Source organism: Pristiophorus japonicus, chromosome 24 (assembly GCF_044704955.1).
Source record: "Pristiophorus japonicus isolate sPriJap1 chromosome 24, sPriJap1.hap1, whole genome shotgun sequence".
In the NCBI taxonomy this organism is placed as follows: Eukaryota; Metazoa; Chordata; class Chondrichthyes; family Pristiophoridae; genus Pristiophorus; species Pristiophorus japonicus.
In genome coordinates this window covers 277,034-347,498 of record NC_092000.1, presented here as the reverse complement: position 1 = coordinate 347,498, position 70,465 = coordinate 277,034, and the positions used below count along the sequence as shown (strand labels likewise).

Below are 70,465 nucleotides of genomic sequence, written 5' to 3'. Positions count from 1 at the left end.
CGATCCAGTCTTTCTTCATATGTCAGTCCTGCCATTCTGGAAATCAGTCTGGTGAACCTTCGCTGCACTCCCTCAATAACAGGAATGTCTTTCCTCAGATTAGGAAACCAAAACTGCACACAATATTCAAGGTGTGGCTTCACCAAGGCCCTGTACAAATGCAGTAAGACCTCCCTGCTCCTATACTCAAATCCTCTTGCTATGAAGGCCAACATGCCATTTGCTGCCTTCACCGCCTGCTGTACCTGCATGCCACCTTTCAATGACTGATGTACCATGACACCCAGGTCTCGTTGCACTCCCCTTTTCCTATTCTGCCGCCATTCAGATAATATTCTGCCTTCCTGTTTTTTCCACCAAAATGGATAACCTCACATTTATCTACATTATACTGCATCTGCCATGTATTTGCCTACTCACCTAACCTGTCCAAGTCACCCTGCAGCTTCTTAGCAGGCCAGGTGGTTAAGAAGGCATAGAATACAAGGCAAGAGGGGTTATGCTTGAACTGTATAAAACACTAGTTAGGCCACAGCTAGAGTACTGCATGCAATTAATGGTCACCAATTACAGGAAGGATGTGATTGCACTAGAGAGGGTACAGAGGAGATTTACGAAGATATTGCCTGGATTGGAGAATTTTAGCTATGAGGAAAGATTGAATAGACTGGGTTTGTTTTCTTTGGAGCAGAGGAGGCTGAGGGGAGACCTTATTGAGGTATATAAAATGATGAGAGGCCTAGATAGAGTGGATAGGAAGGACCTATTTCCCTTAGCAGAGGTGTCAACAACCAAGGGGCATAGGTTTAAAGTAATTGGTAAAAGGTTTAGAGGGGATTTGAAGGAGAATTTCTTCACCCAGAGCGTGGTGGGGGTCTGGAACTCACTGCCTGAAAGGGTGGTAGAGGCAGAAACCCTCACCACATTTAAAAAGTACTTGGATGTGCACTTGAAGTGCCGTAACCTGCAGGGCTACGGACCGAGAGCGGGAAAGTGGGATTAGGCTGGATAGCTCTTTGTCGGCCGGCGCGGACACGATGGGCCGAGGTGGCCTCCTTCCGTGCTGTAAATTTCTATGATTCTACGAAAAGGTTGTCTTATGAAGAGAGATTGAGTAGATTGGGCCGATACTCTGGTGTTTAGAAGAATGAGGTGTGATCTCATTGAAACATATGAGATTCCGAGGGAGATTAAGAGGGTAGATATTGAGAGATTGTTTCCCCTGGTTGAAGAGTTTCAGGATAAGGAGTCGGTCATTTAAGACTGAGATAAGGAATTTCTTCACTCGGGGTTGTGAATCTTTGGAATTCTCTGCCCCAGAGGGCTGTGGATGCTGAGTCGTTGTGTATATTCAAGGCTGAGATCGATAGATTTTTGGACTCGAGAGGAATAGAGGGATATGGGGATTGGGTGAGAAAGTGGTGTTCAGGTCGAAGATCAGCCATGATCTTATAGAATGCCGGAGCAGGCTGGAGGGGTCGTATGGCCTCCTCCTGCTCCTAATTCTTATGTTCTTATGTTCTTATGTGAACGTAAATCCCTAAGAGTTCTGGTGACCCGAGTGTTGGCATTTATATTGGCTGTGGATGCAGCCTCCAACTTGGGCTGGGGTGTGAGCCTGTCAGAATTAGATTGGCTGCCTGTTCTGCACCGTGCCTGAGTTTCCTTCCCGTGGCTCTGCTTTATTCCGTGATAAACAGGGCCTCTGAGTTTGCGGCGGCTCCAAGATGACACAACTGATATTGAAAGTTGAGAATAAAGTCAAGGTCCTTTGACAGATCTAGTATTGCAGGGCACTCCTGATGACTGACCATCCAGCCTGGCCCATTAATGTCACTGGGGGCCAGGATTCTTTCTACTCAACTCCAGATAATTTTGAACGCAAATGTTCTGACAACGGGTTGGTCCTAGTTTGAGCAATGGGAAGCTCACTACTGTTCTGTGCTGCTAATCTGTACATTTCAGCTGATTAAATTCCAGCAGTACCCATGTGGGGAAGCCTTGAGCTTTGTTTCTTGTTACCCTGTGCCTGAGCTCTATTTGATGGCTTGTACCTAAGGGGAGAGTGTGCGGTATATCAGCTTCACAGAAAGTGTACCAATGTGGGCAGTTTGGAAACTGTGTGGTCAGATAGCAGACTGGCATTAAAAATGGTCCTATAGCAGAGGTGTGATGTGGGGCGAGCCAGACACTCGTCTATTTATTATCCTCATCTACATAGAAATGACAGCGCGGAGGTGGGCCATTACCCTTCACCTGAGGAGTAGTCCTAATCCCTTGTGTCTGTTCTGTTACCATATCCCTTTATTCCCCATTCCTTCAACCACCAATCCAACTTCAGTAAATAGTGAGTTAATGGGAGGTACAGACTAGGGGCTAGGATGAAGCTCTTCCAGCCCATTTGATCTAATCTCTCTGAAGAGACAGAGATTGCAAGTGACATTTCTCAGTACCCTCTGTAAACTTGAGCTTACCCAAAACTCTGCTGCCCACATCCTAACTCGCACCAAAACCCATTCACCCATCACCCCTGTGCTCACAGACCTATATTGGCTCCCAGTCTGGCAGCGCCTGGATTTAAAAATTCTCAACCAGATTTTCAAATCCCACCATGGTTTCACCCCTCCCTATGTCTGTAATCTCCTCCAGCCCTACAACCCTCTGAAATCTCTGCGCTCCTCCAATTCTGACCTCTTGCGCATCCTGATTTTTATCGCTCTGCCATTGGTAGCCGTGTCTTCAGCAGCCAAGGCTCTTAACTCTGCAACTCCCTCCCTAAACCTCTTCGCCTCTCCTCCTTTAAGATGTTCCTTAGAAGCGACCTCTTTGACCCAGCTTTTGATCACCTACCCTAATATCTCCTTATGTGGCACGGTGTCAAATTTTTTTGATCGCTTTGGAACGTTTTACTATATTAAAGGAGCTATATAAATACAAGTTGTTGTTGTAGTTGTATACTAATGGAGTGCATCACATGCTTGCCTGTGATTCCCCTCTCTTCAAAAGGGGGACAGAACATCTACTCCTTCAGATGGCGACTCTGGCTCTAAACTAATAGCTGTTTTAAGAAAAACAATCTTCTCATTTAACATCTTTAATATCCATCTGAACAGGCCTGCAAGAACTTGGTTTAACATCTTATCCAAAGATTAGCACCTCTGACAAAGCAGTTCTCCCTGACTTCTGTACTGGATTCTCAGCCTAGATTAAGAATTCAAAGTTTGAATTGGGTCTTGAGTCCACAACCTTCTGCTGCACGCAAGAATGTTACAGGCCAAGCTGACATGAACTGTTCAACATTTCCATTCACGCTGGCTAAAACCAAACAGTCTTCATAACTTGCAGTGTGAGATATTATTAATTTATGGTGAAATGCAACAGTTCCATGGGAGTTGGAACCTAATCCAACACTAATGGCTGCAGTTCATAGAAACATAGAAAATAGGTGCAGTAGTAGGCCATTCGGCCCTTTGAGCCATTCAATGAGTTCATGGCTGAACATGCAACTTCAGTACTTCCTTCCTGCTTTCTCGCCATACCCCTTGATCCCCCGAGTAGTAAGGACTTCATCTAACTCCCTTTTGAATATATTTAGTGAATTGGCCTCAACTACTTTCTGTGGTAGAGAATTCCACAGGTTCACCACTCTCTGGGTGAAGAAGTTTCTCCTCATCTCGGTCCTAAAGGGACATGCAAGGCATGGCAGCTTTCTTCTTTACAAAGTATGATTACAAGATTAAGCGATATTTGAAGTATTTTCCCACTCGCCTGTATTTACAGAAGTTCCAATGGGGCGCAGGAAATCGAAGAGAAAGCCTCCCACCAAGAAGAAAGTGCTTGGAACTCTTGAAACACAGTTCACCTGTCCATTCTGTAACCACGAAAAGTCGTGTGATGTTAAGATGTAAGTGTGTGACGCTCCATCAGCATGTTTGTTAGCGTTTCAGGCTCGGCGGGGTGCCAGTCTGCAGGTGTGCCTGGTCAGTGCAATTGGAAGTCACATGTAACTGTTGGATTTGGTGCATTCAGCAGTATTGTTTCTTCTTTAAAGTATTGGGGTATTAACATTAGATAATTTCTTGGGTTCAGTGTTACTGGCCAGTCGAGTAAGCGAACCTGCCATTCCCTATGAGCTGGAGTGTATATTTTTGTGCTGAATAGCTGGGTAAATGATAGCGAGACTCCAATTACACGACTGGAGTGTATCACACTGATTCCCCATTGTTCTACATACTAAAAAATATAATTCAATATCCTTTGAAGTTATAGTGAAACAAAAGGCTACATTTCCCTTATTTAAGTATTAAATGTCCAGTCAAACTTTGAAAATGGTATATGATGTTTGCTGGGGCCATTTAACCCAATTCACAAATTGCACCTTCTAAAACCTGGTGCAGCTGGTCTGTCTGGTCTCGGAGCTCGTTCTTTTTTTGTAAGGAATACTTGGTGTGCTTGAGATTTTTCTGTTTCTTCCAAAGATTACAAGCTAAAACTTCGACACAGACAAAAATCAATGTTTTGTCAGTGTTTTTACAAATAGTAGCAATGTTGTGGGTGTCATAGCCCTGGAATGGGAGGGATGGAGGGACTGATTGGAATCATGTTTCTAGTTTCTGAAAGGATAGTGTGTAGTTTCATGTTAAGTTCGAGTTTTTAATGTTTTCCTCTTCCTCCCCCCCCCCCCCCCTTTCCAGGGACCGCGCACGGAATACGGGGATCATATCCTGCACCGTGTGTTTAGAAGAATTCCAAACGCCAATAACATGTATCCTTCATTTAAAAACAAAATAAGGTGATTGGAGAAATTCTGTCACTGTTTGATTGCATGCACATTCAATCTGACCTACTTTGGCCCCCGCTCTGGCAATGTCTCAATTTTAAAATTCTCATCCTTGTTTTCGAATCCCTCCATGGCCTCGCCTCTCCTTATCTCTGTAATCTCTTCCAGCCCTACAACCCTCCGAGATATCTGTACTCCTCTAATTCTGAGCATCCCCGATTTTAATCGCTCCACCATTGGCAGCCATGCCTTCAACTGCCACGTCAAAAGCTCTGGAATTCTCTCCCATAACCCCCTCTGCCTCTCTGCCTCTCTACCTCTCTTTCCTCCTTTAAGATGATCCTTAAGACCTGCCTCCCATCTGCCTTAATATCTCCTTGTGGCTCTGTGTCAGATTTTGTTTGATAATGCTCCTGGGACGTTTTACTACGTTAAAGGCGTTATATAAAATACAAGTTGGTTCTTTTGGGGGACTGATAGTGCTATTGACTCTCGCTGGGAAGGTTGGTGAGAGAGAACGTAGGGATATTTGGGGTTACTTCCTTTTCAAGGAGGTGGCGACAAGTGCACATACTACTTGCTATCTCTCTCTCTCCCCCTGGGGCAGTGCACTTACTGTGTGTTACCCGGATGATGTTTGACTTTATTGGTGTTCATTTAATTGCTTCTGGCTTTTCTTTAACTGTTGCTACTCAGACCTGTCGGAGCCAGTGGATGTTTACAGCGATTGGATTGATGCCTGTGAAGCAGCAAACCAGTAGTTCCGGTTCCAGTCGCTTACATTTATACATCAAGGTGTTTTTCAGGTTTCTTTTTTGCTGACTGTAAATAATTTGAGTTCATGGGGAGTCTTCTGTAATCCTTAGGACTGTTTTCGGGCTGTGTTATTAAAAGGTTAGAATCCTTCCATTTACCATGTGTACTTTTACTTTTTAATGTTGTAGCTTCTTCCTTTCAGCAGAAGGGAGTGCATTACCCAGTCACCAATCAGTCTGCATATCAGTATGTTTATTTGTATCTCTTTTTTTTAAATCGAGAAGCCCAATCACAGGGCTGAGACGCCTCGCGCAGGTCACCGCCAAGTGTGGCAGATAATACTAAGATTAAGTCCTGGAGATTGTATGAGGAAGGGAAGACTCTGGTAGCTAAGAAATTATCACTGTTTTCAGGTCCTGGGAAAGAATGTTGAAGTAGGAGATGGTGCTATGAGCCTTGATTTAGACACAGTGAGTATGTAGGCTGGAAGAGAAGAACATTGATAGTGATATTGATAAAAGGAACGGGTGAAACATAGAAAATAGGTGCAGGAGTAGGCCATTCGGCTTTTCGAGCCATTCAATATGGCTGATCATTCACCTCATTACTCCATTCCTACTTTCTCTCCATACCCCTTGATCCCTTTAGCCATAAGGGCCACATCTAACTCCCTTTTGAATATATCTAACGAACTGGCCTCAACAACTTTCTGTGGTAGAGAATTCCACAGGTTCACAATTCCTCATCTTGGTCCTAAATGGCTTACCCCTTATCCTTGGACTGTGACCCCTGGTTCTGGACTTTCCCAACACCGGGAACATTCTTCTTGCATCTAACCTGTCCAATCCTGTCAGAATTTTATATGTTTCTATGAGATCCCCTCTCATTCTTCTAAATTCCAGTGAATATAAGCCTAGTCGATCCAGTCTTTCGTCATATGTCAGTCCTGCCATCCCGGGAATCAGTCTGGTGAACCTTCGCTGCACTCCCTCAATAGCAAGAATGTCCTTCCTCAGATTAGGAAACCAAAACTGTACACAATATTCAAGGTGTGGCCTCACCAAGGCCCTGTACAACTGCAGTCAAACCTCCCTGCTCCTATACTCAATTCCTCTCGCTATGAAGGCCAACATACCATTTGCCTTCTTCACCTCCTGCTGTACCTGCATGCCAACTTTCAATGACTGATGTACCATGACACCCAGGTCTCGTTGCACCTCCCCTTTTCCTAATCTGTCACCATTCAGATAATATTCTGCCTTCCTGTTTTTGCCACCAAAGTGGATAACCTCACATTTATCTACATTATACTGCATCTGCCATGCATTTTCCCACTCACCTAACCTGTCCAAGTCACCCTGCAGCCTCTTAGCATCCTCCTCGCAGCTCACACCGCCACCCAGCTTAGTGTCGTCTGCAAACTTGGAGATATTACATTCAATTCCTTCATCTAAATCATTGATGTATATTGTAAATAGCTGGGGTCCCAGCACTGAACCTTGCAGTCATCATCATCATCATCATCGGCGGTCCCTCATAGCGAGGATGACTTGCTTCCACGCCAAAAAGGGATGAGTTCACAGGTGGTTCAATGAAGGACCTAATACTCCAGGTCCCGAACTACATGTTGAAGGGTGGAAGATGCCTGTGTGTGGATTTTTTTAACATGTGGTGGCTGTTGCACACCAGCCACCACACGAGCTTGACATAGCTAGGTCTTTATCCAGTGGCAAGGGTTACCCAAGATGACTGGAGACCAGCTCTGCTGCACGGACTTAATGCACACACATACCGCAGTGTGGGCTAGCCACACTGGAGTTATATTTTACTCCCGTTCTGCTTGCTGCTGATGCTTTGCACAAAAACTGGTCCAAGACACAGACTTGTGGAAAGGCAGTGAGAGGTTAATACTCAAGTAATTAAAAACAGCCATTCTAGGAATGAATATTGATGGACATGTGACAAACACTAGTAGTGAGCTATTTACAAAGTGTGACAACAGTATTGGAGACGCCACCCTAAATGGAAAACTATAATAATTAGTATTGAACAGAATTTACAGAAGCAGTACATCGATACCCACCTGGCCACTTGCAGGTTCAGTATTGGCATCCGCACAGCAGGAGGACTACACAGCCAGTCAGCGAGCAGGCATTCCTTTCCATTGGGGAATGTTTTCTGTGTCAGCATTGGTACCTTGCAGTAACCCACGAGTCATTGTCAGCCATTCTGAAAAGGACCCGTTTATCCCGACTCTCTGCTTCCTGTCTGCCAACCAGTTCTCTATCCACGTCAATACATTACCCACAATACCCTGTGCTTTAATTTTGCACACCAATCTCTTGCGTGGGACCTTGTCGAAAGCCTTCTGAAAGTCCAAATACACCCCATCCACTGGTTCTCCCTTGACCACTCTACTAGTTACATCCTCAAAAAATTCTAGAAGATTTGTCAAGCATGATTTCCCTTTCATAAATCCATGCTGACTTGGACCGATCCTGTCACTGCTTTCCAAATGCGCTGCTATTACATCTTTAATAATTGATTCCAACATTTTCCCCACTACTGATGTCAGGCTAACCGGTTTATAATTATCTGTTTTCTCTCCCTCCTTTTTTAAAAAGTGGGGTTAGATTAGCTACCCTCCAGTCCATAGGAACTGATCCAGAGTTTATAGACTGTTGGAAAATGACCACTAATGCATTCACTATTTCTAGGGCCACTTCCTTAAGTACTCTGGGATGCAGACTATCAGGCCCTGGGGATTTATCGGCCTTTAATCCCATCAATTTCCCTAACACAATTTCCTGACTAATAAGGATTTCCTTCAGTTCCTCCTTCTCACTAGACCCTCGGTCCCCTAGTATTTCCGGAAGGTTATTTGTGTCTTCCTTCGTGAAAACAGAACCAAAGTATAGTTCAATTGGTCAGCCATTTCTTTGTTCCCATTATAAATTCACCTGATTCTGATTGCAAGGGACCTACGTTGGTCTTCACTAATCTTTTTCTCTTCACATATCTATTGAAGCTTTTGCAGTCAGTTTTTATGTTCCTTGCAAGCTTACTCTCATACTCTTATTTTCCCCCTCCTAATTAAACCCTTTGTCCTCCTCTGCTGAATTCTAAATTTCTCCCAGTCCTCAGGTTTGCTGCTTTTTCTGGCCAATTTATATGCCTCTTCCTTGGATTTAACAGTGACGCACCAAGTGTACACCGGGAGATGATGCACTGTGTGTACACATTGAGAGATGGGCACTGATGCACTGTGTACACTGGGAGATGGGCACTGACGCACCCCGTGTACACATTGGGAGATGGACATTGACACCACATGTACACAACAGGAGATGGGCATTGACACACCATGTGTATACTGCGCGATGATGCACCATGTGTACACACCGGGAGATGGGCACTGACGCACCGTGTACACACATCGGGAGATGAGCACTGACGCACCGTGTGTACAGCGGGAGATGGGCACTGACGCGCCATGTGTACACCGGGAGATGGGCACCGATGCACCATGTACACCGGGAGATGGGCACTGACGCACCGTGTGTACACCGGGAGATGGGCACTGACGCACCGTGTGTACACCGGGAGATGGGCACTGACGTACCGTGTACACACACCGGGAGATGAGCACTGACGCACCGTGTGTACACCGGGAGATGAGCACTGACGCACCGTGTGTACACCGGGAGATGGGCACTGACGCGCCATGTGTACACCGGGAGATGGGCACTGACGCACCGTGTGTACACCAGGAGATGGGCACCGATGCACCATGTACACCGGGAGATGGGCACTGACGCACCGTGTGTACACCGGGAGATGGGCACTGATGTACCGTGTGTACACATTGGGAGATGGGCACTGACGTACCGTGTGTACACACCGGGAGATGGGCACTGATGCACTGTGTACACCGGGAGATAGGCATTGACACCACATGTGTACACACCAGGTGATGGGCACTGAAGCACTGTGTACACACTGGGAGATGGGCACTGAAGTACCGTGTGTACACACCAGGAGATGGGCACTGACGTACCGTGTGTACACACCGGGAGATGGGCACTGATGCACTGTGTACACATCGGGAGATGGACATTGACACCACATGTACACAACAGGAGATGGGCATTGACACACCATGTGTATACTGCGCAATGATGCACCATGTGTACACACCGGGAGATGGGCACTGACGCACCATGTGTACACACCGGGAGGTGGGCACTGACGCACCATGTGTACACACCGGGAGATGGGCACTGATGCACCATGTGTACACACCGGGAGATGGGCACTGACGTACCGTGTGTACACACTGGGAGATGGGCACTCAAGCACCATGTGTACACCAGGAGATGGGCACTGATGCACCATGTGTATACTGGGAGATGGGCACTGATGCACGAGTGTACAACGGGAGGACTGCAGGTGGTGAGCACTGACGCACCATTTTGTGCTTGCCATCTCTGAATACCAGGTGCACGCCCTCTTGTGCGTGTATACTGCCAAGTTCATTCAGCTCCTGAGCTATTTGTATTGCGGACTTTGAGTTATGGATAACCCTTGGAGTGGCTGAAAGATGAGATGTTGCAGTTTCTATTCTGTCTGGTCTGTTGATGCTGCGATAGGGTGATTTATGTATTCGATATCTCAAGCACAATTATTGCACTTGGTTCACACTTTGTCCACACCATGAAAATGCATTCACTCAAAGCCTCACATGGAGGATAGAATTACATAGAATATACAGCACACAAACAGGCCACTCGGCCCAACCAGTCCATGCTCCACTCGAGCCTCCTCCCATCTTTCCTCATCTAAATCTATCAGCATAACCCTCTATTATCTACTCCCTCATGTGATTATCTAGCCCTTTAAATGCATCGATACTATTCGCATCAACCACTCCTTATGGGAGCGAGTTCCACATTCTCACCGCTCTCTGGGTAAAGAAGTTTCTTCTGAATTCCCTATTGGATTTCTTGGTGACTATCTTATATCGATGGCCTCTAGTTGTGCTCTTCCCCACAAGCAGAAACATTCTGTGTCTACTCTATCAAAACCTGTCAGAATTTTAAAGATCTCTCTTAGGTCAGCCTTCAGCCTTCTCGTTTCAAGAGAAAAGAAACCCAGCCTGTTCATCCTTTCCTGATTGGTATAACCTTGCAGTTCTGGTATCCTTGTAAATCTTCCCAGTTCCCTCTCCAGTGCCTCTATATCCTTTTTATAATATGGCGCCCAGAACTGCACACCGTACTCCAAGTGTGGTCTAACTAAGGTTTGATACAGGTTTACCATAACTTCCCTACTTTTCAATTCTATCCCTCTAGAAGTGAAGCCCAGTGCCTGGCTTGCTTTTTATGACATTAACTTCCATTGCTACTTGTAATGATTAGTGAATGTGCACCCCCAGATCCTTTTGCTCCTCTACACCATTTAGACTTTTATTTTCCAAGGATTATGTGGCCTCCTTATCTAGCTTACCAAAATGTAATACCTCATGCTTATCTATGTTGAAAATCATTTGCCAAATTATATGCCCCTTTGGCTCGGTAATTAATGTTTTCTTGTAATTTGTTGCAGTGCTCAGTATTGATACTGGCTGGTGTGCCACGTGTTCAGTGTTGTACCAGGACCTGATGCCAGGTTGCCTCTGTATCCATGTACAGCATACACTGCATTGCTGCTAGAGCATTCCTCTAATCCTCTTGTACAGGTACTGTGTAGAAAGGCTTTAAATTTATTGCTTCAGTGGCCCCTGCAGCCAAGTGCTCCTCACTTTGCAACTAATCCTTCTCGTTCACTTTGCCGTGATTTCCATCCACGATTTGCATTTGTTGCTTCATCTTGCACATCCTTTTACAGCCTTTGCAATCAACACCCTTCACATTCTGCACCCTGCCCCCCAGTCTGTGTCCCCCCCCCCAGTCTATGTCCCCCCCCCCCAGTCTGTGTCACCCCCTCCCCCCCAGTCCGTGTCTCCGCCAACCCCCATTCCGTGTCTCCCCCATCCCAGTCCGTGTCTCCCCCATCCCAGTCCGTGTCTCCCCCATCCCAGTCCGTGTCTCCCCCATCCCAGTCCGTGTCTCCCCCATCCCAGTCCGTGTCTCCCCCATCCCAGTCCGTGTCTCCGCCAACCCCAGTCCGTGTCTCCGCCCCCCCAGTCCGTGTCTCCGCCCCCCCAGTCCGTGTCTCCGCCCCCCCAGTCCGTGTCTCCGCCCCCCCAGTCCGTGTCTCCGCCCCCCCAGTCCGTGTCTCCGCCCCCCCAGTCCGTGTCTCCGCCCCCCCCAGTCCGTGTCTCCGCCCCCCAGTCCGTGTCTCCGCCCCCCCAGTCCGTGTCTCCGCCCCCCCAGTCCGTGTCTCCGCCCCCCCAGTCCGTGTCTCCGCCCCCCCAGTCCGTGTCTCCGCCCCCCCAGTCCGTGTCTCCGCCCCCCCAGTCCGTGTCTCCGCCCCCCCAGTCCGTGTCTCCGCCCCCCCAGTCCGTGTCTCCGCCCCCCCAGTCCGTGTCTCCGCCCCCCCAGTCCGTGTCTCCGCCCCCCCAGTCCGTGTCTCCGCCCCCCCAGTCCGTGTCTCCGCCCCCCCAGTCCGTGTCTCCGCCCCCCCAGTCCGTGTCTCCGCCCCCCCAGTCCGTGTCTCCGCCCCCCCAGTCCGAGTCTCCGCCCCCCCAGTCCGAGTCTCCGCCCCCCCAGTCCGTGTCTCCGCCCCCCCAGTCCGTGTCTCCGCCCCCCCAGTCCGTGTCTCCGCCCCCCCAGTCCGTGTCTCCGCCCCCCCAGTCCGTGTCTCCGCCCCCCCAGTCCGTGTCTCCGCCCCCCCAGTCCGTGTCTCCGCCCCCCCAGTCCGTGTCTCCGCCCCCCCAGTCCGTGTCTCCGCCCCCCCAGTCCGTGTCTCCGCCCCCCCAGTCCGTGTCTCCGCCCCCCCAGTCCGTGTCTCCGCCCCCCCAGTCCGTGTCTCCGCCCCCCCAGTCCGTGTCTCCGCCCCCCCAGTCCGTGTCTCCGCCCCCCCCAGTCCGTGTCTCCGCCCCCCCAGTCCGTGTCTCCGCCCCCCCAGTCCGTGTCTCCGCCCCCCCAGTCCGTGTCTCCGCCCCCCCAGTCCGTGTCTCCGCCCCCCCCAGTCCGTGTCTCCGCCCCCCCAGTCCGTGTCTCCGCCCCCCCAGTCCGTGTCTCCGCCCCCCCAGTCCGTGTCTCCGCCCCCCCAGTCCGTGTCTCCGCCCACCCCAGCCTGTGTTTCCCCCCCCAGTCTGTGTCTCCGCCCACCCCAGTCTGTCTCCCACCCACCCCCCCCGTCACTGACTCCGCCCTCCCAGTCTGTGTCTCCTCCCCCCCCAGTCTGTGTCTTCTCCCCCCCCAGTCTGTGTCTCCCCCCCAGTCTGTCTCTTCTCTCCCCCTCCCCCCCACAGTCTGTGTCCCCCCCCGTCTGTGTCTCTGCCCCCGCCACCTCGCCCAATGTGGGAAACTCAGCTGATGCTGATGTATGCACAGCTGGAGTGCTCTGTTGGGTCTGAAGTTGGGAGGGCACTAAATCACTTGCAAAGCTTGCAGCGGTGGAGCACGGCGTGCTGCTGTGTGCACAGTATTATTTTAATGACTCTTCACTTGACCAGAGTGAATGTACTCCAGGCTGGCCTCCCAAGTTCTACTGTACGTAAACTTGAGGTCATCCAAAACTCTGCTGCCCGTGTTCTAACTCGCACCAAGCCCTGTTCGTTCACACATTACCCCTGTCCTCGCTGACCTATAGTGGCTCCTGGTTAAGCAACGCCTCGATTTTAAAATTATCCTCCTTGTTTGTAACTCCCTCTATGGCCTTGTCCCTCCCTATCTCTGTAACCTCCTCCAGCCCTACAACACTTCGAGATATCTGCGCTCCTCTAATTCTGGCCACTGGAGCATCCCCAATTTTATCGCTCCACCATTGGTTGCCTGGGCCCTAAGCTCTGGAATTCCCTCCTTAAACCTCTCTACCTTGCTTTCGTCCTTTAAGACACTTCTCAAAATCTACCTAAATTACAACAGTGATTGTACTTTAAAAAGTACTTCATTGGCTGTAAAGCGCTTTGGGACGACTGGTAGTGAAAGGCGCTTTCTAAATGCAAGTCTTTTTTCTTTACCTTTGTGATCATCAGCCTTATTAACTCTTTACGTGGCTCGCTGTCACATTTGCTTTGCTAACGCCCCTGTGAAGTGCCTTGGGAGGGTTTATTCCGTTAAAGGTGCTGTATAAATGCAAGTTGATGTTTTGCAGGAATTAGAATTTTACTTGCACTAGTCTCCTGCAGTGGAGTCAGGCTGCCTGGGAATGGCCCAACATGCTACAGTTAATATTGGTTGGAGAAATTAGGTTAGTGGGAAATTGGGATGGTATTTGGGAATCAAGACTGGTTTTGAGGCAGCTGATGTAAGGAAATAGGTGGGAGTTCAGATCAGATCATTAAAAAGGGGAGTAGTTGGAAATGAATGAAAGTTAAAGGGGAGAAAGGATTGAACCCCCAAAGATAACTGGAGGTGAGGGAGGCCATTCGACCATCTAGTGTATCCTTTCACAGAAACCTTTAATCTCTGACTCCACTCCCCTCGCCCTCGGTCACAGGAAAACATTTCACCTTGAGCCAATGTTCATTGTGCGGCAGACTAAACCATGGTTAGGTATTGGACGACACTCTTGTGATGTGGGTGCGGATTGAGAGTGCTGGTGCGCTGACTCAGCAGGAACCGTGTCAGCAGTTAAACCATTCAATAACTCGGCAGCTTGATTTGCCAGTTTTATTAATTAAAGTTCAGCGGCATCATATGCTCTGCAGTAGGACAGCAATACACAATTCACATTAAATTAAACTCATTGCAGTGAGAGGCCCTTTAATTAGCTACAGGGGATAGAGTTTAACACCAGTTATTGAACAGTTAACAATCGCCTACCCAAAACACAGCTCATCAGGAAAAGAATTAATACCGTTTGCAGATTTTCAGATGTAATTTTGACGAAAATGTCAGTGTAATTGCTGCAGTCGCTACAGTGACCTTTTGCACTGCCCAATTTCTGCAGCGGCTTTACCTATTGCAGCCTTGGGTGTTAAACTGGAGAACTGACGCAAAGACACTGGTGGGCCTGTGCAGGGACACTGGGCACAGCTGAAGCCTGGCCAGAGAGGGCCTGATGTGACTAGTTTCTAGCTGATTGAGCTCAGTTACGGGAGACTTGCCTGACGGCTGAGGCCCAGGTTGCCTGCAGTTTTGTACCTTTACAATGGACCAGACAAAGACAAATGGCAAAATATTAGTCTGTGTCATAATCCTGGTGCTGACCTTGTCACAGCTTTATTGAATAATAAATATTACCGTCTGTTTATCTGATTTTGAAAACGCTACACGTTTTGTTGGAAGTGGTGTTTCTGAATAATCAGCAATGAGCTGGGTGACGAGAAGCACTGAGGCCTGGTGTGACCCTGTTCTTGCAGAGTTTGAGTCCAATTGTCTGCCTGCAACTGGGGATTGTTGAGTTTGAAAAGGTGAGTGTTGCTGTGAGCAGGGATTCTCGGTCACTACGCAGCTGCTGGTTATAAAGTTTACACACACTTCACAAAAAACACTTCTAAATCTAGAAACTAACCTAACTGTTGCTAAAGCATGTCCACCATCACATGCTTTCCTCTGTCGCCGTTTCTGTACTCGTGCTAAGTTGGAGGTTAAGCTGGTTGCACTCTTTGTGATGGCTCTGTCTCCAATACTCACTTCACAGCATAGACTTTACAGTAATGGAAACTTTGGGATCAACTTTCAAAATGCCCCCAGTGACACTGCAGGTTACACAGATCCATCTTGTTCAGTGCTTGTATCTTTAGATTCGACAGTGACCATCAGTGTTAAACTGACAGCAAAGCATTGTGGGAATGGATGGTGGGTCAGGGCAGTGTGTCTCAGGGTGTGATGAGGTCGGTCGGAGAGTGGGTTCCAATGGCAGACAATTCGTGCATTGAATAAAGATTTAGTTCTACGAGTTGATTTACTGTACGATTTGTAAACAATAAGCTGGTGCTGGAATGTTGGAGGACTGGGGCGGGGGGGCGGGTGAGAGAGGGAGGACTGGGGGGGAGGAGGAAGAGGGAGGACTGGGGGAGCGGTGGGGGAGGGGAAGAGGGAGGACTGTGGGGGAGTGGGAGAGGGAGGACTGTGGGGGGGGGGATAGAGGGAGGAAGGGGAGGAGGAGAGAGAGAGGGAGGGGGAGAGAGAGGGAGCAACTGGGGGGGTAGAGAGAAAGGGAGGACTGGGGGGGTGGGAGAGACTGGGAGGGTGGGAGAGACAGGGAGGAACTGGGGGGGTGGGAGAGAGAGGGAGGAACTGAGGGGGGGTGGAGAGAGAGGGAGGACTGGGGGGAGGGGGAGAGAGAGGGAAGACTGGGGGTAGAGAGAGGGAGGACTGGGGGAGGGGGGGGAGAGAGAGAGGGAGGACCTGGGGGGGGGGGGTGGGAGGAGAGAGAGAGAGGGGGGAGAGGGGGACGGGGGGGGGGGAGAGGGAGGAGAGGGGTGGAGAGGGAGGAGAGAGGGAGGAGTGGGAGAGAAAGAGGGGGGGGGGGTGGGAGAGAGAGAGGGAGGACTGGGGGGAGAGGGAGGACTGGGGAAGGGGGGAGAGAGAGAGGGAGGACTGGGGGGGGAGAGGGAGGACTGGAGGGTGGGGTGGGAGAGAGAGAGCGGAGGACTGAGGGAGGAGAGAGAGAGGACTGGGGGGGGAAGAGGGAGGAGAGGACTGAGGGGGGGGAGAGGGAGGACTGGGGGGGAGAGGGAGGACTGGGGGGAGAGGGGAGGAGGGGGGGAGAGGGAGGACTGGGGGAGGGGGGAAGGGAGAGGGAGGACTGGGGGAGGGGGGGAGGGGGAGGGGGAGAGAGAGGGAGGACTGGGGGGTGGGGTGGGAGAGAGAGAGCGGAGGACTGAGGGAGGAGAGAGAGAGGACTGGGGGGGGGGGGAAGAGGGAGGAGAGGACTGAGTGGCGGAGAGGGAGGACTGAGGGGGGAGAGGGAGGACTGGCGGGGGGAGAGGGAGGACTGGGGGAGGGGGGGGGGGGAGAGGGAGGACTGGGGGAGGGGGGGGGAGAGGGAGGACTGGGGGAGGGAGGACTGGGGGAGGGGGGGGGAAAGAGGGAGGACTGGGGGAGGGGGGGGGAGAGGGAGGACTGGGGGAGGGGGGGGGGGGAGAGGGAGGACTGGGGGAGAGGGGGGAGGGAGGACTGGGGGGGGAGGGAGGACTGGGGGGGGGAAGGGAGGACTGTGGGGGGGGAGAAGGGAGGAGAGGACTGAGGGGGGAGAAGGGAGGAGAGGACTGAGGGGGGGGGAGGGGGAGGACTGGGGGGGGGAGGGGGAGGACGGGGGTGGGAGGGGGGAGGACGGGGGGGGACGGGACGGGGGGGAGGACGGGGGGGGGAGAGGGAGGACGGTGGGGGGAGGGGAGGACGGGGGGGGTGGTGGGCAGGGGCGGGACAGTGAGCGGGGAAGGGGAGGGAGGAGAGGACTGGAGGGGGAGGACGGGGGAGGTGGGGGCAGGGGCGGGACAGTGAGCGGGGAAGGGGAGGGAGGGAGGGAGGGCGAGTCGTGGGGGATGGCCTACTCCTGCTCCTAATTATTATGAAGGGGAAGGGTGGGCATGTTGTACCGGGGGTGGGGTGCAGGGAGGGAGGTCTGATTGGGAAGCGTGGCGAATGGAGGAGGTCGGACCGAGGGTGAGGGAGGCGGAAGGGGAAGGGTGGGCGTGTTGTACCGGGGGTGGGGTGCAGGGAGGGAGGTCTGATTGGGAAGCGTGGCGAATGGAGGAGGGTCGGACCGAGGGTGGAGGAGGCGGAAGGGGAAGCGTGGGCGTGCTAGATCGGGAGGCCGGGGAGGGCACCAGTTGGTTTCAGTGCTGTCAGCAAAGTCTGTCACAAGGCAGTTTAGATGGTGAGGAGCACAATATGTGTTGTATTTGGCACTGCTTGTCTGTGAATGATTTGATGAACAATAGTCCCAGTATTGTAGAAAGCTTTCAGCGTTTGATAATATCGGTCGAGCGACACAATCTGGATAAGCGACTGAGGTCAAATATGGTTTGGATTCCTGTAGAAGACCTGATTTGTCAAAGCTCCTCAAACTAGATCTGGTGTAATGCCTTCAGGGGCCTTTGCCAATTATTACATTAGCCTGGTTTGTTTGAGTGCTTTTGGAGTTAGTTATCCATCCCAACACTGGTTCAGTGAAATAATTCACTCTGGTGTCCATCACCTCATTCAACAGCAGAGCCAGACGTGGCTTGCAGCTGCGGTGTGCACTGGCAGTGAAGTGTCCTGTGTCGCTGTGGGGAGGGTCTCAGGCTGTGATACTGGGGTCAGCCCGTGTATTCGGGGATATAGCGGAGAGGTGTATAAGGCTGCGATGCACACTTGTACAAGCCAGTCTATTCAGCAGTGTCACTGTGTTCTCCTCACTCAAAGTCCTGATACATTTGCTTATGGCGATTGGGGTCTGTTTGCTGATTGTATTTGTACTCTGCTGGGTAATCGCCCTCGCTGCATTCAGAACCGCTGGCCAGCTGGTTGCCGTTGTCGATGGGGAAGTTGGGAGTGGAGCAGTACTTGGCATCATACACCTGCCGGCTCAGCCCATACACAGTCATCCCTTTCTGCGAAGCCCCTTGGTTTGATCCCATCTGCAGTGACACGATGGTCGAGTCACATTTCTCAGTGCCCAGTTTGTTATCGAAGATGAGTCTCCGTGTCCCTGGAGCAGTCATTCCAGCCTGAAATCAGACACAAGATCGGTCAGAGAGTGACCAGTGCACCTCACCTGTACCCTCAGTGACCAGTGCACCTCACCTGTACCCTCAGTGACCAGTGCACCTCACCTGTACCCTCAGTGACCAGGTATACCTCACCTGTACCCTCAGTGACCAGTGCACCTCACCTGTACCCTCAGTGACCAGGTATACCTCACCTGTACCCTCAGTGACCAGTGCACCTCACCTGTACCCTCAGTGACCAGGTATACCTCACCTGTACCCTCAGTGACCAGGTATACCTCACCTGTACCCTCAGTGACCAGGTATACCTCACCTGTACCCTCAGTGACCAGGTATACCTCACCTGTACCCTCAGTGACCAGGTATACCTCATCTGTACCCTCAGTGACCAGGTATACCTCATCTGTACCCTCAGTGACCAGGTATACCTCACCTGTACCCTCAGTGACCAGTGCACCTCACCTGTACCCTCAGTGACCAGGTATACCTCACCTGTACCCTCAGTGACCAGTGCACCTCACCTGTACCCTCAGTGACCAGTGCACCTCACCTGTACCCTCAGTGACCAGATATACCTCATCTGTACCCTCAGTGACCAGGTATACCTCACCTGTACCCTCAGTGACAAGGTATACCTCACCTGTACCCTCAGTGACCAGGTATACCTCACCTGTACCCTCAGTGACCAGTGCACCTCACCTGTACCCTCAGTGACCAGGTATACCTCATCTGTACCCTCAGTGACCAGGTATACCTCACCTGTACCCTCAGTGACCAGTGCACCTCACCTGTACCCTCAGTGACCAGGTATACCTCATCTGTACCCTCAGTGACCAGGTATACCTCACCTGTACCCTCAGTGACCAGTGCACCTCACCTGTACCCTCAGTGACCAGGTATACCTCATCTGTACCCTCAGTGACCAGGTATACCTCACCTGTACCCTCAGTGACCAGTGCACCTCATCTGTACCCTCAGTGACCAGTGCACCTCACCTGTACCCTCAGTGACCAGGTATACCTCATCTGTACCCTCTATGACCAGTGCACCTCACCTGTACCCTCAGTGACCAGGTATACCTCACCTGTACCCTCAGTGACCAGGTATACCTCACCTGTACCCTCAGTGACCAGTGCACCTCACCTGTACCCTCAGTGACCAGTGCACCTCACCTGTACCCTCAGTGACCAGGTATACCTCACCTGTACCCTCAGTGACCAGGTATACCTCATCTGTACCCTCAGTGACCAGGTATACCTCACCTGTACCCTCAGTGACCAGTGCACCTCACCTGTACCCTCAGTGACCAGGTATACCTCATCTGTACCCTCAGTGACCAGGTATACCTCATCTGTACCCTCAGTGACCAGTGCACCTCACCTGTACCCTCAGTGACCAGGTATACCTCATCTGTACCCTCAGTGACCAGGTATACCTTACCTGTACCCTCAGTGACCAGTGCACCTCACCTGTACCCTCAGTGACCAGTGCACCTCACCTGTACCCTCAGTGACCAGGTATACCTCACCTGTACCCTCAGTGACCAGGTATACCTCACCTGTACCCTCAGTGACCAGTGCACCTCACCTGTACCCTCAGTGACCAGTGCACCTCACCTGTACCCTCAGTGACCAGGTATATCTCACCTGTACCCTCAGTGACCAGTGCACCTCACCTGTACCCTCAGTAACCAGTGCAGCTCACCTGTACCCTCAGTGACCAGTGCACCTCACCTGTACCCTCAGTGACCAGTGCACCTCACCTGTACCCTCAGTGACCAGGTATATCTCACCTGTACCCTCAGTGACCAGTGCACCTCACCTGTACCCTCAGTAACCAGTGCAGCTCACCTGTACCCTCAGTGACCAATGTACCCTCTGCACCCCTCTCGCCCATCATATCTTCCCCATAGCGTCTATCCTGGTGACATCAATTCTGCACCTCTGTAACATTTACTTTTTTCTCCCATTCCCCTGAAAGGGTTACCACATCCTGTGACTAGCAGACAAAGGCATTTGATATGAATCCATTTTCAGGCAGGCTTGTATTTTCTAATTGTCTAATCACTGCCCCTGACCCCGCTACATCACCTTCTGCCCCTTACCTGTGTTGCCCCCTTGTTGGTTCCCATCTGGAGGCTAATGGTAGTCTGGTCTAGAGGCTTCTCCACTCCAGTTTTTGGGTCGTATAGATGTCTTCTGGTACCGTAGGCTGTCATCCCCTGCTGGCTGGCAAACTTATTCGTCCCCATCTGGAAGAAAAACAGATAGATATCAGGATGCAAAAGTGGAAGTGAAAGCTCTTGGGGAATGAAGCTTCACTCTCAGGGAGAGAAATCTCACGATGGAGATGAAGACTCCTCACTCTGAGGGGATGGACCCTTCCTCTGACAACAGAGCAGACTCCTCACTCTGGTTCAGGATATGATCTCTTTTAAGGAAATCAAATGTTTGAAGTATTGGAATTCCCACAATACCCTCATTATCAGGCTGGTGTTGCATTCCACTCCTCCCCCCCCCCAGTGTGCAGTGGTGCCCCCCCAGTGTGCAGTGGTGCCCCCCCCAGTGTGAAGTGCCCCCCCCCCAGTGTGAAGTGCACCCCCCCCCAGTGTGAAGTGCCCCCCCCCCAGTGTGAAGTGCCCCCCCAGTGTGAAGTGCCCCCCCCCAGTGTGAAGTGACCCCCCCAGTGTGGTGCCCCCCCCAGTGTGAAGTGCGGAAGTGCACCCCCCCACAGTGTGAAGTCCCTCCCCAGTGTGAAGTGCCCCCCCCAGTGTGCAGTGGTGCCCCCCCCAGTGTGCAGTGGTGCCCCCCCCCAGTGTGAAGTGCCCCCCCCAGTGTGAAGTGCCCCCCACCCCAGTGTGAAGTGCACCCCCCCCCAGTGTGCAGTGGTGCCCCCCCCAGTGTGAAGTGCCCCCCACCCCAGTGTGAAGTACACCCCCCCCCCCAGTGTGAAGTCCCCCCCCCAGTGTGAAGTGCACCCCCCCCCCAGTGTGAAGTGCACCCCCCACCCCAGTGTGAAGTGCACCCCCCACCCCAATGTGAAGTGCCCCCCCAGTGTGAAGTCCCCCTCCCCCAGTGTGAAGTCCCCCCCCCCCAGTGTGCAGTGGTGCCCCCAATGCCGGGTCTGATCGTACCTGCAGCCCAATGATATTCTGTCCAGCTCTCAGCATCTCACTATTGAAAGCTCGTTGCTGTTTCTCTGCGTACCTCACACCAATATCCGACCTTGTGTGGTAGCCTTTTGTCTTTGCCTGTGTGGATTAAGAACTTAGCTTTGTCTCTAGTGAGTCAGACATTCTATCAAATAATTGCAGAGAATTGAGATTAGGATAGTCACCGCAGAAGCACTCACCATGCTAGCCAGGGCCATGAGTGTTGTCTGAACTTGGGTCAAGTTACAATTCTCATATAAATCATTGGCTTCAAAGCTGTCGTGAAGTTTCACCCCATATTTTGTGATTGCTTTGATAAAGTTCCCAATGTTCTCCAGCTGTGGACAAAGAGCAAACATGAGCACCGCACACAATCCCCAATTCTAGAAAGTGGCTGCAAGTTACTGTACCACGTTAGGCTGTGAGAGTTAGGGCCCTTAGTTACCAGGTTAGGCTGCGAGAGTTAGGGCCCTTAGTTACCAGGTTAGGCTCGAGGGTTAGGGCCCTTAGTTACCAGGTTAGGCTGCGAGAGTTAGGGCCCTTAGTTACCAGTTAGGCTGCGAGAGTTCGGGCCCTTAGTTACCAGGTTAGGCTGCGAGAGTTAGGGCCCTTAGTTACCAGGTTAGGCTGCGAGAGTTAGGGCCCTTAGTTACCAGGTTAGGCTTGAGAGTTAGAGCTACTTGTGGTAACGCAGGCATGGAGAGGATATGATTGATGTTTTTAAAATGATTGAGCAATTAGATCTAGTCTAGTTGGAATAGTTAGGATGATAGAACAAGAGGGCATGCAAATCAAATCCTTGGACAAAGAGTTAAGTGAAATGCCAGCAAGTATTTCTTTTCCCAGAGAGTCGTCATCATTCCCGGGTACTGCTGAGAGGCAATGGGTTTGGATTCACTACTTTAATGGGGAACATTACATGCTCCTAGGAGAAGATAGCTGGGGCTATTTGCTAGTTAACAGGGGTTTGTTGCAAGTTAGCTGGGGCTGTGAGGAGTTATGGGTTCGAGGTTTCCTGGCACCTTGCTTGGTTGCCTTTGGGAGCCAGAGAGTTTAGTACCTGTACCTCTCCCTGAAGGTTGTGTGTTTTTGTGGCTGCGCTGTCTTTGGATGGAGTGAGCTTTGATGGCAATTCTCTGCCTTATCATCCCCTCTTAAGCCTGCCTTTCTGGAAGTTAACTTTTGCAGGCAGTCATGACGTCGAGACCTAAGTTCAGGTACCATTCTTCAACAAAGAAACAAGGTTAGTCAGATAGGATCTTGCTTTCTAAGTCTCTGCTGGCTGCTTGTTCACTATGCAGATCCTGTTCAGCCTTGTACCTGGGGATAATCTCCATTGTTTACATGTTGTTGATATTGTGTTGATGAGCTTGTGTCTGCTTTAGATTTGTTGCCCTTTTTACATATAGTTGGTATATGTTTGTCACCTTGCTCACTGGTGCCCAGTGATATTTCATCATAGCCAAGAACCTGTAGAGTTCCTCCCTGCTTATCTATATTTAAACTCTTAGCTGCTCCTCCCTCGAGAAAGGATTCCTTTTTTGGGTGTAAAGCTCTCTGCTTTTGTATATCTTGCCTTTAGACTCTGTAAACTTGCTGAGTTTTATCACTGAGCCTGCAGAGCAAAGACTGTGACTGAGCGTGTGTCTGTCCTGGCTCTCCGTAACCTCCCTCTCGCAGTCTGTCTGCCAGATGAGATGATGCTGCCTGGGTTCCGTCACTTACCATCACAATCTCTGGCTATGGATCTGGAGAAATGTTCTGTACTTGCAACAAAGTTCGCATGCAATAGAATGTTTCATCTTGAAACAACAAATTAAATTGAAGAATAATAAAAAGGGATTAATCCAGGCCTGTAAAATGCATCTAACGGGGAAAGGTAGCCTCGAGGTTACAGTACTGGACCAGCAACTCTGAGATTGAGTGCTCAAATCCCACCCTGGCATCTCTGGTAATCGGGGTTGGCACCAAATAAAGCTGCCGGATTGTTAAAACCCAAGTGGTTCACTGAAGGGAACCTGCCGCCCTTACACAGCCTTGCCCACACGTGACTCCTATACTATGTTGTTGACTCCTAATTCTCTCGGGGCAACTAAGAATACAAAGTGGCCAAAACTAATGGGAGGACAGAAGATTGGGAAGCTTTTAAAAGCCAGCAAAGAATGACTAAAAGAATGATTAAGAAAGGGAAGATAGACTATGAAAATAAACTAGTGCAAAATATAAAAACAGATAGTTAGAGTTTCTATAGGTATATAAAAAGGAAACGGGTGGCTAAAGTAAATGTTGGTCCCTTAGAGGACGGAGACCGGTGAATTAGTAATGGGGAACATGGAGATGGCAGAAACTCTGAACAAATATTTGACTAGAGGACACTAACAATATCCTGACAATGGATAGTCTAGGAGCTATAGGGGAGGAGGAACTTAACACAATCACAATCACTAAGGAGGTGGTACTCAGTAAGATAATGGGACTAAAGGCAGATAAATCCCCTGGACCTGATGGCTTGCATCCTGGGGTCTTAAGAGAAGTAGCGGCATTGGTTGTAATTTACCAAAATTCCCTGGATTCTGGGGAAGTCCCAGCAGATTGGAAAACTGCAAATGTAACGCCCCTATTTAAAAAAAGGAGGCAGACAAAAAGCAGGAAACTATAGACCAGTTAGCCTAACACCTGTGGTTGGGAAAATGTTGGAGTCCATTATTAAAGAAGCAGTAGCAGGACATTTGGAAAAGCAAAATTCGGTCAGGCAGAGTCAGCATGGATTTATGAAGGGTAAGTCATGTTTGACAAATTTGCTGGAATTCTTTGAGGGTGTAACGAACGGGGTGGATAAAGGGGAACCAGTGGATGTGGTGTATTTGGATTTCCAGAAGGCATTTGACAAGGTTACTGCACAAGATAAAAATTCACAGGGTTGGGGATAATATATTAGCATGGATAGAGGATTGGCTAACTAACAGAGAATTGAGAGTCGGGATAAATGGTTCATTTTCGGGTTGGCAAACAGTAACTAGTGGGGTGTCGCAGGGATCAGTGCTGGGACCCCAACTATTTACAATCTATGTTAACAACTTGGAAGAAGGGACTGAGTGTAACGTAGCCAAGTTTGCTGACGATACAAAGATGGGAGGAAAAGCAATGTTTGAGGAGGACACAAAAAAACCTGCAAAAGGACATAGACAGGCTAAGTGAGTGGGCAAAAATTTGGCAGATGGAGTGTGTGAGGTCATGCACTTTGGCAGAAAAAAATCAAAGAGCAAGTTATTATTTAAATGGAGAAAGATTGCAAAGTGCTGCAGTACAGCAAGACCTGGGGGTACTTGTGCATGAAATACAAAAAGATAGTATGCAGGTACAGCAAGTGATCAGGAAAGCCAATGGTAGCTTGGCCTTTATTGCAAAGGGGATGGAGTATAAAAGCAGGGAAGTCTTGCTACAGCTATACAAGGTATTGGTGAGGCCACACCTGGAATACTGCGTGCAGTTTTGGTTTTCATATTTAAGAAAGGATATACTTGCTTTGGAGGCAGTTCAGAGAAGGTACACTCGGTTGATTCCAGGGATGAGGGGGTTGACTTATGAGGAAAGGTTGAGTAGGTTGGGTCTCTACTCATTGGAATTCAGAAGAATGAGAGGTGATCTTATTGAAACGTATCAGATTATGAGGGGGCTTGATAAGGTGGATGCAGAGAGGATGTTTCCACTGATGGAAGAGACTAGAACTAGAGGGCATGGTCTAAGAATAAGGGGCCGCCCATTTAAAACTGAGACGAGGAGGAATTTCTTCTCTGAGGGTTGTAAATCTGTGGAATTCGCTGCCCCAGAGAGTTGTGGAAGCTGGGACATTGAATAAATTTAAGACAGAAATAGACAGTTTCTTAAACGCTAAGGGAATAAGGGGTTATGGGGAGCGGGCAGGGAAGTGGGCCTAAGTCCATGATCGGACCAGCCATGATCGTATTGAATGGCGGAGCAGGCTCGAGGGGCTGTATGGCCAACTCCTGTTCCTATTTGTTATGTTCTTACATTCTTATTAATTTCCAATAAATCCTGTTGCCCATATCCCGAGCACAAAGAGTTTTGAAAAGTTGTTGCTGTGAGGTGAGGGCTAGGTGAGCTGAGTGCCCCTATCTGGGGATCCAGAGCTGATGATGCTAAAGCACGAGCACACAAATGCACCAGCTGAATATTTCACTGCCGTGCGAAAGTGCACACTCACTTTCTGCTTTCACATCTTGTAGCTTTTTAGAAAAACAGGACATGCACGTGCTGAAAGATGTGGACACAGTCCCCCATCCCCCCCAGTACGGACAGTGTACTCTGCCCCCCCCCCGTACAGACAGTGCCCCCCCTGTACAGACAGTGCCCCCCCCCACCGTACAGACCGTGTCCCCGCGTACAGACAGTGACCCCCCCGTACAGACAGTGACCCCCCCGTACAGACAGTGACCCCCCCTGTACAGTCAGTGCCCCCACCCCCCGCGTACAGACAGTGACCCCCCCGTACAGACAGTGACCCCCCCCGTACAGACAGTGACCCCCCCCCGTACAGACAGTGACCCCCCCCCCGTACAGACAGTGACCCCCCTCTCCCCCGTACAGACAGTGCCCCCCCCGTACAGACAGTGCCCCCCCCCCTGTACAGTCAGTGCCCCCACCCCCCGCGTACAGACAGTGACCCCCCCGTACAGACAGTGACCCCCCCCGTACAGACAGTGACCCCCCCCTCCCCGTACAGACAGTGAACCCCCTCTCCCCCGTACAGACAGTGACCCCCCCGTGCAGACAGTGGCCCCCCCCCCGTACAGTCAGTGCCCCCACCCCCCGCGTACAGACAGTGACCCCCCCGTACAGACAGTGACCCCCCCGTACAGACAGTGAACCCCCCCGTACAGACAGTGAACCCCCCCGTACAGACAGTGACCCCCCCCCGTACAGACAGTGACCCCCCCGTACAGACAGTGCCCCCCCCCGTACAGACAGTGCCCCCCCCGTACAGACAGTGCCCCCCCCCGTACAGACAGTGACCCCCCCCCCCGTACAGACAGTGACCCCCCCCGTACAGACAGTGACCACCCCCCCCCCCCGTACAGACAGTGACCCCCCCGTACAGACAGTGGCGCCCCCCCGTACAGACAGTGACCCCCCCTTCACCCCATACAGACAGTGCTCCCCCCCGTACAGACAGTGCCCCCCCCGTACAGACAGTGCCCCCCCCACCCCCGTACAGACAGTGCCCCCCCCCGTACAGACAGTGCCCCCCCCCGTACAGACAGTGCCCCCTCCCCCCGTACAGACAGTGACCACTCCCCCCGTACAGACAGTGCCCCCCACATACAGACAATGACCCCCCCTCCCCCCCTACAGACAGTGCCCCCCCACCCCGTACAGACAGTGCCCCCCCCCCGTCCAGACAGTGACCCCCCCGCGTACAGACAGTGCCCCCCCCGCATACAACAGGTGCCCACCCCCCCGTACAGAGTGACCCCCCCTCCCCCCGTACAGACAATGCCCCTCCCGTACAGACATGCCCCCCTCCCGTACAGACAGTGCCCCCCTCCCGTACAGACAGTGCCCCCTCCCCTCCCCGTACAGACAGTGCCCCCCCCCGTACAGACAGTGCCCCCCAACGTACAGACAGTGCCCCCCTCCCGTACAGACAGTGCCCCCTCCCGTACAGACAGTGCCCCCCCCGTACAGACAGTGCCCCCCTCCCTTACAGACAGTGCCCCCCTCCCGTACAGACAGTGCCCCCCCCCGTACAGACAGTGCCCCCCAACGTACAGACAGTGCCCACCCCCGTACAGACAGTGACCCCCCCCATACAGACAGTGACCCCCCCCCGTACAGACAGTGGCCCCACCCCCCGCGTACAGACAGTGACCCCCCCTCCCCCCGTACAGACAATGAACCCCCCCTCCCCCCGTACACAGTGACCCCCCCTCCCCCCGTACAGACAGTGACCCCCTCCGCCCGTACAGACAGTGACGCCCCCCGTACAGACAGTGACGCCCCCCGTACAGACAGTGACCCCCCCCCCGTACAGACAGTGACCCCCTCCGCCCGTACAGACAGTGACGCCCCCCGTACAGACAGTGACCCTCCCCCCGTACAGACAGTGACCCTCCCCTCCCCCCGTACAGACAGTGACCCTCCCCTCCCCCCGTACAGACAGTGACCCCCCCCCCCGTACAGACAGTGACCCCCCCCCCGTACAGACAGTGACCCTCCCCTCCCCCCGTACAGACAGTGACCCCCCCCCCCGTACAGACAGTGACCCCCCCCCCGTACAGACAGTGACCCCCCCCCCGTACAGACAGTGACCCCCCCCCCCGTACAGACAGTGACCCCCCCCCCGTACAGACAGTGACCCCCCCCCCGTACAGACAGTGACCCCCCCCACGTACAGACAGTGACCCCCCCCCCCGTACAGACAGTGCTCCCCCCCGTACAGACAGTGCTCCCCCCCGTACAGACAGTGCTCTCCCCCGTACAGACAGTGACCCCCCTCTCCCCCGTACAGACAGTGACCCCCCCCCCCGTACAGACAGTGCTCCCCCCCGTACAGACAGTGCTCTCCCCCGTACAGACAGTGACCCCCCTCTCCCCCGTACAGACAGTGACCCCCCCCCCCCGTACAGACAGTGACCCCCCCCCCCCGTACAGACAGTGACCCCCCCCGTACAGACAGTGGCGCCCCCCCCGTACAGACAGTGACCCCCCCTCACCCCATACAGATAGTGCCCCCCCCGGTACAGACAGTGCCCCCCCCCCGACAGACAGTGCCCCCCCCCGCACAGACAGTGCCCCCCCCCGTACAGACAGTGCCCCCCCCCCCCCCGCACAGACAGTGCCCCCCGTACAGACAGTGCCCCCCCCCGTTCAGACAGTGCCCCCTCCCCCCGTACAGACAGTGCCCCCCCGCACAGACAGTGCCCCCCCCGTACAGACAGTGCCCCCCCCCCGTTCAGACAGTGCCCCCTCCCCCCGTACAGACAGTGACCACTCCCCCCGTACAGACAGTGCCCCCCACATACAGACAATGACCCCCCCTCCCCCCGTACAGACAGTGACCCCCCCCCCCCGTCCAGACAGTGACCCCCCCCATACAGACAGTGCCCCCCCCCGCGTACAGACAGTGACCCTCCCCGTACAGACAGTGCCCCTCCCCGTACAGACAGTGCCCCCCCGTCCAGACAGTGACCCCCCCCCCGCGTACAGACAGTGCCCACCCCCCCGTACAGAGTGACCCCCCCTCCCCCCGTACAGACAATGCCCCCCCCGTACAGACAGTGCCCCCTCCCGTACAGACAGTGCCCCCTCCCGTACAGACAGTGACCCCCCCCCGCGTACAGACAGTGACCCTCCCCGTACAGACAGTGCCCCTCCCCGTACAGACAGTGCCCCCCCCCCCGTACAGGCAGTGACCCTCCCCGTACAGGCAGTGACCCTCCCCGTACAGGCAGTGACCCTCCCCGTACAGACAGTGACCCCCCCCCCCGTCCAGACAGTGACCCCCCCCCGTACAGACAGTGCCCCCCCCCCGCGTACAGACAGTGACCCTCCCCGTACAGACAGTGCCCCTCCCCGTACAGACAGTGCCCCCCCGTCCAGACAGTGACCCCCCCCCCCCGCGTACAGACAGTGACCCCCCCCGCGTACAGACAGTGCCCACCCCCCCGTACAGAGTGACCCCCCCTCCCCCCGTACAGACAATGCCCCCCCCGTACAGACAGTGCCCCCTCCCGTACAGACAGTGACCCCCCCCCCCGTCCAGACAGTGACCCCCCCCCCCCCGCGTACAGGCAGTGACCCTCCCCGTACAGACAGTGACCCCCCCCCCCGTCCAGACAGTGACCCCCCCCCGTACAGACAGTGCCCCCCCCCCGCGTACAGACAGTGACCCCCCCCGTACAGACAATGCCCCCCCCGCGTACAGACAGTGCCCTCCCCCGCGTACAGACAGTGCCCACCACCCCGTACAGAGTGATCCCCCCCTCCCACCGTACAGACAATGCCCCCCCCGTACAGACAGTGCCCCCACCCCCCCCGTACAGACAGTGCCCCCTCCCGTACAGACAGTGCCCCCTCCCGTATAGACAGTGACCCCCCCGTACAGACAGTGACCCCCCCGTACAGACAGTGACCCCCCCCCCGTACTGACAGTGCCCCCCCCCCGCGTACAGACAGTGCCCACCCCCCCGTACAGAGTGACCCCCCCCTCCCCCCGTACAGACAGCGCCCCCCAACGTACAGACAGTGCCCCCACCCCCCCCGTACAGACAGTGCTCCCCCCCGTACAGACAGTGACTCCCCACCGTACAGACAGTGCCCCCCCCGTACAGACAGTGCCCCCCAACGTACAGACAGTGCCCCCACCCCCCCCGTACAGACAGTGCCCCCCAACGTACAGACAGTGCCCCCACCCCCCCCGTACAGACAGTGCTCCCCCCGTACAGACAGTGCCCCCCAACGTACAGACAGTGCCCCCACCCCCCCCGTACAGACAGTGACTCCCCAACGTACAGACAGTGCCCCCACCCCCCCCGTACAGACAGTGCCCCCCCCCGTACAGACAGTGCCCCCCCCGTACAGACAGTGCCCCCCAACGTACAGACAGTGCCCCCCCCCGTACAGACAGTGCTCCCCCCCGTACAGACAGTGACCCCCCCACCGTACAGTCAGTGCCCCCACCCCCCACGTACAGACAGTGAACCCCCCCGCGTACAGACAGTGACCCCCCCTCCCCCCGTACACAGTGACCCCCCCCTCCCCCCGTACAGACAGTGACCCTCCCCCCGCCCGTACAGACAGTGCCCCTCCCCCGTACAGACAGTGACCTCCCCGTACAGACAGTGCCCCCCCCGCCCCCGTACAGACAGTGACCCCCCCCGTACAGACAGTGACCCCCCGTACAGACAGTGCCCCCCCCCGTACAGACAGTGACCCCCCCGTACAGACAGTGCCCCCCTCCCTGTACAGACAGTGACCCCCCCTCCCCTCCGTACAGACAGTTACCCCCCTGACAGACAGTGCCCCCCCCCCCACCCGTACAGACAGTGACCCCCCGTACAGACAGTGTTCCCCCCCGTACAGACAGTGCCCCCCCCCCCGTACAGACAGTGACCCCCCCGTACAGACAGTGCCCCCCTCCCTGTACAGACAGTGACCCCCCCTCCCCTCCGTACAGACAGTTACCCCCCTGACAGACAGTGCCCCCCCCCCCACCCGTACAGACAGTGCCCCCTCCCCCCGTACAGACAGTGCCCCCTCCCCCCGTACAGACAGTGCCCCCCCCGTACAGACTGCCCATCCCCCCGCGTACAGACAGTGCCTCCCCCCGTACAGACAGTGACCTCCCCCGTACAGTGCCCCACCTGTACAGACAGTGACCCCCCCCCGTACAGACAGTGCCCACCCCCTCCCCCTGTACAGACAGTGCCCCCCATGTACAGACAGTGCCCCCCATGTACAGACAGTGCCCCCCACGTACAGTCAGTGCCCCCACCCCCCCCCCCGTACAGACAGTGACCCCCCCCGTACAGACAGTGACCCCCCCCGTACAGACAGTGACCGCCCCCCCCGTACAGACAGTGACCGCTCCCCCCTTACAGACAGTGACCCTCCCGTACAGACAGTGACCCCCCCGTACAGACAGTGACCGCTCCCCCCTTACAGACAGTGACCCTCCCGTACAGACAGTGTCCCCCCCGTACAGACAGTGTCCCCCCCGTACAGACAGTGCCCCCCCTCCCCCGTACAGGCAGTGACCCCACCTGCCCCCCGTACAGACAGTGCCCCCCACGTACAGTCAGTGCCCCCACCCCCCCCCCCGTACAGACAGTGACCCTCCCCGTACAGACAGTGACCCCCCCCGTACAGACAGTGCCTCCCCCCGTACAGACAGTGACCCCCCCCCGTACAGACAGTGCCCACCCCCTCCCCCTGTACAGACAGTGCCCCCCATGTACAGACAGTGCCCCCCATGTACAGACAGTGCCCCCCACGTACAGTCAGTGCCCCCACCCCCCCCCCGTACAGACAGTGACCCCCCCCGTACAGACAGTGACCCCCCCCGTACAGACAGTGACCCCCCCCGTACAGACAGTGCCCCCCACGTACAGTCAGTGCCCCCACCCCCCCCCCCGTACAGACAGTGACCCCCCCCGTACAGACAGTGACCGCCCCCCCCGTACAGACAGTGACCGCTCCCCCCTTACAGACAGTGACCCCCCCCGTACAGACAGTGACCGCTCCCCCCTTACAGACAGTGTCCCCCCCGTACAGACAGTGTCCCCCCCGTACAGACAGTGCCCCCCCTCCCCCGTACAGGCAGTGACCCCACCTGCCCCCCGTACAGACAGTGCCCCCCCCGTACAGACAGTGCCCATCCCCCCGTACAGACAGTGACCCTCCCCCCTTACAGACAGTGACCCTCCCGTACAGACAGTGACCCCCCCGTACAGACAGTGACCGCTCCCCCCTTACAGACAGTGACCCTCCCGTACAGACAGTGACCCCCCCGTACAGACAGTGACCCTCCCGTACAGACAGTGTCCCCCCCGTACAGACAGTGCCCCCCCTCCCCCGTACAGGCAGTGACCCCACCTGCCCCCCGTACAGACAGTGTCCCCCCCGTACAGGCAGTGACCCCCCCCCGTACAGACAGTGACCCCCCTCTCCCCCGTACAGACAGTGCCCCCCCCCGTACAGACAGTGACCCCCCCCCCCCCGTACAGACAGTGACCCCCCCGTACAGACAGTGACCACCCCCCCCCCGCGTACAGACAGTGACCCCCCCGTACAGACAGTGACCCCCCCCCCCCCCGTACAGACAGTGACCCCCCCCCCCCCCCCCCCGTACAGACAGTGACCCCCCCCGTACAGACACTGGCGCCCCCCCGTACAGACAGTGACCCCCCCCTCACCCCATACAGATAGTGCCCCCCCCGGTACAGACAGTGCCCCCCCCGCACAGACAGTGCCCCCCCCTACAGACAGTGCCCCCCCCGTACAGACAGTGCCCCCCCCCCCCCCCGTTCAGACAGTGCCCCCTCCCCCCGTACAGACAGTGACCACTCCCCCCACACAGACAGTGCCCCCCACATACAGACAATGACCCCCCCTCCCCCTGTACAGACAGTGCCCCCCCCCCTTACAGGCAGTGACCCTCCCCGTACAGACAGTGCCCCCCCCGTCCAGACAGTGCCCCCCCCCCCGCGTACAGACAGTGCCCCCCCCGTACAGACAGTGACCCCCGCGTACAGACAGTGCCCCCCCCGTACAGACAGTGACCCCCTCCCCCCGTACAGACAGTGACCCCCCCTCCCCCTGTACAGACAGTGACCCCGTCCCCCCGTACAGACAGTGACCCCGTCCCCCCGTACAGACAGTGACCCCCCCTCCCCCTGTACAGACAGTGACCCCGTCCCCCCGTACAGACAGTGCCCCCCACGTACAGACAGTGACCCGCCCTCCCCCTGTACAGACAGTGACCCCCCCCGTACAGACAGTGACCCCCCTTACAGACAGTGACCCCCCCCCGTACAGACAGTGACCCCCCTTACAGACAGTGACCCCACCCCCGTACATACAGTGCCCCCCCCCCCCCCGTACAGACAGTTTCCCCCCCGTCCCCCCATACAGACAGTGACCCCCCCCGTACAGACAGTGCCCCCCCCTGTACAGACAGTGCCCCCGTACCAACAGTGACCCCCCCCTGTACAGACAGTGCCCCCTTCTCCCCGTACAGACAGTGCCCCCTTCCCCCCGTACAGACAGTGACCCCCCCCCCGGGTACAGACAGTGACCCCCCCCCGGGTACAGACAGTGCCCCCCCCCCCGTACAGACAGTGCCCCCCGCCTACAGACAGTGCCCCCCCATACAGACAGTGATCCCCCCCCCCCGTACAGACAGTGACCCCCCCGTACAGACAGTGCCCCCCCCCATACAGACAGTGCCCCTCCCACATACAGACAGTGCCCCTCCCCCATACAGACCGTGCCCCCCCCGTACAGACAGTTTCCACCCCGTCCCCCCGTACAGACAGTGCCCCCCCCGTACAGACAGTGCCCCCCCCGTACAGACAGTGCCCCCCCCCCGTACAGACAGTGACCCCGTCCCGTACAGACAGTGACCCCCCCTCCCCCCTTACAGACAGTGACCCCCCCTCCCCCCGTACAGACAGTGACCCCCCCTCCCCCTGTACAGACAGTGCCCCCCCCCCGTACAGACAGTGACCCCCCCCCCTTACAGACAGTGACCCCACCCCCGTACATACAGTGCCCCCCCCGTACAGACAGTTTCCCCCCCCGTCCCCCCATACAGACAGTGACCCCCCCCGTACAGACAGTGCCCCCCCCTGTACAGACAGTGCTCCCTTCTCCCCGTACAGACAGTGCCCATCCCCCCGCGTACAGACAGTGCCCCCCCCTGTACAGACAGTGCACCCTTCTCCCCGTACAGACAGTGCCCCCTTCCCCCCGTACAGACAGTGCCCCCCCCGTACAGACAGTGACCCCCCCCCTCCCCCCGTACAGACAGTGCCCCCCCCGTACAGACAGTGACCCCCCCCGGGTACAGACAGTGCCCACCCCCCGTACAGACAGTGCCCCCCGCCTACAGACAGTGATCCCCCCCCCCCGTACATACAGTGACCCCCCCCGTACATACAGTGCCCCCCCCGTACAGACAGTGCCCCCCCCGTACAGACAGTGCCCCCCCCCATACAGACAGTTTCCCCCCCGTCCCCCCATACAGACAGTGCCCCCTTCCCCCCGTACAGACAGTGACCCCCCCCGTACAGACAGTGACCCCACCCCCGTACAGACAGTTTCCCCCCCGTCCCCACGTACAGACAGTGACCCCCCCTGTACAGACAGTGCCCTCTTCTCCCCGTACAGACAGTGCCCCCCCCGTACAGACAGTGACCCCCCCGGGTACAGACAGTGCCCCCCCCCCGTACAGACAGTGCCCCCTTCCCCCCGTACAGACAGTGCCCATCCCCCCGCATACAGACAGTGCCCCCCCCGTACAGACAGTGACCCCCCCGGGTACAGACAGTGCCCCCCCCCCGTACAGACAGTGCCCCCCCCGTACAGACAGTGACCCCCCCGGGTACAGACAGTGCCCCCCCCCGTACAGACAGTGCCCCCTTCCCCCCGTACAGACAGTGCCCATCCCCCCGCATACAGACAGTGCCCCCCCCGTACAGACAGTGACCCCCCCGGGTACAGACAGTGCCCCCCCCCCCGTACAGACAGTGCCCCCCGCCTACAGACAGTGCCCCCCCATACAGACAGTGATCCCCCCCCCCCAGTACAGACAGTGCCCCTCCCACATACAGACAGTGCCCCTCCCCCATACAGACCGTGCCCCTCCCCCCGTACAGACAGTGCCCCTCCCCCCGTACAGACAGTGCCTCCCCCATACAGACAGTGCCCCCCCCGTACAGACAGTGCCCCCCCCGTACAGACAGTTTCCCCCCCGTACAGACAGTGACCCCCCCTGTACAGACAGTGCCCCGTACAGACAGTGCCCCCTTCCACCCCTCCAGACAGTGACCCCCCCCGTACAGACAGTGACCCCCCCCGTACAGACAGTGACCCCCGCCTACGACAGTGCCACCCCGTACATACAGTGACCCCCCCCCGTACATACAGTGACACCCCCGTACAGACAGTGACCCCCCCGTACAGACAGTGACCCCCCCCTCCCCCGGTACAGACAGTGACCCCCTCCCCCGTACAGACAGTGACCCCCCCCTCCCCCGGTACAGACAGTGACCCCCTCCCCCGTACAGACAGTGACCCCCCTCCCCCGTACAGACAGTGACCCCCCCTCCCCCCCGTACATACAGTGACCCCCCCGTACAGACAGTGCCCCTCCCCCCGTACAGACAGTGCCCCCCCCGTACAGACAGTGACCCCCCCCCTCCCCCCGTACAGACAGTGCCCCCCCCCCCCGTACAGACAGTGCCCCCCCCCCGTACAGACAGTGACCCCCCCCCCCCGCCCGTACAGACACTGCCCCCCACCCCCGGTACAGACACTGCCCCCCCGTAACAGACAGTGCCCCCCCCCCCCCCCCGTACAGACAGTGCCCGCCCCGTACAGACAGTGACCCCCCCCCCCGTACAGACAGTGACCCCCCCCGTACAGACAGTGACCCCCCCCATACAGACAGTGACCCCCCCTCCCCCCGTACAGACAGTGCCCCCCCCCCCGTACAGACAGTGCCCCCCCCGTACAGACAATGCCCCCCCCCGTACAGACAGTGCCCGCCCCGTACAGACAGTGACCCCCCCCCCGTACAGACAGTGCCCCTCCCCCGTACAGACAGTGCCCCCCCCCCCGTACAGACAGTGCCCCCCCCGTACAGACAGTGCCCACCCCCCCCCATACAGACAGTGCCCCCACCGTATAGACAGTGCCCCCCCCCCCCCCCCCCGTACAGACAGTGACCCCCCCCCGTACAGACAGTGCCCACCCCCCCCCATACAGACAGTGCCCCCACCGTATAGACAGTGCCCCCCCCTCCCCCCCCCGTACAGACAGTGCCCACCCCCCCCCCCCATACAGACAGTGCCCCCCCCCCCCCCCCGTACAGACAGTGCCCGCCCCGTACAGACAGTGACCCCCCCCCCGTACAGACAATGCCCCCCCCCCGTACAGACAGTGCCCGCCCCGTACAGACAGTGACCCCCCCCCCGTACAGACAGTGCCCCTCCCCCGTACAGACAGTGCCCCCCCCCGTACAGACAGTGCCCCCCCCCGTACAGACAGTGCCCACCCCCCCCCATACAGACAGTGCCCCCCCCTCCCCCCCCCGTACAGACAGTGCCCACCCCCCCCCCCCATACAGACAGTGCCCCCACCGTATAGACAGTGCCCCCCCCCGCCCCGCCCCCGTACAGACAGTGCCCTCACCTCCCCCCCCCGCCATTACGGACACCTTTAATCAGTTAACTCATTACCTGATGCCAGTTCTGTGGGGAGTCACTAATCTTCGTCACCGAACCAGGTTGCAGTTTATTAATAAGCCTTAAACAGAAGGAAATACAGATCAAAACTATCGTACTTTAAACGTGAAAATTACCGGGAAATACTTACTTTACTGGAGTTCTTTTGCTCACTGGCTGGGGTTACAAGGCGGGAGAACGACGCTGGCTGGGGTTACAGGGCGAGAGAACGACACTGGCTGGGGTTGCAGGGCGGGAGAGAGGCACTGGCTGGGGTTACAGGGCGGGAGAGAGGCACTGGCTGGTGTTACAGGGCAGGAGAACGACACTGGCTGGGTTTACAGGGCCAGAGAACGACACTGGCTGGGGTTACAGGGCGAGAGAACGACACTGGCTGGTGTTACAGGGCGGGAGAACGACACTGGCTGGGGTTATAGGGCGGGAGAACGACACTGGCTGGGGTTACAGGGCGGGAGAACGACACTGGCTGGGGTTACAGGGCGGGAGAACGACACTGGCTGGGGTTACAGGGCGGGAGAGAGGCACTGGCTGGTGTTACAGGGCAGGAGAACGACACTGGCTGGGTTTACAGGGCCAGAGAACGACACATGGCTGGGGTTACAGGGCGAGAGAACGATACTGGCTGGGGTTACAGGGCGGGAGAGAGGCACTGGCTGGGGTTACAGGGCGAGAGAACGATACTGGCTGGGGTTACAGGGCGGGAGAGAGGCACTGGCTGGGGTTACAGACCACCGTGTGCAATGGAAAGGATAATGTAGAGTTGGTGTAGTCGGTAATCCATTCGCGCTCTGAGTTGGGGTGAGCTTGCTGCAATTACAGTTTGGGTTTGTGATTTCTGGTCCTCGGATATTTGAATCGTTTTGCTTACTTGCATAGTATAACTCCATTTTTCAGGCTCTCCATTAGGTTATCTGGGAGAGTTGCTCCAGTAACATCTTCAATCCACCTCCGAATATCCTCATCTTTCTGTGGGTCATATTTCTGTGCAATCTGTAGGCCAGAAATCAGATGTAGGTGCAGGTGAAACCATTGGCCACACTCTTACCAGCATAACCCTCAATATAATTCTTGTTATACCTTCTCCCTGATACGCTTATCCAGCCTCCTCTTAAACGCATCGATACTATTTGCCTCACCCCCTCCCTGTGACAGCGAGTTCCACATTCTCACCCCTCTCTGGGTGAAGAAGTTTCATCTCAATTCCCCATTGGATTTCTTGGTGACTATCTTATATCGATGGCCTCTAGTTGTGCTCTTCCCCACAAGTGGAAAAACTCTCTCTGTATCCACTCGATCAAAACCTTTCATCATTCTAGGCCCCCCCCTCAGCCTTCTCTTTTCAAGAGAAAAGAGACCCAGCCTGATATGTATACCCTCGCATTTCTGTATCATCCTGGTAAATCTTCCCAGCACCCTCCCCAGTGCCTTGTAATCTTTGTATAATATGGTGACCAGAACTGCACACAGTGCTCCAAGTGTGGTCTAACCAAGGTTCAATACAGGTTTAGTATAACTACTTTTCAATTCTATCCCTCTAGAAATAAACCCTGGTGCCTGGTTTGCTTTTTATGGCCTTGCTAACCTGTGTTGCATCTTTCAGTGATTTGTGTATTTGTATCCGAGATCCCTTTGTTCCTCTACTCATTTAGATTTGTATGTTCCAAGTAATATGTGACCTCTCTATTTTTCTTGCCAAAATGTAATACCTTAAACTTATCTTCGTTAAAATTAATTTGCCAGTTATATGCCCGTTCTGTAAGTTTATTAATGTCCCCCTGTAATTTGTTGCAGTCCCTCTCAGTATTGACTATTCTCCTAATTTGATGTTGTCCGCAAATTTAGAAATTGTGTTTTTGATTCCAAAGTCTAAATCGTTAATATAAGTTGTGACCAACAGTGGTCCCAGCACTGATCCTTGTGGAACACCACCACCCACCTTCTGCCCCTGTGAATAGCGACCCTTTACCCCCACTCTCTGTTTTCTGCCTTGCTGCCAGCTAGCGATCCATTCTGCTACTTGTCCCCCTCCACATGCTCTGACCTTATTCGTTCGTCTATTATGTGGTATCTTATTAAAGGTCTTTTGGAAATCAGATATAGTATCTACTGCTTTACCCTTGTCCAAATCTATTACCTCTTTAAATAATTTAATGAGGTTGGTCAATCAAGACCTTCCCTTTTGCAATTCATGTTGACTATTCATTATTAGATTTTTAGTTTCTAGATCTTTTTCTATTTTCTCCTTTAGAAGAGATTTATGTATAACTCGAATTTTAAACTCTCATTCTCGTGTTTAAATTGCTTCAGGACAGGGAGAGAAACCCTTCGGCCCATGCCTTATCCCATCTGCTGAAATCCCTCCGCATCCTATCATTCCACAAGATTGAAGCTTTACACAAAATAAGGCTCACGGGATTGGGGGTAGTGTATTAGCATGGATTGAGAATTGGTTAACGGACAGAAACAGAGAGTAGGAATATTCGGGAGGTAGGGGTGCCACAAGAATCAGTCCTTGGCCTTCAGCTATTTACACTTTCTATCAATGTCTTAGATGGGGGATCGAGTGTAGTATATCCAAGTTTGCTGAGGATACAAAGTTAGGTAGGAAAGTAAGCTGTGAGGAATACGCAAAGAGATATAGACTGGTTAAGTGATTGGGCAAGAAGGTGGCAGATGGAGTATAATGTAGGGAAGTGTGAGATTATCCACTTTGGCAGGAAGAAGGGAAAAGCAGAATATTTTTTTAAAGTGAGACTAATAAATGTTGGTATTCAGAGGCATTTGAGGGTCCTTGTACATTAATCACAGGAAGTTAACATGCCTGTACAGCAAGCCATTAGGAAATATGTTATCCTTTATTGCAAGGGGGTTGGAGTACAAGAATAAGGAAGTCCTGCTGTAATTATATCGGGCCCTGGTGAGACCACACCTGGAGTACTATGTACAGTTTTGGTCTCTTTACATGATATACTTGCAGGCTGAAATGCATGCTGAAAAAAAATAAAGGTTCACTAGATTGATTCTTGGGATGAGAGGGTTGTCCTAGGGACCTATATTCTCCCTGGGATGGGAGGGTTGTCCTATGGACCTATATTCTCCCTGGGATGGGAGGGTTGTCCTATGGGCCGATATTCTTAGGCATTTGGGAGAATGAGAGGTGATCTCATTGAAACATATAACATTCTTCGAGGAGTTGCCAGGATAGACGCTGGGAGAATGTTTCTTTCCCCTGGCTGTAGAATCGAGAACTATGGGTCACAATCTCAGGGTAAGGGGTTGGCTATTTAGGACTGAGATGAGCAGAAACTTCTTCACTCAGCGGGTTGTGAAACTTTGGAACTCTCTGCCCCAGGGGGCTGTGGATGCTCAGTCGTTGAGTATATTCAAGGCTGAGAGCGAGAGATGTTTGAGTACTAAGGGAATCAAGGGATGGGGCAGGAAAGTGGAGTTGAGGTAAAAGTTTAGCCATGATATTGAATGGCGGAGCAGGCTCGAGGGGCTGTGTGGCCTACTCCTGCTCCTATTTCTTCTATTCTTATGTTCTAAGAGACTGAGAGACACAGGCAAGGTGAGAGAAACACAGAAAGAGGCAGAGAGTATAAGCTAAAATGCTAGAAAGAAAGAAGAAAGATTTGGATTTATATAGCGCCTTTCACGACCAGCGGACCTTTCAAAGCGCTTTACAGCCAATGAAGTATAGTCGCTGCTGTAATGTGGGAAACCCGGCAGACAATTTGCGCACAGCAAGCTCCCACACACAGCGATGTGATAATGACCAGATAATCTGTTTTGTTATGTTGATTGATTGAGGGATAAATATTGTCCAGGACACTGGGAATAACTCCCCTGCTCTTCTTCAAAATAATGCCATGGGATATTTTTTACGTCCACATGAGAGAGCAGGCGGGGTCTAGGTTTAACATCTCATCTAAATGACGGTACCTCCAACAGTGCAGCACTCCCTCAGCACTCCACTGGAGTGTCAGCCTAGATTTTATCTCAAGTCGCTGGAGTGGGACTTGAACCCACAACCTTCCGACTCAGAGGCAAGAGTGCTGCCCACTGAGCCACGGCAGACACACTGAGCAGATGTACTCAGCTGGTAGAGAGAGAAACAGGTTTAATGCTTGAGGTCTGTGACCTTTCGCTAGAACTGGAAAACATTGGAGATGTAACAGGTTTTAAGCAAGTACAGAGGCGAGAAAAGAACAAAAGGGAAGGTCTGTGATAGGGTGGAAGGCAGGTTGTTATTCAATGGCAAAAGGGATGATAGAGGCATAAAGACATAAGAATTAGGAGTAGGCCAAACAGGCCCTCGAGCCTGCTCCACCACTCAGTAAGATCATGGCTGATCTTCGAACTGAACTCCACTTTCTCATCCGATACCCATACCCTTGATTCCCCTAGAGTCTAAAAATCGATATCTCAGCCTTGAATATACGCAATGCTTGAGCATCCATAGCCATTTGGGGCAGAGAATTCCAAAGATTCACAACTCTTGAGTGAAGAAACTCTTCCTCATCTCAGTCTTAAATGGTCGACCCCTTATCCTGAGAGTATGGCCCCTGGTTCTAGACTCTCAGCCCGGGGTTAACAACCTTTCAACATCTACCCTGTCAATCCCCCTCAGAATCTTCTATGTTTCAATGAGATAACCTCTCATTCTTCTAAACTCCAGAGAATATAGGCCCACTATACTCAGTCTCTCCTCATAGAACAACCCAGAGTCAATCTAGTGCAGAGAGTGATTGAAGAGAAATAGAGGCAGAGAAAGAGACACATGCGAGTAAAGAGGGAAAAACAGAAGGGACGGACTAGTACCCCACCCCCGCATGGCCCGGCCCCCAGCCCCGCATGGCCCCCAGCCCCACAGGGACCCAGCCCCCAGCCCCACATGGCCCCCAGCCCCACAGGGACCCAGCCTCCAGCCCCGCATGGCCCCGGCCTCCAGCCCCACATGGCCCCGGCCTCCAGCCCCACATGGCCCCGGCCCCCAGCCCCACATGGCCCCGGCCCCACAGGGACCCAGCCCCCAGCCCCACATGGCCCGGCCCCCAGCCCCACATGGCCCCGGCCCCCAGCCCCACATGGCCCCGGCCCCCAGCCCCACATGGCCCCGGCCCCCAGCCCCACATGGCCCCCAGCCCCACAGGGACCCAGCCTCCAGCCCCACATGGCCCCGGCCCCCAGCCCCACATGGCCCCGGCCCCCAGCCCCACATGGCCCCGGCCCCCAGCCCCGCATGGCCCCGGCCCCCAGCCCCACATGGCCCCAGCCTCCAGCCCCACATGGCCCCGGCCCCCAGCCCCACATGGCCCCGGCCCCCAGCCCCACATGGCCCCGGCCCCCAGCCCCACATGGCCCCGGCCCCCAGCCCCCAGCCCCACATGGCCCCGGCCCCCAGCCCCACATGGCCCCCAGCCCCACATGGCCCCGGCCCCCAGCCCCACATGACCCCGGCCCCCAGCCCCACATGGCCCCGGCCCCCAGCCCCGCATGGCCTCCAGCCCCGCATGCCTCCAGCCCCGCATGCCCCCAGCCCCCAGCCACGCATGGCCTCTAGTGTAGAGCCCTGCATTTACCCAGCTTCCTGTTCAATTGCTCTCATATATTTTCTCGCTCACCTTCAGATTTTCACCCCATCAACCTAAGTCTTCATCCACTCTGTTCCTCATCTGCCCTTTTCCCATCCCATCCCCTAACCTAACCCACTCCCTAACCTAACCCACTCATCCCATCCCCCATCCCCCATCCCCCAACCCACCCATCCCATCCCCCAACCCACCCATCCCATCCCCCAACCCACCCATCCCATCCCCCAACCCACTCATCCCATCCCCCAACCCACTCATCCCATCCCCCATCCCACTCATCCCAACCCACCCATCCCATCCCCCAACCCACTCATCCCATCCCCCAACCCACTCATCCCACCCCCCAACCCACCCACCCCATCCCCCAACCCACCCACCCCATCCCCCAACCCACCCACCTCATCCCCCAACCCACCCACCCCATCCCCCAACCCACCTATTCCATCCCCCAACCCACCTATTCCATCCCCCAACCCACCTATTCCATCCCCCAACCCACTCATCTCATCCCCCAACTCTGTTTATTTCCCTCCATTTATTTATCAGTTTCCTTCAAATCCATAGAACGAATAACTGATCAAATCCTTGGATACAGGCCACCCTCCTCCACCAGAACAGACTCCTGACAGCGGGTGTACACCTGAACCCACCCTTCACCCCTCTGTCCTTGCAAGTGCTGCCCCATCTCTAACCTTCCTTTCCTCTCCAAAGTCCTTCAATTAGTTGTCGCCTCACAAAGCCATGCTCATCTTTCCCGGACTCCCATCAGGTTTCCGCCCCTGCAACAGCTCAGAAATGACTCGTCAAAGTCACAAATGACATCCTATGTCCCTCTTTCCCTCTTCATCCTTCAGCCTTTGAAGCAGTTGACCACACCATTCTCCTGCAACGTCACTCCATCGTCGTCCAGCTGGGTGGGAATTCACTCGCCTAGTTCCACTCTTACCTACCCAGTTGTAGCCAGAGAACCTCCTGCAATGGCTCCTGCACCATTACCTATAAAGTCGCACAAAGATTTAACATCACCTGTCTCCGTCCCTGCCTCCATCTGCTGCTGAAAGCCTCATTCTTGTCTTTGTTACTTCCAGACTCAACTGTTCCAATGTTCCCATGGCCGGCCTCCCATCTTCCACCCTTTGTAAACTACAGCTCACCAAACCCCAGGTGCCCGAATCCTAACTCGTACCAAGTCCCGTTCACCCACCATTCCTTTGCTTGCTGACCTACATTGACTCCTGTTCCGGCAATGCCATGATGTTAAAATTCTCATCATTTGCAAATCCCTCCATGGCCTTGTCCCTCCCTATCTCGGTATCCTCCTCCAACCCTCCAAATATTTGCACTCCTTCAATTCAGGGCTCTACCACACCCCCAACTCCCTTCGCCCTGCCACTGGTGGCCTTCAGCTGCCTGGGCCCTAAGCTCTGGAATTCCCTCCGTAAACCTCTCCGCCTCTCAACCTCTCTCTCCTTCTTTAAGACGCTCCTTAAATCCTACCTCGTCATTTCCATATGAGACTCAGTGTCAAATTCTGTTTCTTTACACTCCCTTGAAGCGCCTTGGGATGTTTCACTACATTAAAGGCATTGTTGGTGTTGGCACAGTAGCGGGAGATTTATTCTGTATCTAACCCCGTGCTGTACCTGCCCTGGGAGTGTTTGATGGGACAGTGTAGAGGGAGCTTTACTCTGTATCTAACCCGTGCTGTACCTGCCCTGGGAGTGTTTGATGGGACAGTGTAGAGGGTGCTTTACTCTGCATCTAAACCCCGTGCTGTACCTGCCCTGGGAGTGTTTGATGGGACAGTGTAGAGGGAGCTTTACTCTGTATCTAACCCGTGCTGTACCTGCCCTGGGAGTGTTTGATGGGACAGTGTAGAGGGAGCTTTACTCTGTATCTAATCCCCTGTACCTGCCCTGGGAGTGTTTGATGGGACAGTGTAGAGGGAGCTTTACTCTGTATCTAACCCGTGCTGTACCTGCCCTGGGAGTGTTTGATGGGACAGTATAGAGGGAGCTTTAATCATTCAGTGGGTAGCACACTCACCTGAGTCAGAAGGTCGTGGGTTCAAGTCCCACTCCAGGGACTTGAGCACAAAAAAATCTAGGCTGACAGTCCAGTTCAGTGCTGAGGGAGTACTGCACTGTCGGAGGTGTCGTCTTTTGGATGAGACGTTAAACCAAGGCCCCCGTCTGCTCTTTCAAGTGGACATAAAAAAATCCCATGGTATAATTTCGAAGAAGAGCAGGGGAGTTATCCCCGGCACCCTGGCCAATATTTATCCCTCAATCAACATAACAAAAAAGAACAAATTATTTGGTCATAATCAGATTGCTGTGTGTGGGAGCTTGCTGTGTGCAAATTGGCTGCTGCGTTTCTTACATTACAACAGTGATTACACTCCAAAAGTACTTCAGTGGCTGTAAAGCACTTTGATGGTCATTAAAGGCACTAAATAAATCCAAGTCTTTTCTTTCTTTACTCTGTATCTAACCCCCTGTACCTGCCCTGGGAGTGTTTGATGGGACAGTGTAGAGGGAGCTTTACTCTGTATCTAACCCCCTGTACCTGCCCTGGGAGTGTTTGATGGGACAGTGTAGAGGGAGCTTTACTCTGTATCTAACCCCGTGCTGTACCTACCCAGGGAGTGTTTGATGGGACAGTGTAGAGGGAGCTTTACTCTGTATCTAACCCCGTGCTGTACCTGCCCTGGGAGTGTTTGATGGGACAGTGTAGAGGGAGCTTTACTCTGTATCTAACCCGTGCTGTACCTGCCCTGGGAGTGTTTGATGGGACAGTGTAGAGGGAGCTTTACTCTGTATCTAACCCGTGCTGTACCTGCCCTGGGAGTGTTTGATGGGACAGTGTAGAGGGAGCTTTACTCTGTATCTAACCCCGTGCTGTACCTGCCCTGGGAGTGTTTGATGGGACAGTGTAGAGGGAGCTTTACTCTGTATCTAACCCCCTGTATCTGCCCTGGGAGTGTTTGATGGGACAGTGCAGAGGGAGCTTTACTCTGTATCTAACCCCGTGCTGTACCTACCCAGGGAGTGTTTGATGGGACAGTGTAGAGGGAGCTTTACTCTGTATCTAACCCGTGCCGTACCTGCCCTGGGAGTGTTTGATGGGACAGTGTAGAGGGAGCTTTACTCTGTATCTAACCCCGTGCTGTACCTGCCCTGGGAGTGTTTGATGGGACAGTGTAGAGGGAGCTTTACTCTGTATCTAACACCGTGCTGTACCTGCCCTGGGAGTGTTTGATGGGACAGTGTAGAGGGAGCTTTACTCTGTATCTAACCCCGTGCTGTACCTGCCCTGGGAGTGTTTGATGGGACAGTGTAGAGGGAGCTTTACTCTGTATCTAACCCGTGCTGTACCTGCCCTGGGAGTGTTTGATGGGACAGTGTAGAGGGAGCTTTACTCTGTATCTAACCCGTGCTGTACCTGCCCTGGGAGTGTTTGATGGGACAGTATAGAGGGAGCTTTAATCATTCAGTGGGTAGCACACTCACCTGAGTCAGAAGGTCGTGGGTTCAAGTCCCACTCCAGGGACTTGAGCACAAAAAAATCTAGGCTGACAGTCCAGTTCAGTGCTGAGGGAGTACTGCACTGTCGGAGGTGTCGTCTTTTGGATGAGACGTTAAACCAAGGCCCCTGTCTGCTCTTTCAAGTGGACATAAAAAAATCCCATGGTATAATTTCGAAGAAGAGCAGGGGAGTTATCCCCGGCACCCTGGCCAATATTTATCCCTCAATCAACATAACAAAAAAGAACAAATTATTTGGTCATTATCAGATTGCTGTGTGTGGGAGCTTGCTGTGTGCAAATTGGCTGCTGCGTTTCTTACATTACAACAGTGATTACACTCCAAAAGTACTTCAGTGGCTGTAAAGCACTTTGATGGTCATTAAAGGCACTAAATAAATCCAAGTCTTTTCTTTCTTTACTCTGTATCTAACCCCCTGTACCTGCCCTGGGAGTGTTTGATGGGACAGTGTAGAGGGAGCTTTACTCTGTATCTAACCCCCTGTACCTGCCCTGGGAGTGTTTGATGGGACAGTGTAGAGGGAGCTTTACTCTGTATCTAACCCCCTGTACCTGCCCTGGGAGTGTTTGATGGGACAGTGTAGAGAGAGCTTTACTCTGTATCTAACCGCGTGCTGTACCTGCCCTGGGAGTGTTTGACAGCGAGGCCAAAAGTAGGAAAGTGATTAATTTTCAAGCATTATCATCGATTAATTCGCAGTTAAAATGATTTAAATAGAATGAAATATGAAGTGCAGAGTGCAACTGAAGATTGAAATCAGGAAAGAAGTGCTGACAAAAACTTTTCATTGAATAAGTTGTTACAGAAGTTGTTTCTGTCCTACACTCAGTGGTGACTCGGCTTAGTACAGCTATCGTTCCTTCATTAAGTTCCAATCTCCGTCAGCCTTTTGTACACTAGGAGAGTTACACTATTGTCAGTGAGACTGCAGTTGAACTATATTAATATTAATCCCAGTGAGATGCAGAAATCACGGATACATCCAAAGTGGAGATATTTATAAAGCTGGTTGTTTCAGGGACTGAAGAACTCACTGTGCCCCAGTGAACTCTGCAATAACACATAAACTTCACGGGACCAAATCATACAAGGGGTTCCCTTCTGTCAACCCCAGGCACAAACTGAGCCACACGACACTGCCCTTTAACTGTGGCCTGTCCGATGGCTGCTGTTTCTATTCTGTGGATCCAGTGTTTCAGGAGGTTAAACCTCTCCTGTTTGATTTATCTTTGCTCGGCTGACCTCTGAACGTTTTGAACACTCATTTCCCAACTCCTCTTTGGAATCTGATCCATCGACGAGCTAGCTAATATTTAAAGGAATGTTTGTTGAGATTACCACATGTCAGTGCTTCCTGTGAACAGAGCAGACACCGCCAGTGGTTATCTGTGACTCTCTAATCACAGCCCGATATTAAAAATCAGATGAGACCTCTTGATGAAATGTTTTGGGGAGCTTGTGGTTACCTAGCAACATTCGGGTAGCATCTGTTCAATTTCTGTACAGGTCTGTCCCTACCTTACGGTTCACCTCTGCCGAGAGGCCATATGCAGGTCCCTTGTTGAAATGCACTGACATCTCTGAACTGTTTGTTGCAAGCTTACAATCCTCGCGATCCAGCACCTGCTCTCACTCTCGTCAGTTCTGGGAGTCCCACAAAAGTCCCAAAACTTTTCAAACCCTTGATTTAGTTGGATCTGACAAACCTGTCCTATTGGTTCAAAAGACAGCCAATCAGGATAGTCTAGCTAACAATTCCAATGACACCAGCCTATTGGAATTTGAGAAAATGTCGTCAGTTTTTCCATCTTGCCTGTTTGTGTTGGATCTGAGCAGAGATTGTTTGATTTCACATCAGCATTTCAGAGTTGGATAGAAAAACATCTCAAATTTGCAGAATGTCAGCGAGAGTTTCTGCTCCTTGGGAAAAGCAGCCAGTTCAGCTCCTGTACTAAACCCGGCCTCACCGGGAGCTCCTGTACTGAACCCGGCCCCAGCTCCTGTACTGAACCCGGCCCCACTGGGAGCTCCTGCACTGAACCCGGCCCCAGCTCCTGTACTGAACCCGGCCCCAGCTCCTGTACTGAACCCGGCCCCAGCTCCTGCACTGAACCCGGCCCCAGCTCCTGTACTGAACCCGGCCCCACCGGGAGCTCCTGTACTGAACCCGGCCCCAGCTCCTGTACTGAACCCGGCCCCACCGGGAGCTCCTGTACTGAACCCGGCCCCAGCTCCTGTACTTAACCCGGCCCCAGCTCCTGTACTGAACCCGGCCCCACCGGGAGCTCCTGTACTGAACCCGGCCCCAGCTCCTGTACTGAACCCGGCCCCACCGGGAGCTCCTGTACTGAACCCGGCCCCAGCTCCTGTACTGAACCCGGCCCCAGCTCCTGTACTGAACCCGGCCCCAGCTCTTGTACTGAACCCGGCCCCAGCTCCTGTACTGAACCCGGCCCCAGCTCCTGTACTGAACCCGGCCCCAGCTCCTGTACTGAACCCGGCCCCAGCTCCTGAACTGAACCCGGCCCCAGCTCCTGTACTGAACCCGGCCCCAGCTCCTGAACTGAACCCGGCCCCAGCTCCTGAACTGAACCCGGCCCCAGCTCCTGTACTGAACCCGGCCCCAGCTCCTGTACTGAACCCGGCCCCAGCTCCTGTACTGAACCCGGCCCCACTGGGAGCTCCCCTGAGGAGCTGGACTTTGCCAAGCTTAAATCTTTGGCAAAATGACACCGACTTTCACAGAAACTGAAAACACTTTAAGCTAAGGCCGATACTTCAGCAAAAATATCTTGTGTCATTTGAGTTAAAATAGGAATTGATTGTTTTAATATTCCGATATATCACAGACTCAATTTCAAACCAGTTACTGAACTAATTTAAAGCGATACAGGAGACGGAAAATGAAGGGGTCTCAATTGTACTGACATTACCACGGGGTCAGCCTTAAGGAGCAGAGTAAACTTGAACCAAATTCAGTCAGTTAGTAATATTCAAGACCATCAAGGCTTGTTCGCTCAAGTTCCCGGTGGAATAGAGATTCACAGAATAACAGCAGTTGTGCGTAACAGTATAAGCCACCACTCCAGGACACCATCCGAGGAGAAGGCAGAGAAATCGTTTGATTGTAAGATTTAGCAATGGTGCAGGAGGTTTCTCCGACAGGTATTCTAGGAATGTTTCCGACTTCAATGGAAATCCCAGTGGAAAACTGGGTCTGCTTCATATTCACTGAAAGTCTGGCATTTGAAACGTTGTGCTTTGTTGGACAGATTAACCCTGTGTATCCTAAACATCTTTCTGATCAGCATTGCAACTAGTCACATCTGGATTCCCAATTAGCTATATGTTGACATAAAAACAGAAAATGCTAGAGACACTCAGTGGGTCAGACAGCATCTGTGCAGAGAGGAACAGAGTTAACGTGTCAGGTCGATGACCCAACGTCAGAGCTGGAAAAAAGTTTGAGATGTAACAAATTTTAAGCAAGTGCAGAGGCAGGGAAAGGAGGAGGGAAGGAAAGAACAAAAGGGAAGGTCTTTGATAGGGTGAAGGGCAGCAAAGATTAATTGACAGAAGATATGATTGTACAAAGTAAAAGGGGACAATAATGGGACAAGTAAAGAAACAAAAGATGAGGCTAGAAGAATGAAAAGGGAATGGCAGAATCATCAAGAGCTGCCGTGTGGGAAAATAGGGGAAGAGGTTACGCTCTGAAATTGTTGAACTGGATGTTGTGTCCAGAACACTATAAAGTGGCTAGTGGAAAGATGAGATGCTGTTCCTCGAGCTTATGTTGAGTTTCGTTGGAACAATGTAAGGTCAGAGTGGGAGTGGAGTGGAGCGGAGATTTAAAGTGACAGGCGACCGGAAGCTTGGGGGTCACGCTTACGGACTGAATGGAGATGTTCCGCAGAGTGGTCACCCAATCTGCTTTTGGTCGCCCAATGTAGAGGAAACCGCACCAATACAGTCAGCAGTGGACTGGAGAAAGAGGTGAGGGAGGGAACCTGAGTAGGACTGGAACAAAGAATGTTCCACATATCTCACGAATAGGCAGGTGTAGCTAGGACCCATGCGGGATTCTATAGCAACACCTTTAATTTGGAGGAAGTGAGTGGAGTCACATGTTGACAATGGCTATTGTATTGGTCAATATTGGACTGGACCAGGTGTTGAGGAGATTGGATGGGTCTTATATCTCCTAATGTTTCCTAAATTACAACAGTAATTACATTTGAAAAGCAATTCATTGGCCAGAAAGCGCATTGGGAGGTCCTGAGGTACTGCAGAAATGCAAGTTCTTTCTTGCTTTACAATTAAAGTGAAATTCCTTATAATCCGGTTTCCCAGGAATTGTGGATATTTTTGTGTGAATACCTAATTGGAATCTTAGTTCAGAAAGATATGGCAATTCATCTCAAAATAATCAGTTAGAAATAGTAAGATTCAATACTGAAATGTGACAGAATAATACAGCGACAACAGAATATTCGTCTTCGAGCCATTAATAAGTGAGGGAAATAACCCTGCATTCCATCTCTTGGCAATGAGAAAAGTCCACTGTTGGGAGCTGGTCGTTTAGGGGTTAACCCAGCCACACTGCGAGCTGGGGTAAGGATGTGGACAGGAGTTTACAATCAGATGAAATAATGGCACTGGTACTAAAGTGAGGTTCAGACTGCTTTTACAGAGTTTACATGAATACAACACAGCCTTATAAGTCCTTGCACCTCACAGCTGAAGTTTGGAGACGAGAGAACAAATCTGGGAGCGATCAGACTCCCCCTTCGACTCCTGCCAGCAATAATTGTATAAATATGCAGTTCAAGGGATTTCAGACTTTATATGGACATCAGGCAATAGTTGCTAAAGCTCTCACTCTGAACACCTCACAGCTCACACAGACACCGACTTCTGGAAGACACAAGCTCCACTTTCTTCCTTTTGCAGAAATCAGTTTTCACACCCACTGTGTTGGCTCAGACACTTTGTGATGTTATACATTGGGTACTGTCAGTAGCTGACTGTAACAGTGAGTGGTGTCCAACTGTAGCAGTGAGCGGTGTGTCTGACTGTAGCAGTGAGCGGTGTGTCTGACTGTAACTGAGCGGTGTCTGACTGTAGCAGTGAGCGGTGTATCTGACTGTAGCAGTGAGCGGTGTGTCTGACTAACAGTGAGCGGTGTCCGACTGTAGCAGTGAGCGGTGTATCTGACTGTAGCAGTGAGCGATGTCTGACTGTAACAGTGAGCGGTGTGCCTGACTGTAACAGTGAGCGGTGTGTCTGACTGTAACAGTGAGCGGCGTGTCTGCCTGTAGCAGTGAGTGGTGTGTCTGACTGTAGCAGTGAGCAGTGTGTTTGACTAGCAGCGAGCGGTGTATCTGACTGTAACAGTGAGTGGTGTCCAACTGTAGCAGTGAGCGATGTATCTGACTGTAGCAGTGAGCGGTGTGTCTGACTAACAGTGAGCGGTGTCCGACTGTAGCAGTGAGCGGTGTATCTGACTGTAGCAGTGAGCGATGTCTGACTGTAACAGTGAGCGGTGTGCCTGACTGTAACAGTGAGCAGTGTGTCTGACTGTAACAGTGAGCGGCGTGTCTGCCTGTAGCAGTGAGTGGTGTGTCTGACTGTAGCAGTGAGCAGTGTGTTTGACTAGCAGCGAACGGTGTATCTGACTGTAGCAGTGAGCGGTGTCTGACTGTAGCAGTGAGCGGTGTCAGACTGTAGCAGTGAGCGGTGTGTCTGACTGTAGCAGTGAGCGGTGTGTCTGACTGTAACTGAGCGGTGTCTGACTGTAACAGTGAGCGGTGTGTCTGACTAACAGTGAGCGGTGTCTGACTGTAACAGTTAGCGGTGTGTCTGACCAACAGTGAGTGGTGTCAAACTGTAGCAGTGAGCGGTGTCTGACTATAAAAGTGGGCGACGTCTGACTGTAACAGTGAGCGGTGTGTCTGACTGCAACAGTGAGCGGTGTCTGACTGTAGCAGTGAGCGGTGTCTGACTGTAGCAGTGAGCGGTGTCAGACTGTAGCAGTGAGCGGTGTCAAACTGTAGCAGTGAGCGGTGTGTCTGACTGTAGCAGTGAGCGGCATGTCTGACTGTAACTGAGCGGTGTCTGACTGTAGCAGTGAGCGGTGTATCTGACTAGCAGTGAGCGGTGTGTCTGACTAACAGTGAGCGGTGTGTCTGACTGTAGCAGTGAGCAGTGTGTTTGACTAGCAGCGAGCGGTGTATCTGACTGTAGCAGTGAGCGGCGTCTGACTGTAGCAGTGAGCGGTGCATCTGACTGTAGCAGTGAGCGGTGTGTCTGACTGCAACAGTGAGCGGTGTATCTGACTGCAGCAGTGAGTGGGGCGTCTGACTGTAACAGTGAGCGGTGTGTCTGACTGTAGCAGTGAGCAGTGTGTTTGACTAGCAGCGAGCGGTGTATCTGACTGTAACAGTGAGTGGTGTCCAACTGTAGCAGTGAGCGATGTATCTGACTGTAGCAGTGAGCGGTGTGTCTGACTAACAGTGAGCGGTGTCCGACTGTAGCAGTGAGCGGTGTATCTGACTGTAGCAGTGAGCGATGTCTGACTGTAACAGTGAGCGGTGTGCCTGACTGTAACAGTGAGCAGTGTGTCTGACTGTAACAGTGAGCGGCGTGTCTGCCTGTAGCAGTGAGTGGTGTGTCTGACTGTAGCAGTGAGCAATGTGTTTGACTAGCAGCGAACGGTGTATCTGACTGTAGCAGTGAGCGGCGTCTGACTGTAGCAGTGAGCGGCGTCTGACTGTAGCAGTGAGCGGTGTCTGACTGTAGCAGTGAGCGGTGTCTGACTGTAGCAGTGAGCGGTGTCTGACTGTAGCAGTGAGCGGTGTCTGACTGTAGCAGTGAGCGGTGTCAAACTGTAGCAGTGAGCGGTGTGTCTGACTGTAGCAGTGAGCGGTGTGTCTGACTGTAACTGAGCGGTGTCTGACTAACAGTGAGCGGGGTGTCTGACTAGCAGTGAGCGGGGTGTCTGACTAGCAGTGAGCGGGGTGTCTGACTAGCAGTGAGCGGGGTGTCTGACTAGCAGTGAGCGGGGTGTCTGACTGTAGCAGTTGAGCGGTGTGTCTGACTGTAGCAGTGAGCGGTGTCTGACTAACAGTGAGCGGTGTCTGACTGTAGTAGTGAGCGGGACGTCTGACTAACAGTGAGCTGTGTGTCTGACTAACAGTGAGCAGTGTCCGACTGTAACAGTGAGCAGTGTCTGACTGTAGCAGTGAGCGGGGTGTCTGACTGTAGCAGTGAGCGGCGTGCCTGACTGTGATAGTGAGCGGCGTGTCTGACTGTAGCAGTGAGTGGTGTGTCTGACTGTAACAGTGAGCGGTGTCCGACTGTAGCAGTGAGCGGTGTGTCTGACTGCAACAGTGAGCGCTGTGCCTGACTGTGACGGTGAGCGGTGTGTCCGACTGTAACAGCAAGTGGTGTCCGACTGTAACAGTGAGCGGTGGCTGACTGTAACAGTGAGCAGTGTGTCTGACTGTAGCAGTGAACGTCGTGTCTGACTGTAACAGTGAGCGGCATGTCTGACTGTAACAGTGAGCGGGGTGTCTGACTAACAGTGAGCGGTGTGTCTGACTGTAACAGTGAGCGCTGTGTCTGACTGTGACGGTGAGCGGTGTGTCCGACTGTAACAGCAAGTGGTGTCCGACTGTAACAGTGAGCGGTGGCTGACTGTAGCAGTGAGCAGTGTGTCTGACTGGAGCAGTGAACGTCGTGTCTGACTGTAGCAGTGAACGTCGTGTCTGACAGTAGCAGTGAGCAGTGTGTCTGACTAGCAGTGTGCGGGGTGTCTGACTGTAACAGTGAGCGGGGTGTCTGACTGTAACAGTGAGCGGGGTGTCTGACTGTAACAGTGAGCGGGGTGTCTGACTGTAACAGTGAGCGGGGTGTCTGACTGTAACAGTGAGCGGGGTGTCTGACTGTAACAGTGAGCGGGGTGTCTGACTGTAACAGTGAGCGGGGTGTCTGACTGTAACAGTGAGCGGGGTGTCTGACTGTAACAGTGAGCGGGGTGTCTGACTGTAACAGTGAGCGCTGTGTCTGACTGACGGTGAGCGGGGTGTCTGACTGTAACAGTGAGCGCTGTGTCTGACTGACGGTGAGCGGTGTGTCCGACTGTAACAGCAAGTGGTGTCCGACTGTAACAGTGAGCGGTGGCTGACTGTAGCAGTGAGCAGTGTGTCTGACTGTAGCAGTGAGCAGTGTGTCTGACTGTAGCAGTGAGCAGTGTGTCTGACTGTAGCAGTGAGCGGTGTGTCTGACTATAACAGTGAGCGGTGTGTCTGACTAACAATGAGCGGGGTGTCTGACTGTGGCAGTGAGCGGTGTCTGACTAACAGTTGTAGCAGTGAGCGGGGTGTCTGACTGTAGCAGTGAGCGGGGTGTCTGACTGTAACAGTGAGCGGGGTGTCTTACTGTAACAGTGAGCGGCGTGTCTGACTGTAACAGTGAGCGGTGTGTGTGACTAACAGTGAGCGGGGTGTCTGACTGTAACAGTGAGCGGCGTGTCTGACTGTAACAGTGAGCGGTGTGTGTGACTAACAGTGAGCGGGGTGTCTGACTGTAACAGTGAGCGGTGTGTCTGACTGTAACAGTTGTAGCAGTGAGCGTGGTGTCTGACTGTAATAGTGAGCGGCATGTCTGACTAACAGTGAGCGGCGTGTCTGACTGTAACAGCGAGCGTCGTGTCTGACTAGCAGTGAGCAGCGCGTCTGACTGTAGTAGTGAGCGGTGTGTCTGACTAGCAGTGAGCAGTGTCTGACTGTAACAGTTAGTGATGTGTCTGACTGTAACAGTGAGCAGTGTCTGACTGTAACAGTGAGCGGTGTGTCTGACTGTAACAGTGAGCGGTGTGTCTGACTGTAACAGTGAGCGGTGTGTCTGACTGTAACAGTGAGCGGTGTGTCTGACTGTAACAGTGAGCGGGGTGTCTGACTGTAACAGTGAGCGGTGTGTCTGACTAACAGTGAGCGGTGTCCGACTGTAGCAGTGAGCGGTGTATCTGACTGTAGCAGTGAGCGATGTCTGACTGTAACAGTGAGCGGTGTGCCTGACTGTAACAGTGAGCGGTGTGTCTGACTGTAACAGTGAGCGGCGTGTCTGCCTGTAGCAGTGAGTGGTGTGTCTGACTGTAGCAGTGAGCAGTGTGTTTGACTAGCAGCGAGCGGTGTATCTGACTGTAACAGTGAGTGGTGTCCAACTGTAGCAGTGAGCGATGTATCTGACTGTAGCAGTGAGCGGTGTGTCTGACTAACAGTGAGCGGTGTCCGACTGTAGCAGTGAGCGGTGTATCTGACTGTAGCAGTGAGCGATGTCTGACTGTAACAGTGAGCGGTGTGCCTGACTGTAACAGTGAGCAGTGTGTCTGACTGTAACAGTGAGCGGCGTGTCTGCCTGTAGCAGTGAGTGGTGTGTCTGACTGTAGCAGTGAGCAGTGTGTTTGATTAGCAGCGAACGGTGTATCTGACTGTAGCAGTGAGCGGTGTCTGACTGTAGCAGTGAGCGGTGTCTGACTGTAGCAGTGAGCGGTGTCAGACTGTAGCAGTGAGCGGTGTGTCTGACTGTAGCAGTGAGCGGTGTGTCTGACTGTAACTGAGCGGCGTCTGACTGTAACAGTGAGCGGTGTATCTGACTGTAGCAGTGAGCGGTGTGTCTGACTAACAGTGAGCGGTGTCCGACTGTAGCAGTGAGCATGTGTATCTGCCTGTAGCAGTGAGTGGTGTGTCTGACTGTAGCAGTGAGCAGTGTGTTTGACTAGCAGCGAGCGGTGTATCTGACTGTAGCAGTGAGCGGCGTATCTGACTGTAGCAGTGAGCGGTGTATCTGACTGCAGCAGTGAGCGGGGCGTCTGACTGTAACAGTGAGCGGTGTGTCTGACTAACAGTGAGCGGTGTCTGACTGTAACAGTTAGCGGTGTGTCTGACCAACAGTGAGTGGTGTCAAACTGTAGCAGTGAGCGGTGTCTGACTATAAAAGTGGGCGACGTCTGACTGTAACAGTGAGCGGTGTGTCTGACTGCAACAGTGAGCGGTGTCTGACTGTAGCAGTGAGCGGTGTCTGACTGTAGCAGTGAGCGGTGTCTGACTGTAGCAGTGAGCGGTGTCAGACTGTAGCAGTGAGCGGTGTCAAACTGTAGCAGTGAGCGGTGTGTCTGACTGTAGCAGTGAGCGGCATGTCTGACTGTAACTGAGCGGTGTCTGACTGTAGCAGTGAGCGGTGTATCTGACTAGCAGTGAGCGGTGTGTCTGACTAACAGTGAGCGGTGTGTCTGACTGTAGCAGTGAGCAGTGTGTTTGACTAGCAGCGAGCGGTGTATCTGACTGTAGCAGTGAGCGGCGTCTGACTGTAGCAGTGAGCGGTGCATCTGACTGTAGCAGTGAGCGGTGTGTCTGACTGCAACAGTGAGCGGTGTATCTGACTGCAGCAGTGAGTGGGGCGTCTGACTGTAACAGTGAGCGGTGTGTCTGACTGTAGCAGTGAGCAGTGTGTTTGACTAGCAGCGAGCGGTGTATCTGACTGTAACAGTGAGTGGTGTCCAACTGTAGCAGTGAGCGATGTATCTGACTGTAGCAGTGAGCGGTGTGTCTGACTAACAGTGAGCGGTGTCCGACTGTAGCAGTGAGCGGTGTATCTGACTGTAGCAGTGAGCGATGTCTGACTGTAACAGTGAGCGGTGTGCCTGACTGTAACAGTGAGCAGTGTGTCTGACTGTAACAGTGAGCGGCGTGTCTGCCTGTAGCAGTGAGTGGTGTGTCTGACTGTAGCAGTGAGCAGTGTGTTTGACTAGCAGCGAACGGTGTATCTGACTGTAGCAGTGAGCGGCGTCTGACTGTAGCAGTGAGCGGTGTCTGACTGTAGCAGTGAGCGGTGTCTGACTGTAGCAGTGAGCGGTGTCAAACTGTAGCAGTGAGCGGTGTGTCTGACTGTAGCAGTGAGCGGTGTGTCTGACTGTAACTGAGCGGTGTCTGACTGTAACAGTGAGCGGGGTGTCTGACTGTAACAGTGAGCGGGGTGTCTTACTGTAACAGTGAGCGGCGTGTCTGACTGTAACAGTGAGCGGTGTGTGTGACTAACAGTGAGCGGGGTGTCTGACTGTAACAGTGAGCGGCGTGTCTGACTGTAACAGTGAGCGGTGTGTGTGACTAACAGTGAGCGGGGTGTCTGACTGTAACAGTGAGCGGTGTGTCTGACTGTAACAGTTGTAGCAGTGAGCGTGGTGTCTGACTGTAATAGTGAGCGGCATGTCTGACTAACAGTGAGCGGCGTGTCTGACTGTAACAGCGAGCGTCGTGTCTGACTAGCAGTGAGCAGCGCGTCTGACTGTAGTAGTGAGCGGTGTGTCTGACTAGCAGTGAGCAGTGTCTGACTGTAACAGTTAGTGATGTGTCTGACTGTAACAGTGAGCAGTGTCTGACTGTAACAGTGAGCGGTGTGTCTGACTGTAACAGTGAGCGGTGTGTCTGACTGTAACAGTGAGCGGTGTGTCTGACTGTAACAGTGAGCGGTGTGTCTGACTGTAACAGTGAGCGGGGTGTCTGACTGTAACAGTGAGCGGTGTGTCTGACTAACAGTGAGCGGTGTCCGACTGTAGCAGTGAGCGGTGTATCTGACTGTAGCAGTGAGCGATGTCTGACTGTAACAGTGAGCGGTGTGCCTGACTGTAACAGTGAGCGGTGTGTCTGACTGTAACAGTGAGCGGCGTGTCTGCCTGTAGCAGTGAGTGGTGTGTCTGACTGTAGCAGTGAGCAGTGTGTTTGACTAGCAGCGAGCGGTGTATCTGACTGTAACAGTGAGTGGTGTCCAACTGTAGCAGTGAGCGATGTATCTGACTGTAGCAGTGAGCGGTGTGTCTGACTAACAGTGAGCGGTGTCCGACTGTAGCAGTGAGCGGTGTATCTGACTGTAGCAGTGAGCGATGTCTGACTGTAACAGTGAGCGGTGTGCCTGACTGTAACAGTGAGCAGTGTGTCTGACTGTAACAGTGAGCGGCGTGTCTGCCTGTAGCAGTGAGTGGTGTGTCTGACTGTAGCAGTGAGCAGTGTGTTTGACTAGCAGCGAACGGTGTATCTGACTGTAGCAGTGAGCGGTGTCTGACTGTAGCAGTGAGCGGTGTCTGACTGTAGCAGTGAGCGGTGTCAGACTGTAGCAGTGAGCGGTGTGTCTGACTGTAGCAGTGAGCGGTGTGTCTGACTGTAACTGAGCGGTGTCTGACTGTAACAGTGAGCGGTGTATCTGACTGTAGCAGTGAGCGGTGTGTCTGACTAACAGTGAGCGGTGTCCGACTGTAGCAGTGAGCGGTGTATCTGCCTGTAGCAGTGAGTGGTGTGTCTGACTGTAGCAGTGAGCAGTGTGTTTGACTAGCAGCGAGCGGTGTATCTGACTGTAGCAGTGAGCGGCGTATCTGACTGTAGCAGTGAGCGGTGTGTCTGACTGCAACATTGAGCGGTGTATCTGACTGCAGCAGTGAGCGGGGCGTCTGACTGTAACAGTGAGCGGTGTGTCTGACTAACAGTGAGCGGTGTCTGACTGTAACAGTTAGCGGTGTGTCTGACCAACAGTGAGTGGTGTCAAACTGTAGCAGTGAGCGGTGTCTGACTATAAAAGTGGGCGACGTCTGACTGTAACAGTGAGCGGTGTGTCTGACTGCAACAGTGAGCGGTGTCTGACTGTAGCAGTGAGCGGTGTCTGACTGTAGCAGTGAGCGGTGTCAAACTGTAGCAGTGAGCGGTGTGTCTGACTGTAGCAGTGAGCGGCATGTCTGACTGTAACTGAGCGGTGTCTGACTGTAGCAGTGAGCGGTGTATCTGACTAGCAGTGAGCGGTGTGTCTGACTAACAGTGAGCGGTGTGTCTGACTGTAGCAGTGAGCAGTGTGTTTGACTAGCAGCGAGCGGTGTATCTGACTGTAGCAGTGAGCGGCGTCTGACTGTAGCAGTGAGCGGTGTGTCTGACTGCAACAGTGAGCGGTGTATCTGACTGCAGCAGTGAGTGGGGCGTCTGACTGTAACAGTGAGCGGTGTGTCTGACTGTAGCAGTGAGCAGTGTGTTTGACTAGCAGCGAGCGGTGTATCTGACTGTAACAGTGAGTGGTGTCCAACTGTAGCAGTGAGCGATGTATCTGACTGTAGCAGTGAGCGGTGTGTCTGACTAACAGTGAGCGGTGTCCGACTGTAGCAGTGAGCGGTGTATCTGACTGTAGCAGTGAGCGATGTCTGACTGTAACAGTGAGCGGTGTGCCTGACTGTAACAGTGAGCAGTGTGTCTGACTGTAACAGTGAGCGGCGTGTCTGCCTGTAGCAGTGAGTGGTGTGTCTGACTGTAGCAGTGAGCAGTGTGTTTGACTAGCAGCGAACGGTGTATCTGACTGTAGCAGTGAGCGGCGTCTGACTGTAGCAGTGAGCGGTGTCTGACTGTAGCAGTGAGCGGTGTCTGACTGTAGCAGTGAGCGGTGTCTGACTGTAGCAGTGAGCGGTGTCAAACTGTAGCAGTGAGCGGTGTGTCTGACTGTAGCAGTGAGCGGTGTGTCTGACTGTAACTGAGCGGTGTCTGACTGTAACAGTGAGCGGGGTGTCTGACTAGCAGTGAGCGGGGTGTCTGACTAGCAGTGAGCGGGGTGTCTGACTAGCAGTGAGCGGGGTGTCTGACTAGCAGTGAGCGGGGTGTCTGACTAGCAGTGAGCGGGGTGTCTGACTGTAGCAGTTGAGCGGTGTGTCTGACTGTAGCAGTGAGCGGTGTCTGACTAACAGTGAGCGGTGTCTGACTGTAGTAGTGAGCGGGACGTCTGACTAACAGTGAGCGGTGTGTGTCTGACTAACAGTGAGCAGTGTGCCTGACTAACAGTGAGCGGTGTGTCTGACTGTAACAGTGAGCAGTGTCCGACTGTAACAGTGAGCAGTGTCTGTAGCAGTGAGCGGGGTGTCTGACTGTAGCAGTGAGCGGCGTGCCTGACTGTGATAGTGAGCGGCGTGTCTGACTGTAGCAGTGAGTGGTGTGTCTGACTGTAACAGTGAGCGGTGTCCGACTGTAGCAGTGAGCGGTGTGTCTGACTGCAACAGTGAGCGCTGTGTCTGACTGTGACGGTGAGCGGTGTGTCCGACTGTAACAGCAAGTGGTGTCCGACTGTAACAGTGAGCGGTGGCTGACTGTAGCAGTGAGCAGTGTGTCTGACTGTAGCAGTGAACGTCGTGTCTGACTGTAACAGTGAGCGGCATGTCTGACTGTAACAGTGAGCGGGGTGTCTGACTAACAGTGAGCGGTGTGTCTGACTGTAACAGTGAGCGCTGTGTCTGACTGTGACGGTGAGCGGTGTGTCCGACTGTAACAGCAAGTGGTGTCCGACTGTAACAGTGAGCGGTGGCTGACTGTAGCAGTGAGCAGTGTGTCTGACTGGAGCAGTGAACGTCGTGTCTGACTGTAGCAGTGAACGTCGTGTCTGACAGTAGCAGTGAGCAGTGTGTCTGACTGTAGCAGTGTGCGGGGTGTCTGACTGTAACAGTGAGCGGGGTGTCTGACTGTAACAGTGAGCGGGGTGTCTGACTGTAACAGTGAGCGGGGTGTCTGACTAACAGTGAGCGGGGTGTCTGACTGTAACAGTGAGCGGGGTGTCTGACTGTAACAGTGAGCGGGGTGTCTGACTGTAACAGTGAGCGGGGTGTCTGACTGTAACAGTGAGCGGGGTGTCTGACTGTAACAGTAAGCGGGGTGTCTGACTGTAACAGTGAGCGCTGTGTCTGACTGACGGTGAGCGGGGTGTCTGACTGTAACAGTGAGCGCTGTGTCTGACTGACGGTGAGCGGTGTGTCCGACTGTAACAGCAAGTGGTGTCCGACTGTAACAGTGAGCGGTGGCTGACTGTAGCAGTGAGCAGTGTGTCTGACTGTAGCAGTGAGCAGTGTGTCTGACTGTAGCAGTGAGCAGTGTGTCTGACTGTAGCAGTGAGCGGTGTGTCTGACTATAACAGTGAGCGGTGTGTCTGACTAACAATGAGCGGGGTGTCTGACTGTGGCAGTGAGCGGTGTCTGACTAACAGTTGTAACAGTGAGCGGTGTGTCTGACTGTAGCAGTGAGCGGGGTGTCTGACTGTAACAGTGAGCGGGGTGTCTTACTGTAACAGTGAGCGGCGTGTCTGACTGTAACAGTGAGCGGTGTGTGTGACTAACAGTGAGCGGGGTGTCTGACTGTAACAGTGAGCGGCGTGTCTGACTGTAACAGTGAGCGGTGTGTGTGACTAACAGTGAGCGGGGTGTCTGACTGTAACAGTGAGCGGTGTGTCTGACTGTAACAGTTGTAGCAGTGAGCGTGGTGTCTGACTGTAATAGTGAGCGGCGTGTCTGACTAACAGTGAGCGGCGTGTCTGACTGTAACAGCGAGCGTCGTGTCTGACTAGCAGTGAGCAGCGCGTCTGACTGTAGTAGTGAGCGGTGTGTCTGACTAGCAGTGAGCAGTGTCTGACTGTAACAGTTAGTGATGTGTCTGACTGTAACAGTGAGCAGTGTCTGACTGTAACAGTGAGCGGTGTGTCTGACTGTAACAGTGACCGGTGTCAAACTGTAGCAGTGATCGGTGTCCGACTGTAACAGTGAGCGGTGTGTCTGACTGTAGCAGTGAGTGGCGTGTCTGACTGTAGCAGTGAGCGGTGTGTCTGACTGTAACAGTGAGCGGTGTCAAACTGTAGCAGTGACCGGTGTCAAACTGTAGCAGTGACTGGTGTCTGACTGTAACAGTTAGTGATGTGTCTGACTGTAACAGTGAGCAGTGTCTGACTGTAACAGTGAGCGGTGTGTCTGACTGTAACAGTGACCGGTGTCAAACTGTAGCAGTGATCGGTGTCTGACTGTAACAGTGAGCGGTGTGTCTGACTGTAGCAGTGAGTGGAGTGTCTGACTGTAGCAGTGAGCGGTGTCAAACTGTAGCAGTGACCGGTGTCAAACTGTAGCAGTGACCGGTGTCTGACTGTAACAGTGAGCGGTGTCTGACTGTAACAGTGAGTGGTGTGTCTGACTGTAACAGTGACCGGTGTCAAACTGTAGCAGTGATCGGTGTCCGACTGTAACAGTGAGCGGTGTGTCTTGCTGTAGCAGTGAGCGGCGTGTCTGACTGTAGCAGTGAGCGGTGTGTCTGACTGTAACGGTGAGCGGTGTGTCTGACTGTAACGGTGAGCGGCATGTCTGACTGTAGCAGTGAGCGGTGTGTCTGACTAGCAGTGAGCAGTGTCTGACTGTAACAGTTAGCGGTGTGTCTGACTGTAACAGTTTGTGGTGTGTCTGACTGTAACAGTGAACGGTGTCAAACTGTAGCAGTGCCCGGTGTCTTGACTGTAACGGTGAGCGGTGTGTCTGACTGTAACAGTGAGCGGTGTGTCTGACTGTAACAGTGAGCGGTGTGTCTTCCTGCAGCAGTGAGCGGTGTGCCTGACTGTAACAGTGAGCGGTGTCTGACTGTAACAGTGAGCGGTGTGTCTGACTGTAACAGTGAGTGACCTGTCTGACTGTAGCAGTGAGTGGTGTCTGCCTGTAGCAGTGAGTGGTGTCTGACTGTAGCAGTGAGCGGTGTCAAACTGTAGCAGTGAGCGGTGTCTGACTGTAGCAGTGAGCGGTGTCTGACTGTAGCAGTGAGCGGTGTCAAACGGTAGCAGTGAGCGGTGTGTCTGACTGTAGCAGTGAGCGGTGTGTCTGACTGTAACTGAGCGGTGTCTGACTGTAACAGTGAGCGGTGTATCTGACTGTAGCAGTGAGCGGTGTGTCTGACTAACAGTGAGCGGTGTCCGACTGTAGCAGTGAGCGGTGTATCTGCCTGTAGCAGTGAGTGGTGTGTCTGACTGTAGCAGTGAGCGGTGTGTCTGACTGCAACATTGAGCGGTGTATCTGACTGCAGCAGTGAGCGGGGCATCTGACTGTAACAGTGAGCGGTGTGTCTGACTAACAGTGAGCGGTGTCTGACTGTAACAGTTAGCGGTGTGTCTGACCAACAGTGAGTGGTGTCAAACTGTAGCAGTGAGCGGTGTCTGACTATAAAAGTGGGCGACGTCTGACTGTAACAGTGAGCGGTGTGTCTGACTGCAACAGTGAGCGGTGTCTGACTGTAGCAGTGAGCGGTGTCTGACTGTAGCAGTGAGCGGTGTCAGACTGTAGCAGTGAGCGGTGTGTCTGACTGTAGCAGTGAGCGGCATGTCTGACTGTAACTGAGCGGTGTCTGACTGTAGCAGTGAGCGGTGTATCTGACTAGCAGTGAGCGGTGTGTCTGACTAACAGTGAGCGGTGTGTCTGACTGTAGCAGTGAGCAGTGTGTTTGACTAGCAGCGAGCGGTGTATCTGACTGTAGCAGTGAGCGGCGTCTGACTGTAGCAGTGAGCGGTGCATCTGACTGTAGCAGTGAGCGGTGTGTCTGACTGCAACAGTGAGCGGTGTATCTGACTGCAGCAGTGAGTGGGGCGTCTGACTGTAACAGTGAGCGGTGTGTCTGACTGTAGCAGTGAGCAGTGTGTTTGACTAGCAGCGAGCGGTGTATCTGACTGTAACAGTGAGTGGTGTCCAACTGTAGCAGTGAGCGATGTATCTGACTGTAGCAGTGAGCGGTGTGTCTGACTAACAGTGAGCGGTGTCCGACTGTAGCAGTGAGCGGTGTATCTGACTGTAGCAGTGAGCGATGTCTGACTGTAACAGTGAGCGGTGTGCCTGACTGTAACAGTGAGCAGTGTGTCTGACTGTAACAGTGAGCGGCGTGTCTGCCTGTAGCAGTGAGTGGTGTGTCTGACTGTAGCAGTGAGCAGTGTGTTTGACTAGCAGCGAACGGTGTATCTGACTGTAGCAGTGAGCGGCGTCTGACTGTAGCAGTGAGCGGTGTCAAACTGTAGCAGTGAGCGGTGTCTGACTGTAGCAGTGAGCGGTGTCTGACTGTAGCAGTGAGCGGTGTCTGACTGTAGCAGTGAGCGGTGTCAAACTGTAGCAGTGAGCGGTGTGTCTGACTGTAGCAGTGAGCGGTGTGTCTGACTGTAACTGAGCGGTGTCTGACTGTAACAGTGAGCGGGGTGTCTGACTAGCAGTGAGCGGGGTGTCTGACTAGCAGTGAGCGGGGTGTCTGACTAGCAGTGAGCGGGGTGTCTGACTAACAGTGAGCAGTGTGCCTGACTGTAGCAGTTGAGCGGTGTGTCTGACTGTAACAGTGAGCAGTGTCCGACTGTAACAGTGAGCAGTGTCTGACTGTAGCAGTGAGCGGGGTGTCTGACTGTAGCAGTGAGCGGCGTGCCTGACTGTGATAGTGAGCGGCGTGTCTGACTGTAGCAGTGAGTGGTGTGTCTGACTGTAACAGTGAGCGGTGTCCGACTGTAGCAGTGAGCGGTGTGTCTGACTGCAACAGTGAGCGCTGTGTCTGACTGTGACGGTGAGCGGTGTGTCCGACTGTAACAGCAAGTGGTGTCCGACTGTAACAGTGAGCGGTGGCTGACTGTAGCAGTGAGCAGTGTGTCTGACTGTAGCAGTGAACGTCGTGTCTGACTGTAACAGTGAGCGGCATGTCTGACTGTAACAGTGAGCGGGGTGTCTGACTAACAGTGAGCGGTGTGTCTGACTGTAACAGTGAGCGCTGTGTCTGACTGTGACGGTGAGCGGTGTGTCCGACTGTAACAGCAAGTGGTGTCCGACTGTAACAGTGAGCGGTGGCTGACTGTAGCAGTGAGCAGTGTGTCTGACTGGAGCAGTGAACGTCGTGTCTGACTGTAGCAGTGAACGTCGTGTCTGACAGTAGCAGTGAGCAGTGTGTCTGACTGTAGCAGTGTGCGGGGTGTCTGACTGTAACAGTGAGCGGGGTGTCTGACTGTAACAGTGAGCGGCGTGTCTGACTGTAACAGTGAGCGGGGTGTCTGACTGTAACAGTGAGCGGGGTGTCTGACTGTAACAGTGAGCGGGGTGTCTGACTGTAACAGTGAGCGGGGTGTCTGACTGTAACAGTGAGCGGGGTGTCTGACTGTAACAGTGAGCGCTGTGTCTGACTGACGGTGAGCGGGGTGTCTGACTGTAACAGTGAGCGCTGTGTCTGACTGACGGTGAGCGGTGTGTCCGACTGTAACAGCAAGTGGTGTCCGACTGTAACAGTGAGCGGTGGCTGACTGTAGCAGTGAGCAGTGTGTCTGACTGTAGCAGTGAGCAGTGTGTCTGACTGTAGCAGTGAGCAGTGTGTCTGACTGTAGCAGTGAGCGGTGTGTCTGACTATAACAGTGAGCGGTGTGTCTGACTAACAATGAGCGGTGTGTCTGACTGTAGCAGTGAGCGGGGTGTCTGACTGTAACAGTGAGCGGGGTGTCTTACTGTAACAGTGAGCGGCGTGTCTGACTGTAACAGTGAGCGGTGTGTGTGACTAACAGTGAGCGGGGTGTCTGACTGTAACAGTGAGCGGCGTGTCTGACTGTAACAGTGAGCGGTGTGTGTGACTAACAGTGAGCGGGGTGTCTGACTGTAACAGTGAGCGGTGTGTCTGACTGTAACAGTTGTAGCAGTGAGCGTGGTGTCTGACTGTAATAGTGAGCGGCGTGTCTGACTAACAGTGAGCGGCGTGTCTGACTGTAACAGCGAGCGTCGTGTCTGACTAGCAGTGAGCAGCGCGTCTGACTGTAGTAGTGAGCGGTGTGTCTGACTAGCAGTGAGCAGTGTCTGACTGTAACAGTTAGTGATGTGTCTGACTGTAACAGTGAGCAGTGTCTGACTGTAACAGTGAGCGGTGTGTCTGACTGTAACAGTGACCGGTGTCAAACTGTAGCAGTGATCGGTGTCCGACTGTAACAGTGAGCGGTGTGTCTGACTGTAGCAGTGAGTGGCGTGTCTGACTGTAGCAGTGAGCGGTGTGTCTGACTGTAACAGTGAGCGGTGTCAAACTGTAGCAGTGACCGGTGTCAAACTGTAGCAGTGACTGGTGTCTGACTGTAACAGTTAGTGATGTGTCTGACTGTAACAGTGAGCAGTGTCTGACTGTAACAGTGAGCGGTGTGTCTGACTGTAACAGTGACCGGTGTCAAACTGTAGCAGTGATCGGTGTCTGACTGTAACAGTGAGCGGTGTGTCTGACTGTAGCAGTGAGTGGAGTGTCTGACTGTAGCAGTGAGCGGTGTCAAACTGTAGCAGTGACCGGTGTCAAACTGTAGCAGTGACCGGTGTCTGACTGTAACAGTGAGCGGTGTCTGACTGTAACAGTGAGTGGTGTGTCTGACTGTAACAGTGACCGGTGTCAAACTGTAGCAGTGATCGGTGTCCGACTGTAACAGTGAGCGGTGTGTCTGACTGTAGCAGTGAGCGGCGTGTCTGACTGTAGCAGTGAGCGGTGTGTCTGACTGTAACGGTGAGCGGTGTGTCTGACTAGCAGTGAGCAGTGTCTGACTGTAACAGTTAGCGGTGTGTCTGACTGTAACAGTTTGTGGTGTGTCTGACTGTAACAGTGAACGGTGTCAAACTGTAGCAGTGCCCGGTGTCTTGACTGTAACGGTGAGCGGTGTGTCTGACTGTAACAGTGAGCGGTGTGTCTTCCTGCAGCAGTGAGCGGTGTGCCTGACTGTAACAGTGAGCGGTGTCTGACTGTAACAGTGAGCGGTGTGTCTGACTGTAACAGTGAGTGACCTGTCTGACTGTAGCAGTGAGCAGTGTCTGCCTGTAGCAGTGAGTGGTGTCTGACTGTAGCAGTGAGCTGAATGTCGGACTGTAACAGTGAGTAGCGCGTCTGACTGTAACAGTTAGCGGTGTGTCTGACTGTCACAGTGAACGCTGTGTGTGACTGTGACGGTGAGCGGTGTGTCTGACTGTAACAGTGAGCGGTTTGTCTGACTGTAGCAGTGAGCGGTCTCGGACTGTAACAGGGAGCAGTGTCTGACTGTAGCAGTGAGCGTCGTGTCTGACTGTAGCAGTGAGCAGTGTGTCTGACTGTAGCAATGAGCGGTGTGTCTGACTGTAACAGTGAGCGGTGTGTCTGACTGTAACAGTGAGCGGTGTGTCTGACTGTAACAGTGAGCGGCGTGTCTGACTGTAACAGTGAGCGGGGTGTCTGACTGTAACAGTGAGCGGTGTGTCTGACTAACAGTGAGCGGTGTCCGACTGTAGCAGTGAGCGGTGTATCTGACTGTAGCAGTGAGCGATGTCTGACTGTAACAGTGAGCGGTGTGCCTGACTGTAACAGTGAGCGGTGTGTCTGACTGTAACAGTGAGCGGCGTGTCTGCCTGTAGCAGTGAGTGGTGTGTCTGACTGTAGCAGTGAGCAGTGTGTTTGACTAGCAGCGAACGGTGTATCTGACTGTAGCAGTGAGCGGTGTATCTGACTGTAGCAGTGAGCGGTGTGTCTGACTGTAACAGTGAGCGGGGCGTTTGACTGTAACAGTTAGCGGTGTGTCTGACCAACAGTGAGTGGTGTCAAACTGTAGCAGTGAGCGGTGTCTGACTGTAAAAGTGGGCGACGTCTGACTGTAACAGTGAGCGGTGTGTCTAACTGTAGCAGTGAGCGGTGTCTGACTGTAGCAGTGAGCGGTGTCAGACTGTAGCAGTGAGCGGTGTCAAAATGTAGCAGTGAGCGGTGTGTCTGACTGTAGCAGTGAGCGGCATGTCTGACTGTAACTGAGCGGTGTCTGACTGTAGCAGTGAGTGGTGTATCTGACTGTAGCAGTGAGCGGTGTGTCTGACTAACAGTGAGCGGTGTGTCTGACTGTAGCAGTGAGCAGTTGTGTTTGACTAGCAGCGAGCGGTGTATCTGACTGTAGCAGTGAGCGATGTCTGACTGTAACAGTGAGCGGTGTGCCTGACTGTAACAGTGAGCGGTGTGTCTGACTGTAACAGTGAGCGGCGTGTCTGACTGTAACAGTGAGCGGCGTGTCTGCCTGTAGCAGTGAGTGGTGTGTCTGACTGTAGCAGTGAGCAGTGTGTTTGACTAGCAGCGAACGGTGTATCTGACTGTAGCAGTGAGCGGCGTCTGACTGTAGCAGTGAGCGGTGTATCTGACTGTAGCAGTGAGCGGTGTGTCTGACTGTAACAGTGAGCGGGGCGTTTGACTGTAACAGTGAGCGGTGTGTCTGACTAACAGTGAGCGGTGTCTGACTGTAACAGTTAGCGGTGTGTCTGACCAACAGTGAGTGGTGTCAAACTGTAGCAGTGAGCGGTGTCTGACTGTAAAAGTGGGCGACGTCTGACTGTAACAGTGAGCGGTGTGTCTGACTGTAGCAGTGAGCGGTGTCTGACTGTAGCAGTGAGCGGTGTCAGACTGTAGCAGTGAGCGGTGTGTCTGACTGTAGCAGTGAGCGGCATGTCTGACTGTAACTGAGCGGTGTCTGACTGTAGCAGTGAGCGGTGTATCTGACTGTAGCAGTGAGCGGTGTGTCTGACTAACAGTGAGCGGTGTGTCTGACTGTAACAGTGAGCGGGGCGTTTGACTGTAACAGTGAGCGGTGTGTCTGACTAACAGTGAGCGGTGTCTGACTGTAACAGTTAGCGGTGTGTCTGACCAACAGTGAGTGGTGTCAAACTGTAGCAGTGAGCGGTGTCTGACTGTAAAAGTGGGCGACGTCTGACTGTAACAGTGAGCGGTGTGTCTGACTGTAGCAGTGAGCGGTGTCTGACTGTAGCAGTGAGCGGTGTCAGACTGTAGCAGTGAGCGGTGTGTCTGACTGTAGCAGTGAGCGGCATGTCTGACTGTAACTGAGCGGTGTCTGACTGTAGCAGTGAGCGGTGTATCTGACTGTAGCAGTGAGCGGTGTGTCTGACTAACAGTGAGCGGTGTGTCTGACTGTAGCAGTGAGCAGTGTGTTTGACTAGCAGCGAGCGGTGTATCTGACTGTAGCAGTGAGTGATGTCTGACTGTAACAGTGAGCGGTGTGCCTGACTGTAACAGTGAGCGGTGTGTCTGACTGTAACAGTGAGCGGCGTGTCTGCCTGTAGCAGTGAGTGGTGTGTCTGACTGTAGCAGTGAGCAGTGTGTTTGACTAGCAGCGAACGGTGTATCTGACTGTAGCAGTGAGCGGCGTCTGACTGTAGCAGTGAGCGGTGTATCTGACTGTAGCAGTGAGCGGTGTGTCTGACTGTAACAGTGAGCGGGGCGTTTGACTGTAACAGTGAGCGGTGTGTCTGACTAACAGTGAGCGGTGTCTGACTGTAACAGTTAGCGGTGTGTCTGACCAACAGTGAGTGGTGTCAAACTGTAGCAATGAGCGGTGTCTGACTGTAAAAGTGGGCGACGTCTGACTGTAACAGTGAGCGGTGTGTCTGACTGTAGCAGTGAGCGGTGTCTGACTGTAGCAGTGAGCGGTGTCAGACTGTAGCAGTGAGCGGTGTCAAACTGTAGCAGTGAGCGGTGTGTCTGACTGTAGCAGTGAGCGGCATGTCTGACTGTAACTGAGCGGTGTCTGACTGTAGCAGTGAGCGGTGTCAAACTGTAGCAGTGAGCGGTGTGTCTGACTGTAGCAGTGAGCGGTGTGTCTGACTGTAACTGAGCGGTGTCTGACTGTAACAGTGAGCGGTGTATCTGACTGTAGCAGTGAGCGATGTCTGACTGTAACAGTGAGCGGCGTGTCTGCCTGTAGCAGTGAGTGGTGTGTCTGACTGTAGCAGTGAGCAGTGTGTTTGACTAGCAGCGAACGGTGTGTCTGACTGTAGCAGTGAGCGGCGTCTGACTGTAGCAGTGAGCGGTGTATCTGACTGTAGCAGTGAGCGGTGTGTCTGACTAACAGTGAGCGGGGCGTTTGACTGTAACAGTAAGCGGTGTGTCTGACTAACAGTGAGCGGTGTCTGACTGTAACAGTTAGCGGTGTGTCTGACCAACAGGGAGTGGTGTCAAACTGTAGCAGTGAGCGGTGTCTGACTAAAAGTGGGCGACGTCTGACTGTAACAGTGAGCGGTGTGTCTAACTGTAGGAGTGAGCGGTGTCTGACTGTAGCAGTGAGCGGTGTCAGACTGTAGCAGTGAGCGGTGTCAAACTGTAGCAGTGAGCGGTGTGTCTGACTGTAGCAGTGAGCGGCATGTCTGACTGTAACTGAGCGGTGCCTGACTGTAGCAGTGAGCGGTGTATCTGACTGTAGCAGTGAGCGGTGTGTCTGACTAACAGTGAGCGGTGTGTCTGACTGTAGCAGTGAGCAGTGTGTTTGACTAGCAGCGAGCGGTGTATCTGACTGTAGCAGTGAGCGGCGTCTGACTGTAGCAGTGAGCGGTGCATCTGACTGTAGCAGTGAGCGGTGTGTCTGACTGCAACAGTGAGTGGGGCGTCTGACTGTAACAGTGAGCGGTGTGTCTGACCAACAGTGAGTGGTGTCAAACTGTAGCAGTGAGCGGTGTCTGACTGTAAAAGTGGGCGACGTCTGACTGTAACAGTGAGCGGTGTGTCTGACTGCAACAGTGAGCGGTGTCAAACTGTAGCAGTGAGCGGTGTCTGACTGTAGCAGTGAGCGGTGTCTGACTGTAGCAGTGAGCGGTGTCTGACTGCAGGAGTGAGCGGTGTCAGACTGTAGCAGTGAGCGGTGTCTGACTGTAGCAGTGAGCGGTGTCTGACTGTAGCAGTGAGCGGTGTGTCTGACTGTAGCAGTGAGCGGTGTGTCTGACTGTAGCAGTGAGCGGTGTGTCTGACTGTAGCAGTGAGCGGTGTGTCTGACTAACGGTGAGCGGTGTGTCTGACTAGCAGTGAGCAGTGTCTGACTGTAACAGTTAGCGGTGTGTCTGACTGTAACAGTTAGTGGTGTGTCTGACTGTAACAGTGAGCGGTGTGTCTGACTGTAGCAGTGAGCGGTGTGCCTGACTAGCAGTGAGCAGTGTCTGACTAACAGTTAGTGGTGTGTCTGACTGTAACAGTGAGCGGTGTCAGACTGTAACAGTGAGCGGTGTCAGACTGTAACAGTGAGCGGT

General features: G+C 53.7%; 2 protein-coding genes across 4 annotated transcripts in view; one reads left to right on the top strand and one right to left on the bottom strand.

Moving 5' to 3' along the window:
• The window catches only part of elof1 (elongation factor 1), an 8,300-nt gene extending 2,607 nt beyond the window's left edge, over nucleotides 1-5,693 (top strand). For both annotated transcript variants that reach the window (XM_070866964.1, XM_070866965.1), the window contains exons 2-4: nucleotides 3,781-3,904; nucleotides 4,695-4,765; nucleotides 5,477-5,693. In XM_070866964.1, the coding sequence (XP_070723065.1) occupies nucleotides 3,789-3,904; nucleotides 4,695-4,765; nucleotides 5,477-5,541 (252 nt within the window). In that variant the 5' untranslated portion in view covers nucleotides 3,781-3,788 and the 3' untranslated portion in view covers nucleotides 5,542-5,693. The remainder of the gene's footprint in view (nucleotides 1-3,780; nucleotides 3,905-4,694; nucleotides 4,766-5,476) is intronic.
• An 11,344-nt stretch (nucleotides 5,694-17,037) lies between these two features.
• cnn1b (calponin 1, basic, smooth muscle, b) lies at nucleotides 17,038-47,232 on the bottom strand. Of its 2 annotated transcripts, XM_070866963.1 has the most exons (7): nucleotides 47,107-47,232; nucleotides 37,315-37,436; nucleotides 36,441-36,507; nucleotides 21,660-21,797; nucleotides 21,442-21,558; nucleotides 20,413-20,559; nucleotides 17,038-18,308 (listed from the first exon to the last, which is right to left on the bottom strand). In XM_070866963.1, exons 1-7 carry the CDS (start codon nucleotides 47,164-47,166, stop codon nucleotides 17,994-17,996), a joined length of 966 nt encoding a protein of 321 aa, XP_070723064.1. In that variant the 5' UTR covers nucleotides 47,167-47,232; the 3' UTR covers nucleotides 17,038-17,993. The 2 variants fall into 2 exon arrangements, with proteins under 2 accessions (XP_070723064.1, XP_070723063.1); XM_070866962.1 differs by lacking the exon at nucleotides 21,442-21,558 and having other exon boundaries at nucleotides 47,107-47,231.
• Between the last annotated feature and the right edge of the window lie 23,233 nt (nucleotides 47,233-70,465).

Coding starts and splice junctions, on each gene's coding strand:
- cnn1b (XM_070866963.1), bottom strand. CDS start 47,166: ATGTCAGTGCATTTCAACAAGGGACCTGCATATGGCCTCTCGGCAGAG. Junction 21,798..36,440: donor CCCCACAGAACTGGCATCAG/GTAATGAGTTAA, acceptor CTTTGTCCACAG/CTGGAGAACATTGGGAACTT. Junction 20,560..21,441: donor AGAATATCATTGGGCTGCAG/GTACGATCAGAC, acceptor TTTTTCTTCCAG/ATGGGGACGAATAAGTTTGC.